The sequence below is a fragment of the Colobus angolensis genome, unplaced genomic scaffold (assembly GCF_000951035.1).
Source record: "Colobus angolensis palliatus isolate OR3802 unplaced genomic scaffold, Cang.pa_1.0 Scaffold336, whole genome shotgun sequence".
NCBI lineage: Eukaryota > Metazoa > Chordata > Mammalia > Primates > Cercopithecidae > Colobus > Colobus angolensis.
In genome coordinates this window covers 1,064,538-1,136,626 of record NW_012116666.1, presented here as the reverse complement: position 1 = coordinate 1,136,626, position 72,089 = coordinate 1,064,538, and positions in this window count along the sequence as shown.

Sequence of the window (72,089 nt, the reverse complement as noted above, 5' to 3'; positions counted from 1 at the left end):
CCTCTGGAGCCCCACCACAGTCCTCAAGGGGGACATAGGCTCTAACCTTCCCATTCTACAGACGGGGAAACTGAGGCTCGGAGAACCAGTACTTTGCCTGATGACAGAGCTGGTCCACAACAGGCCAGAGTCAAAGTTCAGGTCCGAGTGGCTCCCCAAGAGGCCAAATACCCAAAACACACCCATCTGGAGAGTGGCCTCTTGAGGAGTTGCCTGTATTTTTTTGCCCGGGCTGCCGTAACAAACATCACGGACTGGGTGGCTTAAACAACAGAAATGTACTTCCCACTGTTCTGGAGCCTGGAAGTCCCACATCAGATGTCAGCAGGATGGGTTCTTCCGAGGTCTCTCCTTGGCTTGCGGGCAGCTGCCCTCTTCCTGAGTTTCCCACGTCCATATGCCAATCTTCTAATAAGGACATAGCGGTCTAGGATCAGGCCCACCCCTAGTGACCTCATTTTAACATAACTACCTCTTTAAGGATTCTGTCTCCAAACAGTCACATTCTGAGGCCTGGGGATTAGGACTCCAGCATACACAACAGAGCCCAAGTCACTGTCCGAGCTAGTGCACCTCCCATCCCTGTGGTCTCCCACTCCCTGTGCAGATACGCTGCCAAGCCCCTTACCACCACCCAGGAGAGCTGCCCTCAGCCACGCCCACATCTGTCTGTCTGTCTGTCCGCCCACATCTGTGGGCCCCACATCGGTGCCGTGTTTGATCCATGAAGGGTTCAAGCTGTGCATACATGGGCAGTGGGTGTTCAGTATGTGGACTCCTTCTTCCCAAGGCTACAGAGAGCCCAGCTGGCATCTGCACAGAATTCAGACTTGGCAGTGTCGGCTGAGCTGGGGATGCTGCCCACAGCCAGGATCCTGCAGGCAGAGGGCAAGAGGACCTCTACGATGAGGAACTCCCCAGCTGGGGGCTGTGCGCCCCCCACCCTGCCTGTCTGCAGCCCAGCCATGACTGAGTTGTGAGAGAGACCCAGAGACGCTTCGTCACTCAGCCCCGGGGCTCTTCCCCTGTGTCGAGGAACTCCCTGGGAACCGGCATGCACCGGGCAAGTGGGAGTCAGTGGGGCCTGCCAGGACAAGGACCTTAGACCAGGTGAAGATGCCTGGCTGGACACGGGGGACCCCAAGGTGGGAGCAAAGAGGATCATTGGAAAGGATGGCATCAGTGAATGTGCTCACACACACTGGGGGGGTGCCCCTAGGGAACTGCCCAGGGATATTTGACAGGCAGATTTTCAGACTGATGAAGTCCTGCCTGAACCTACCTGAGGGTAAGAGTCAACCAAGTGTGTGCAGCTTCTGCTACCACAGCCCCGGGTCCCACAAGCAGCCCACTTAGACTGGCTGCCCCACTGTGAGGAGCATGACCACTGACAGCCTTTGGTGCTAGAGCCACAGCCTGCTCTCCCTGGGGTGGCCGTAGCTAGTAACCAGGCCAATCAGAGGCACAGGTCTGGCCTTTCCCACCCAGACCAGTTCTTCCCACCAGCACCCTGGGCTTAGAGGTGCCCAGAGGTTGCCCTGCATCCTGAAGGCTCCTCCTGCCCAAGCCCACAGTCTCCACGGCTGGTTCACAGGCATCACTCCCAACCACAAGCCTCTCCACTGCACATCTTGGTGCTGCTCCCTGGAGAGCCTGCCTGCACCTGCCTCCCCGGGTGAGGTCCAGGGAGATTAGGACTCAGGTGTTAGGAAGGTGAAGCCCAAACTTGAAAAGATGAAAAGATAACCATGAGCAGCTGCAGCCTAACCCATGTGACTCCCGCACCATTGAAACCAACAATCCATCTTCCAATTGGAGAAGCCCCTTGCCACAGATCACTTTGAGCCCTTCTCACAGATGACCGACTCAGCCTCTTTCAGTGACTGGCTCCGTGGCTCGGGGCCCTTGCGTTCCCTTAGGCTCCTGCCTGCTGGACCCACCATATTCTTCCACAGCATCCATCTATCCTCTTCATCCCTCCCGACATAGAGGCCCCTGCACTCATGAAGCAGGGTGCAAGGAAAGAAGTACACTTTGCTATGTGGCAGCTGCAGCTCTGTTTTCAGCCCACACGGACTCATTTTGATGGAGACAAGTCTGACAGGCTTAGAAAATTTACTCGGAATCCTCAGCACAGTGCAAACTTTTGTCTCCTTCTCTGCAAAAAAGAGGAGGCCTGTGTTTGTCTATAGAAGGCCCCTGTTAGCAGAACCTCCAAGGAAGGTCATAGTGAATGTTTGGGGTAAATGTTTGCAGAACCACGATTTGAACAGCGCCACAGTAGGTGATACTGTTTTTCATTCTGTGATTTCCTGTGCAATTAAACTCTCTTAATCTTCACTTGCCTCTCACCTGTGAAACAGATCTCCTCTGAACTAAGACTCATCTCAGTTGTTCTAGGAGCAGAACTGAACTGTGATAGTGCAGCTAGAAAATACTTGCTGCTTCTAAGTTATGCACCAAAGAGAAAAATAAACACTTCTTAGCTTGAATATTACAGAAACAAATTTAACTTCTTGGAAGACGAACCAGGCCAGATCTCCCACTCACACTGAAGCCACAGCTCCTGAAGAATGGCCCTGGAGAATATGAAATGACAAAGACGTCTCGAGCAATTGGACTGCTCTGGGGGTCAGCTTCTGCTCTCTCCACAGCCCAGGGGTGTTTTTGGTGCCCTCCTGCCGTGATCCCAGGTGCAGAGAAGGCTACAGCGGTGCAGCTCCCATAGTCTCTGCCCACCCACCCCCGCAAGCTGAGGCTTTTCTAGCATTCATTCAGGGCCTTCCAGACTCAACTTTCCAGTAGAGAGCTCACATTCTTCTGGCTCATATCTGATAAGACTAAGGTTTTCTACCCCTGAGGAGCGCCCTGGGTACCGCTGCCCTGGAATGCCAAATGTCACCTCTGAATACTCGCAGTAGCACCCTGCCAGGAGATGGACATCTGGCAGACCAAGCACCTTGGCCTCTGATGCAGTGGGAGCCCCTTCTCAGCCCATACGTGACCCATGACCACACCCTGCCTATATTTCAAGGCCAGCTGATATCCACCTGCTCCAGAAAGCCTTCTTTGACACTTCCCCAGCCTGCAGGAACCAGGACCAATCCAAATTCCAGAGCCTCTAGCATCAGGCCCCACTGGCCACTCAATCCCAGCAGAGGGCCATGCAGGGCTGACTCCTAACCACTTATCACATGCATTGTGGTTGCAGACTTGCCCAGTGATCCAGCTGCTCTGAGCTCAGAGGTTACGGTGTCAGTAAGGGAAAGGCTCCTTCCATGGGGGAAGACAACGACCAGGCAAACCAACAGACAGGCCAGCAACCACAGAGAATGGGAGGACTCAAAGAGACAGGCAGCAAGGGAATGGGTGCCACCAGGCTTGGAGGTGCCACTGGAGATGGTCGGGGGTGACTTTAGAGTCACCCCAAGCCAACTCAGTTGCCATTGACACAAAAGCCCTGGAAAGATGAGAGGCTTAGGCTCTGGTCTATCACCCAGATGTGCCTGAAGCCAGCCCAGGTTTGCTACTCAGGACACTCGCGTGCTGGCTGGCACCCCTCCCAGGTGCCTGGCAAAGTCATGGCCAGAACCCACTGCCCACATTCCTCTTTTGGAGACTGCCAGCAGAGGCTGCATGGGCCTTGTGGAGATGAGACGTGGAATTTAGGATGGCTGGGCTGACGGCTGACCATGAGTTCAGGTCACCACACCAGCACAGTGACAGATGCCAGAGCTGATAGCAATAATTGACCATGCAGGTGAGGAAGAAGATCATATCTGGGTGTCATAAGGTCTCGGGTCGTGCTCTGGAGATGCATCTCAGCCAGGAAGTAGTTTCCAAAGAGCACAAAGTGAAAATGGCATAGGGTCAGTATTCGGTTTGTAATTTTGTAATGTGGAATGTAAAAAAGCTATAACAGTGTAATATGGAAGAATTACATCTTTTAATTGATATCAAAAACTATGTTGGGTTTACAGCCCTGCACATGATATACCCACTGTCATCTGTACAACAACAGCACAGTCTCTCTCAGTGCACCATGGGACCCCACTCCACAAGGGGGTTCTCAGGGTGCTTCGCAGCAGGCCACACGGCACCCCGTGCACGAGGGTTCCAGCTTGCTGGCTTTTCTATTGGTTATTGTTATTTTCATCTTCTGGAGACCAGCGCATCAAGTTTTCCAATTGTTCTTCAGTCAGTCTTTGTGTAGGGCCACCAGTTCCTTCTCTGATTCTTCCTTCAAGAATATTGAAGAAATCATCACTAGGCAGGGGTGGCCCATCCCCCTCAGCAACCCTTTACTCCCGAGTCATTGGCAGGAAAATATTAAAATCATTCACGCATGCTTTCCATGGGTTTGCTTAAAATGCATCGATTTCTTTCAGGCGTGATTGCATTTGTTACCTCAGGATAAATGCTCACTGATTGAAGCACCTGTTTAAATCGCACCCTACTTCTAGCCCTGCCCCAGACCTGTCTCTGCATTTGGGGAGCACAGGTGAATTAGATATCTTTATGGGGGCCGGGCGCGGTGGCTCAAGCCTGTAATCCCAGCACTTTGGGAGGCCGAGACGGGCGGATCTCGAGGTCAGGAGATCGAGACCATCCTGGCTAACACGCTGAAACCCCGTCTCTACTAAAAAATACAAAAAACTAGCCGGGCGAGGTGGCGGGCGCCTGTAGTCCCAGCTACTCCGGAGGCTGAGGCAGGAGAATGGTGTAAACCCGGGAGGCGGAGCTTGCAGTGAGCTGAGATCTGGCCACCGCACTCCAGCCTGGGTGACAGAGCAAGACTCCGCCTCAAAAAAAAAAAAAAAAAAAAAAAATAGATATCTTTATGACGGAACTCTGCTGTAATGTCTAGAATGAAGTGGAGGAAAGGCCTTCATTAAATGTTTGTTGAATTTAATTAAATTGAATTTGCGATTTTATGCATAGCCCATCCTCTCCAGGTGAGTAATGTGCTAAGCTTGCCCAAACCAAAATGAGAGGCTTATCTCAGAGTGAATAAGAACTGGGAGCTGGGAATGAAGGTCAGGGCCTTGGTCATGAAGAACTGAGTGAGATGTTCTTGGATTATCAATCCCAGGGACTGCTGTCTCAATGACCCTTTCCATCATCTGATGACGACACTGGCTGCCTAGGCCAGCATCCGGGATGTTGGAGTAGCTTGAGATCACCCGTGTTCTGGGGTTGAGATGGAGCAGGGACCCTTCTTGGGGCCTGCTGGGCCTGCCGGTTACCCCTTCCCCCAAGCATGGAAATAAAGGAAAATCCTGAGTTCCTTCGAGGGACATTCCAGGCACCCAGCTAACCCTGAGAAGTAAAAGAGCAATTTGATAAGCAAGAAGGTTATAGTGGCTTAAAACAGTAGCCAACGATGTTAGAGTCATGAGAGTATTTGGTTTCCCGCAGAAACTAAAGATAACATCTTAGCATATGTCCTTGCATTGTTTTTCAGAAATGTGGAACCCTATCCAATGGGTTCACTGGCACACAGACCTCAGACAAGGGGGAGCTGAGGACTGGACTCTGACCATCGTTCTTCATTCTAAATTTCTTCCTGAGGGCCAAGAGGAGGTCACGTCCACCAGCTAAACCTAGCATTCTCTTCTGCTGTTTACAAAATTTTTAGACAAGGCTTTGCTTCCTTAAACAATTGCAAGTTTAGAAATCTTTGAATCCAGCCATCTGTGACCTGTGGGCCCCCGCTTGGAGATGTTCCACTTTTTTAGGTCAAGCCAATGTACAGCCTCCACCTATTGATTTATGTCTTTGCCTGTGACCTCTGCCTCCCTTCCTTTAAAAACTCCTACCTGTAAGCCACTGAGGCCAGGTCTCAAGCATGAGCTGCCCTGCAATCATCGCCTCACTTTCTCTCACCGCAGCCCCGAGGTCAGCCTTGGCTTTGCTCTGCTGCACTGGTGGACCCAAGCTCTGTTCACTAATGGTCAGCCTAGGGTCCTGCCTCCAGCCCTGATTTCTCAGAGGTTGAACTTGGACCATCCAAGCCCCGGAAAGGAAGTGAGCTTGTTCCAAGACTGCGGGGAAGGGATTTCCTTTTTGAGCTCCATAGGCGGTTCCTTCAGCTATCTCTGTGGCTCACAGACAAAAGCCGGCCCAGGGTGAAAGTGATCCTGCCAAGCTGAGACACTCAGAGAACAAAGGACATCTTGAAGGTGAGCGCCTCCCACTTCTCCTTGTGATGTGCACACATTAGGGGAGAATACTAAATGCAATGACAGAAAACGATGGAGACGAGGTGACCACGGCAATGAGATCAGCAGCCTGCTACCCCATGTGGAGGCTGCCGCGACCTCTGAGGCACACCCCCGTACCCCTGCCTGTGAAAACTGGACTCATGGGGATACTCAACACCCGAGCGCCCTCCTCACCGTACAGCAGGAATCTTCCTGGGTGCCGCTCGCGTTCTCTAGGGGCTGATTTTGCATGGCTCTCTCCACTCATCTGTTCCACTCGAACCGGGCGATGAGGAAGGTGGCTCTGACCTCCTCCCCCACTCTTCAGTGGATCTATCCCTGCACCCAGCTGGCACAGCAGATATTTCTTCCTTAACTTTACTCTGTGGGGTTTTCACCCTTTTTCTTTCAATAAATGACTCAGAAGTGAATGTTTCCCACTGGCGTATTTTCTCTCTCTCTCTGTTTCTCTGTGTGCCTGCCTCTCTCTCAGTGCCTCTCTCTCTGTCTCTGTCCCTCTCTTACACAGTCACACACACACGATCACACACACACGATAACAAAATTACACATATGGCTATCAAAATTCTGCATACAAAGCTTCCACAGGTCCTGCAGAATAGAGCCCTGCGTCAGCCTGTGGGCAAGCCCATCGCACTGATCCAGGCCAGCCTCAGGGCCAGCCCTCTCTCGGGTGCATCCTAACTTCAGAAACAGCACGCTGGCTCCTGCACTGTCAGACGCTCGCAGGGCCCTCAAGCAGTAGCCATCGCACAGGATAATCAGAGACTCCAGAGGTGGGAACACAGGGCTCAGGGGGCTGCGTCCCCGAAACTCTGCTGCTGGGGTGTACTCAATGTCCTGGCTTGACTGACACCGTCCTTGCTCAGCTGTGTTTTCAAACTTGATGCCCTGGGCTCACGGGTGTTCAGCACCCAGATTCCCCTGGGCCGGATGATGACAGCGGGTTTGCCATGAGTGCTATTGATGAATGAATGGATGAAGACCACCACAGGCCTGGGCACAGAGGAAGGAGGGGAGTTCTGAGTTTGGAGGCAGCTTCGTGTGGGGTCTACATTTACCTGAACCTGTGTTCTGGCATGGATAGGCACGAGGCTAAGAAGGTCAGCATGCAGCAGGAAGCAAACTGTGAAGTACCTCTCTGGCCTTTGTGAATTACCACAGTGAGGGGTCCACCCAGAAAACTGTGAAGTACCTCTCTGGACTTTGTGAATTACCACAGTGAGGGGTCTACGCAGGAGGACTGGTCATTCAGAGACTCAGCTCAACCGCAGGCCTTAGCAGTGTGCACCTCAGAGTGAAGCAGAAAGGCCCCAGGAGAAACCATTGCCAGCTCTCAGCCTCCTGCTCCAAGGAGGAGATGTGTGGCTTCAAGGGATGCTCAAGGCCTAGACTTATTCCCTCAGGGCATGAGTCTGGGGCATCCTCAGGGCATCGGTCGGGGGGCGGTGTCCGCACACAGAACTGAAATCCTGATTTAGGCTCCCCAGGAAGTCCCTCTTGCCACATGTCTTCCCTCCCACCCTGGGTCTTACAAATTCTCCAGTGTGGCACACCGTGTTCTGCCCTATTTCCCAGCTACCCTCACAGGTGTATCAGAGTCAGGTGTGTCCCCAAAGGCCCAGGCAAATGCAGACCCCTCACGAAGCTGTCTCCAAACTCAGAATTCACTCCTTCCTCTGTGCCCAGGCCTGTGGCGGTTTTCATCCATTCATTTCATCAATGGCGCTCATGGCAAACCCGCTGTCATCATCCAGCCCAGGGGAATCTGGGTGCTGAACACCAGTGAGCCCAGGGCATGAAGCTTGAAAACACAGCTGTGAGCAAGGAACACAAGCACAGAAGGTGCAGAAGGTGCATGCTGTGACCCATTTAGATCTGGTTCAAAGGAAGAAAAGCTAGACTGTAATGAAGCATAGGCAGGTAACAAGAGCTGATGCAGTGCTGGAGAGTAACATGCAATTCAAGGCAGGGCTTCTCTCTGCAGAAGGCAATTCAGAGATTTCCTAAAGAGCTAAAACAATCCGACAACTGGGCAACTGCCCGAAGCAAGAGAAATGATTGTATCAAAAGGATATCTGCTCTTGCACTGTTCACAACAGCAAAGACATGGAGTCAACCTGAGTGCCCATCGATGGCTAAATAGATAAAGAAAATGTGGTGTGTCTACACAATGGAATACTACTCAGCCATAAAAAAAGAATGAAGTCATGTCTTTTGCAGCAACATGGATGGAACTGGTGGCCATTATCTGAAGTGAAATAATTCAGACAGAAAGTCAAATACCACATATGCTCACTTATAAGTGGGGGCTAAATAGTGTGTACACATGGACAAAGAGTGTGCAGTGATAGACACTGGAGACTCAGAACGGCGGGGGGCAGATTGGGGAAGGGGAAGAGAAATTACTTAACCGGTGGGATGTACACTATTTGGGTGACAGATATGCTAAAAGCCGAGACTTCACCACTATACAACATGTGCATGTGACAAAATTACACTTGTACCCCTTAAACTTATACAAGTTAAAATTAAAACCAAAGATAGTGGTTCTTCTGCAGGAAGGGAAGGGACAGGGTGGCAGTCAGCAGAGGGGTCCGGGGTGCTGGCAAGGCTCCCTTTCTGAGGCCAGGAGGGCACAGGTGCCTCCTATTTTTCTTAAACTGTGTATCCCTTATACACATTGCTTCTATGTAGGATGTGGCTCACGCTTTTAAAAAAATCAAGCCACAGATTTAGTGTGTGCCAGGCACTCTGCTGGGCTTGAGGATTAAAAATACTAAGAAGTCATCGCCCTGTGCCCAAGGACTCATATGTCCACATCCTTTCATCCGCGTTGTGCCGCTGCTCCAGTCACAGGCTCCAGGGTTAGAGGATGTGGGCTGGGATCCCTGCTACCCCACTCACTAGCATCCCTGGGCCTGACTTCCCTCATCTTTCAAGTCTCCAGGCACAGATCTGAGGAGTAAATAAAGGGATGCAGGTTCCAGCTCAGCACAGGACTCTCCGGGAAGGCTGCAATCTCCACCGTGGGTGTCCTTAGGATGAGACGGAGTCTCGCTCTGTCGCCCAGGCTGGAGTGCAGTGGCGCAATCACGGCTCACTACAGGCTTCGCCTCCCGGGGTCACGCCATTCTCCTGCCTCAGCCTCCCAAGTAGCTGGGACTACAGGCGCCCGCCACTATGCCCGGCTAGTTTTTGTATTTTTTTAAGTAGAGGTGGGGTTTCACCGTGTTAGCCAGCGTGGTCTCGATCTCCTGACCTCGTGATCCACCCGCCTCGGCCTCCCAAAGTGCTGGGATTACAGGCGTGAGCTACCGCGCCCGGCCAAGGTTTCTAATTCAGCCCTGCATCATGGTCCTGGACTTAACTGCAGCTCCCTCTGTGTTTTAGGATTTTTTAAAAAACAGACCTAGTATTTTATGCATTATTTTGCTCAGCATTAGCTATTTGGGAAACAGGATAAGTGTTATACACGTATATTTAAATATGATTAAATTTGATCCTCTCAAAAAAATGACCCTGTGAAGGCAGGTGGGGCACTATTTTTTACACTTACAAGCAGGGAAACTGATGTGTAGGGAGACTAAATGGAGGCTCCTCTCAGCAGACAGGGTGTTCCTCTTTTTACAAAGGCACAATGCAGAGACCAGAGGCTGCTGTCTGCATCTGAAAATTTAACTGCAAGGTTAAAAAGAAGCAGGTTCAAGGGTTCAGCGAAGGAAGCCCAGCCATTGCATCCACTGGCCTTGAACGCTGGCCTGTCAGCAACGTGTGGATCTCAGAGCCTCCAAACAGGGGAACTGCAAACACCAGCTTCACTTAGAAAACAAGTTTTTTTAACTGAAAATAAAAATCTCCTTGGAAGTACTTTTTTGTGTGACATTGCTGTAACAAACTTCTTCCTTTAATCTTTGAGAAAGAGAAAAGTGTGCTCATTGCAGCTGCAGCAGAAGCCAGCACACTTCTTAGCAATGACTGTCCACAGAGGGAAGCATCATGTTTTACTTGATTGTGCCAAGAAGAAATGGGGAGGGGAGCCAGCGGGAGTGGCTGGGGCCTGGCTCCTGCTTGGCATTCATGCCACGTGTGGCTTCCTCAGGGGGCCAGACCACTCTGAGATGGCTTGACCTCAAGAGCAATTGTGGTCCTGAGGGTGATAGTAGAGACACAAAACGGCATCTTCCGCTCCTCTTTCACGTGAATGTTAGTGAGATAACACCAGAAAACCAAAGAATACATTCAACAATTTCCATTTCCTGATAACAACATTTCTCCAAGTGCAGGTGGCCAGTGTTGGCACCAATGGTAGTGGCCATCAATGCCCAGCCCATGATCCTCAGGCTCCTGTTTCCGGGGGGATGAGGAGTAATGCCCTTGGCTATGCCCCAGGGGCTCCCCTTCACCTCTGCAGGGCTCAGGGCAGGCACAGGACCAGGGAGTTGCCATCGGGAGTAGCCTCAGCCAGTGGTGCTGGGAGTCGTGGGTAGTCACCAGCTTCCTAGTAGGACAGAGCCTCGGCTGTCCTTGTCTGTCACTGGCTCTTTCATGCAGCCTCTGCTGGCATCTTCCCCTTCGGCTACCAGTGCTTCCTGGGATCACCTCCCAAATAAATCCCTGGCACGTGCGTCCCTGCCTGGGGCCTGCCAGGTGGGCAGCGCAGGCACCTCCCTCCCCCTGCTCTCCACTAGGAGGCCCCTCTCAATGCGCCCTAGGCCATCTTTGTTCACACTCCTGCCCCGGGACTTGGTGAGATCTAACCTTGAAGCCCTGCTGATGCTCCTGTCTCTTCATGCTGTGCCAGCTCCCCTCAGTGGGCAATGGGGCCCCTACATGGGAGTTTACACCGTGGCCGCTGTAGACCTGAAGTCCCTTGGCTCAGGTTCCCTGGGGCTCCCGCTGGCCCCGCCTCTGGCAGCCTCCTGGCTCCCAGTCCTCACGGAGGCAGCTGGGGTAACGCCTGCTTCTGCTAATTTGTTGTGGACCTAAAATTCACCCTCTTTAGTGCGCAGTGCTAAGAGTTTTGATAAATATGCACTGACATGGAACCACCTTGACAGTCAAGATATGAAGCTTTGTCACTCCCCAAATCCCCATATGCCCAATGCAGTCAACTCCTGCCCCACCTGTAAGCAGCGGCACTGCCCTACCCTCTGCCCCCATCGTGTGGGTTTCCAGAGTGTCCTGAGAATGGAGCTGCACAGAATGCAGCCTTCGAGCCTGCTTCTTACCCTCAGTCTGCAGCCATTCATCTAGTTTGTTGGGTGCATCAACAGCTCACCCTTTTGTATTGCTAAGTAGTGTTGCACAGGGCGGGTGCAGTGGTGTGTCCATGCCCTAGTGGGAGGACATTTGGGTTGTGTATTCAAAGTTTGAGGCAACTTTGAATAAAGCTACTATGAACAAGAGTGTGCAGGTTTTTGCGGGAACGTAAGTTTCCATTCCTTTAGGTGAAATACCGGGAGTGGGATTATTAACGCCTTTTTAACTGACTCCCATCCTGCCCTGTGCCACTTCCCAGTTCCTCAGTTGTGCCTCCTGGGACCACTATTTCCCAGCCCTTGTCTGAGATCTGCTTCCAAGGAACACCAAGCTAAGGCAGCAAGTGACCATCAGCGCCTTGAGGCTGCTCCACAGATGGGGCTCAGGAGCGGATAAATACCAGATGAGGCCCAGACTTATGATTCCCCAGGAAAAAGAAGTTCCTGAGTCCCAGAAGCCGATAGCTGTCTGCAGCAAACCGGCCATTTTGCACAGAGAAATTCACACCAAACTCTGAAATATTTATTTTTATTTTGTTTTATTTCAATAAGTTTTTGGGGAATAGGTGGTGTTTGGTTACATGAATAATTTCTTTAGTGGTGATTTCTGGGATTTTGGAGCACCCATCACTTGAGCAGTGTACACTGTACCCAGTGTGTAGCCTTTTATCCCTCCCCCACTTCCCACCCTTTCTCCCAAGTCCCCAAAGTCCATTGTATCATTCTTATTCTTTTGCATCCTCATAGCTTAGCTCCCACTTATGAGTGAGAACATACGATGTTTGGTTTTCCATTCCTGAGTTACTTCACTTAGAATAATGGTCTCCAACTCCCTCCAGGTTGCTGTGAACCCCATTATTTCATTCTTTCTTGTTGCTGAATAGTATTCCTATATATATATATACCACATTTGCTTTAACCACTCATTGATGGGCATTTGGGCTTGTTCTAAATTTTTACAATTGCAAATTGTGCTGCTGTAAACATGCGTAGGCAAGTATCCTTTTTTGTATAATGACTTCTTTTCCTCTGGGAAGATTACCCAGTGGTGGGATTGCTGGATCAAATGGTAGATCTAGTTTTAGTTCTTTAAGCAGTCTCCACATTGTTTTCCGTATTGGTTGTACTCATTTACATTCCCACCAGCAGTGTAAAAGTGTTCCCTTTTCACCACATCCATGCCAACATCTATTTCTTTGTAATGGCCATTCTTGCAGGAATAAGGTGGTGTCACATTGCAATTTTGATTTGCATTACCCTGATAATTAGTGATGTTGAGCTTTTTTCATATGCTGGTTGGCCATTTGCATATCTTCTTTTAAGAATTGTCTATTCATGTCCTTAGCCTACTTTTTGATGGTTTTTTTTTTTTTCTTGCTAATTTGTTGAAGTTCCTTGTAGATTCTGGATATTAGTCCTTTGTTGGATGCATAGTTTTCAAAGATTTTCTCCCACTCTATGAGTTGTTTGTTTACTCTGCTGATTATTGCTTTTGCTGTGCAGAAGCTTTTTAGTTTAATTAAGTCCCAACTATTTTTCTTTGTTTTTGTTGCATTTGCTTTGAGATTCTTGGTCATGAAGTATTTGCCTAAGCCAATGTCTAGAAGGATTTTTCAGATGTTATCTTCTGGGATTTTTATGATTTCAGGCCATAGCTTTAAGTCTCTGATCCATCCTGAGTTGGTTTTCATATAAGGTGAGAGATGAAGAACCAGTTTCATTCTCCTACATGTGGCTTGCCAATTATCCCAGCACCATTTGTTGACTAGGGTGTCCTTTCCCCACTTTATGTTTTTATTTGCTTTGTCGAAGATCAGTTGACTGTAGGTATTAGGCTTTATTTCTGGGTTCTCCATTCTGTTCCATTGGTCTATATGCCTGTTTTTATACCCATGCCATGCTGTTTTGGTGACTATGGCCTTACAGTGTAGTTTGAAGTCAGGTAATAGTGATGCCTCTAGATTTGTTGGTTTTGCTTAGTCTTGCTTTGGCTATGGGAGCTCTTTTTTGGTTCCATATGAATTTTAGGATTGTTTGTTCTAGTTCTATAAAGAATTACGGTGGCACTTGATGGAAATTGCATTAAACCTATAGATTGCTTTTGGCAGTGAGGTCATTTTCACAATATTGATTCTACTCATCCATGAGCTTAGGATGTGTTTCCATTTGTTTGTGTCATCTATGATTTCTTTCAGCAGTGTTTTGTAGTTTTCCTCGTAGAGGTCTTTCACCTCCTTAGTTAGGTATACTCCTAAGGTGTTTTTTTTGTTTGTTTGTTTTTGTTTTTGTTTTTGTTTTTTGCAGCTATTGTAAAAGGAATTGAATTCTTGATTTGAAGCTGTTTGTGTATAGCAGTGCTACTGATTTGTGTACATTAATTTTGTATCCTGAAACTTTGCTTAATTTATTTACCAGTTCTAGGAGCTTTTTGGATGAGTCTTTAGAGTTTTCTAGGTGTATGATCATATCAGCTGCAAACAGCGACAGTTTAACTTCCTCTTTACGATTTCGATGCCCTTTACTTCTTTATTCTTGTCTGATTACTGTGGCTAGAACTTCTAGTAGTATGTTGAGTAGAAATGGTGAAAGTGGGCATCCTTTTCTTGTTCCAGTTCTCAGGGGGAATGATGTCAACTTTTCCCCCATTCTGTATAATGTTGACTGTGGATTTGTCATAGATGGCTTTTATTACCTTAAGGTGTGCCCCTTCTATGCCAATTTTGCTGAGGGATTTAATCATAAAAAGATGTTGGATTTTGTCAAATGCTTTTTCTGCATCTATTGAGATGATTATGTGATTTTTGTTTTGAATTATATTTATGTGCATATCACATTTATTGACTTGTATATGTTAAAACCATCCCGGCACCCCTGGTTTAAAAAACATTCGTTCATGGTGGATTATCTTTTTGATATGCTGTTGAATTCAGTTCACTATTATTTTGTTGAGGATTTTTTCATCTGTGTTCATCAGGGATATTGGTCTATAGTTTTCTTTTTTTGTTATTTCCTTTACTGGTTTTGATATTAGGGTGATACTGGCTTCATAGAATGATTTAGGGAGGAGCTCCTCTTTCTGTATCTTTTGGAACAGAGTCAATAGAACTAGTACCGATTCCTAATTCTTCCTTGTTTTGTTTTTGTTTTTGTTTTTGTTTTTGTTTTTGTTTTGAGACAGGGTCTCCCTCTGTCACCAAGGCTGGAGAACAGTAGTGCAATCTCAGCTCACTATAGCCTTGACCCCCCAGGCTCAAGCAATTCTCCCACCTCAGCTTCCCAGGTAACTAGGACCACAGGCACATGCCACCACACCAGCTAATTTTTGTATTTTTTGTAGAGATGGGGTTTTACCATGTTTCCCAGGCTGAGCTCAGGTGATCTGCCTGGCTGGGCCTCCCAAAGTGCTGGGATTATAGGAGTGAGTCACTATGCCCAGCCCCAATTCTTCTTTGAATGGCTGATAGAATTCAGCTGTGAATCCACATGGTTGTGGACTTTTTTGTTGTTGCTGGCAATTTTTTAATTACTATTTTGATCTCGCTGCTTGTTATTGGTCTGTTCAGACTTTCTGTTTCTTCCTGGTTTAACCTAGGAGGGTTGTATATTTCCAGGAATTTATTCATCTTTTTTAGGTTTTCTAGTTTGTGCATGTCAAGGTGTTCATAGTAGCTTTGAATAGCCTTTTGTATTTCTATGGTATTGGTTGTAATGTCTCCCGTTTCATTTCTAATTGAGCTTATTTGGATCTTCTCTCTTCTTTTCTTGGTTAATCTCACTAATGGTCTGTCAAGTTTTTATCTATTTCAAAGAACCAACTTTTTGTTTCATTTGCCTTTTGTATTTTTTTATTCAGTTTCATTTAGTTCTGCTCGATCTTTGTTATTTCTTTTCTTCCATTGGGTTTGGATTTGATTTGTTCTTGTTTCTCTAGTTCCCTGAGGTGTGACCTTAGATTGGTTATTTGTGTTCTTTCAGACTTTTTGATATAAGCATGTTAGGCTATGAACTTTCTTCTTAGCGATGCATTTGCTGTATCCCGTAGATTTTGGTAGGTTTTGTCACTGCTATCATTCAGTTCAAAGAATTTTTAAATTTCCAACTTGATTTTATTGTCGACCCAACAATCATAGAGAAGCAGGTTATTTAATTTCCATGTATTTGCATGGTTTTGAGTGATCCTTTTGGAGTTGATTTCTAATTTTATTCCACTGTGGTCTGAGAGAGTACTTGATATAATTTCAGTTTTCTTGAATTTGTTGAGACTTGTTTTATGGCCTATCATATGGTCTGTCTTGGAGAATGTTCCATGTGCTTTTGAACAGAATGGATATTCTGCTATTGTTGGGTAGAATGATCTGTAAATATCTGTTAAATCCATTTGTTCCAGGGTATGGTTTAAGTCCATTGTTTCTTTGTTGACTTTCTGTCTTGATGACCTGTCCAGTGCTGTCAGTGGAGTATTGAAGTCCCCCACTATTATTGTGTTGCTGTCTTCAACCAGCTTCCACACAGCCCATAGCTCAAAAGGCTGGTCTCACTCCCACCATGCCCCCAACAACAGCACCAAGTTGTTCCAGGTGGCTGGTGAGCAGGGTTGAAAACTTGCCCCAGGCTAGAAGCCTCCCCACTGAGAAAGCAAGCTGTCCTACAGAGCCTGCAGTAGCAATTCACCTCCTTCAAAGGGTCTGTGGATTCTCTTGGCTTTCCTGGTATGTTCCTGCAGTAGTTCTTGCAGCAAAAGTTCATGATGTGATTCTCCACAGGCTGCTCTGTCTGTCTGAGCAGGAACTACAAGTTCTTCATGCCTCTTCTCTGCCATTTTTTTCTGGTCTCCAAAAAAATATTTTTTAATCTACAAATAGAATTGAGACTAATAAGCCTTTTAGATGTAGGTTCTTAAGGACCTGGGGAAACCAAAAATCGCTAAATCCAAACCCTGACTATCTAATGAAGATTGAGTGGCCCCATCCCTCATATGCTGCAATTCCTTTTTTATTATTATTTTATGTATTTGTACAATTTGGACAATGCATGCTTGCTGTTTTTAACATTCTATAATTTAGAGAATGTGAAAATTCCTCATAATCTCACTCTCAAAGACAACATCCATGAACATCTGTGCACAGGCAAGCTCCAACGTTTCCTATGCATAACTACTGATTTTTCACTTTAAAATAGTAAATAAATGACAGACATTTTCTCCTTATACATACCTAGAGCCCTTCCCTATCAAGGCAAATGGATGAAGGCATTTTTGTTGCCTGCATCTCATCCCTCTGCACTTTCCAAGATTGCCTTGTTCCATTAGAAAGGAGGAAAGGGGTACAAAGAGAAACAGGAATGTCTTTTATTTCTCAGCATTATTCAAATAGATTACTTCCCTCACATATAATCCCAGGGGGAAATTGCCAATTTCCGTGTTTGTGGAAAATCCATTTTCATAGGCTAACCTTTTCCAGCAGGTGTGGGCTGCTGCTGGCTCCAGGCCATCTCTGTCTTCCACCTCCCCGAGTTTTCCAAGTAACCAAGCCCCACCCTATGCCTTGGCTAGGAACTGGCCCATTCTCTTCCTGCCACCAGCCCTCTAGGGAACTTCGACAGGTGCCCAGGTCTCCTGGATGTAGAGAGCACAGCCTTGCTCCACAACCTCCAGCTCATGCTGAGAGGAGACGTTCAGGTGGGATGGAGCTCTCTGAGCTGGTTCTGCAGGAGCTGAGCTGGCTGCCACCATGGAGCCCAGAGTCTAGCTGGTGTGAATCCAGCAGACCCACCCGCAACATGCCCCTGAACCTTGTTCCCCTCTCCTCCCTGTAGCCTTGTCATCACGTGCAGATGGATGTCTTTAGACTAGAGTATCTGCTCCATCAAGGCCTTCTGCCACCAGGGGATATTCTGCTCCTGCCCATGCACCACAGCAGCCACCAGCCACACCTGGCTATTGAGCACTTGAAATGTGACTGATATACCTGTGAAACAGAATGTTTTCTTTAAACAGCCACATCTTGCCAGTGGGCAAAGTATGGGACAGCGCAGGTGTAGACAGGAAGGTGGAAAAACGCATCTCAGGAAGGGAGAACCGTTTATATAAGGCAAGGAGACTGCAGCTTGGACAAGCCCAGGGTCAGGAAGAGGGCCTCCTCTTCCCTCTCCACACCAGTCTGGGTCGTCTTAAACCTGCAGCGAGGTGGGCCCTTGGCATGGGGAATGCAGGAGTGCAGGGTGAAAAGAGGGCACGATGTGGGGCCAGCCAAGGCTGAGGAAGCGGCCAGGTGATGCAGAGCTCCATGTCGGCAGGGCCCATTGACTTGCTCTGGCAGTCTGCTGGGGCCTGGGTGCAGGTTCAGATCACAAGTGCAGGCTCAGAGAAGCAGGGAAGGAAGGTGTTCCTCGACAGCAGTAACTCCATGCTGTGTAGTTCACTCTGGAGACAGCACAGAGCCCACCAGGTCCAGTGTTGCAGTTGCGTTGGCCTGAGACTGCAACACCGCTGACCACTTACTCAGGGAGACTGAGCTACTGCTATGGCCCCAGTCCCTCTCCCCATGGCTGGAGGGTGCAAAGCAGAGCCAGGGCCGGAGCTTCATGTGGGACTGGTGACAGTGCTGTGACTGGCAAGCCCCAAGTCCCCAGCACTGCCTCTAATTAGGGGAACTTGTCATGTCCCTGGGCCTCTCTCAGTTTTAATTTCATCTTCAAATTGTGGCTTGTAAATGGATCAAACTTCTCAAACTCTAGTGAGCCTGAGAACAACCCAGGGTGCTTGTTTAAAATATAATTCCTGGGTTTCTGGACTGGATTCTGGAACAGAAAAAGAATGCTAATGGAAAAACAGGTGAAATCTGATGAAGTCTAGAGTTAATTAATTGTAATGTGCCAATGTTGCTTTCTTAGTTTTTACCAATGAACCTTGATAATGTAAGATACTAGTAGAGGAAGCAAACTGGGTGAGGGGCATATGGGAACATTCACATTATCTCTGCAGATTGTTTATGACTCTAAAACTGGTGCGGAATAAAATGTGTATTTTTAAAAAAGCTTGTTCCTCACCCCGACCACAGCCATCCTGAATTCAGTAGGTTTGGGGGTGGGTCCCCAGGGGCTGTGATGGGAGTGAGCAGCAGACCGGGTTGGAAAACGCAGAACTCTGTTCCCATGGTGCTCGCTGGAACCATTCCTGGTTCCAGGTTCTCTGAGGTGGCTTTCCACCCAAGCAATAGGGGTACAGCCAGAAAGAAGGCCACAAAGGCCACAGAGTCAGAAGTGGGCCTGGAATCTGGAAGGGCCAGAGAGAGCTGAGGACACAGGAGATGAGAAGTCCGGATGTCAGCAAAGAGGGACATGAAGGGGCAGAACTGGGGACTTGCCTCCCTCGCCGTCCCCTGCACCTGCCACGCACCTGCCATGAGCACCTGCAGTGCACACCTGTGTGGCGTAGGGGGTACCCCGAGCACCCACCCCCAAGTTCCACAAGTTCCACTCCTGGGAAAACACATAAGGAGCCGGCGGCAGAGGCTCTGGGCCTGAAGTCAGAGCTCAAAAGTGGGTGGAAGATCAAATCCTTGGATGTAAACGACAAAAATACCAGAAATCTAAGTGTGGAGGCCCCAGTCTGCTGCCTCCAGACCCTCTCTGGGTTTGGACAGGCCCCGGCTGAATAAGGGAGTTGGCCAGTGTGGCAGGAGAGAGGCATCTTGGGAGTACCCCAAGCCTCGTGGCACAGAAAAGACCCGTGGATTTGCACCCAGGGCCACAAATGGCCTACACTGCCCTGTGAGAGCAGGTGTGACCAGGACACACCATGGCCAGGAGGGGCCAGGTGAAGTGACCTGGGCCCTAAGTGGGAGCGTGGCCAGAACTAGGCCATTTCCTGGGATCTGGAGGGACATAGGAAGTAGGACAAGGAGAGTGGGGCTCCGGGAGGGCAGCCAGGAGTGCAGTGGTGGTTGCAGCCTCTAGGGTGGGTGGGCCCAGAGAGCCTGGGAGGAGGCCCCAGTTCAGTAGACTTTTGCTAGGGAGAGACAGGGAAGGCCTGGGCTGAAATTCAGGCAGAGGGGATGTTGCCAAGACACTGACTGGAAGGCGGGTCAGCAGGACACAGTCAGATGATTCCTGCCCTTTCTGGGGTGACTTTGCAGCGCCTCCACATAGTGGCCTGAGCTTCTCCATCACCTGCGGTAGAGTCCATGGCCCCGAGCATGCGCACTGGGACTGCTAGACCTGTAGAACCCATTAGAAAATGCAGAACTTAGGAATCTGCATCTCCAGGGTTGGAGCCCAGGAATCTATTTTTTTACATCCCGAGGTGATTCTAACGAGCTCTCAGGTTTGGTAACTGCCAGAAGAAAGGACTTCCAAGTCCCTAGGCTATGGGACCCTGGCCCCAGGGACACAAGCTAGACGTGCAGGCTCTGGTTGTCCCCAGAGAAGTGGCCGTTCTGCCCTCACCCCAGCATACCTCCCAAGTTTTAGTGCTCGGCCTCTCCCAACTGAGTCCGTGGCCCGGAGTGGTTATAGCCCAAGGAGTTATTGCTGCCATAAATTCAAAGAAATGAAACATTTTGGGAGATAATTTTCTTTTTGATTCCCAGCCAGGCTTCCTTTGGAGAGACGGCTGGAAGTCCACACTGTCCCTGAGCTGTGTCTCCCTTTCCTTCCTGTGCCACCCCTGCTGTGACCTCGCTGGCGCCGGCTCCGGACAGGCTGCTGCTTCCCGAGTCCCTGGAGGCCTCATCTGAACCACTCAGTTTCCCTCCCCGGGCAGCCCCACAGCAGAGCAAACTTCATTAGTTCCAGCACTCGCTCAAGGACTTTCTGTCTCTCCCTTCACAGTCTTGTTTACTTTTCTCACCTTCTGTTTCTACTCTTTTTGGTTTCCACAAAAATTCCTTGCACAACTGGTTTGGTCCAGTTCTGCCATCAGCATCTGGGCCGCTGCCTGCTGCAGGGCTGAGAGTTGACACAATCAGAAACAGTGCCCTGCTGGCTGGGGCATAATTTAGTTCAGATGACATTCTGTGGTCAATGTTGTATTTTCCCCTAGATCCTACTGGAGCCATGCAGAGGAAAATCTACTGCATGTAAAGCTAATGACAGGTTGAATACATCAAGGATTGCTGAGTCTTGGTTGGATAATACATCATATGGATGCTTGGCAAGTGCCTTCATTCATTCCTTCACTCATTCACTCTTACAGTGATTCATTCAACAAACTTGACTGAGTGGCTCCCCTGCCCCAGGTGCTATGTTAGGTAGATTCCACCAGAGAGGAAAAGAGGAGCAATGGAAAGGGGTGCGTGTGTACACTTGTGTGGCATGATTAAATATGGCTTGTGTGATACATATGATGAAACAAATATGAGTGACTATGTAGGCATAAAGAGGTAGTTGTCCTAAGAGCTGCACAGTGGAATGTTTCATGGGAAAGCGTTTCAGAGGGGCTCTGAGCAGCCCCTGAAGCAAGGGCAGGTCCACCAACCACAGGCAGTCTATATGTGTGCCCAGAGCAGGATGGGAAGAGGGGCTGGTCAGAGGCTGGAGGCTGGGGACACGTCCATCTCGTTCCTAAGCACCACCAGCCCGCCCGCCATGCTCAGCCATAAACTTAATCCCACATCCTCTCCTGAATATCCCAGGGCTGGAACCAGGGCCCTGGCATGTGAGTTGATGAAAACCTTATTAGCTTGATTCTGCACCTTGGAGGCTGGTGGTTCTGGCATTTGCTGAGCAGGTAAGTGGCCATGAGGTGGGACCCAGATGTCCATAAAACCAAGAGCTTCATGGGGAAAGAGATTGTCCAAAGTCACTGTCAGCTGAAAAAAGTGACAAGGGCCCTGAGAGGGCGGATGATGTGCTAGGCCCTGAGAAGGAACCAGGAAATGCTTCCAGGAGGGATGGATAGGGCAGGCTTCATGGAAAAGCAGAGGAGGATGTGTAAACAGCTAGTTAGCAGGAGACAGGTGAGTTAAGTGGGGCACTTGCTAGGAACAGGGAACCATGGAATGGACCCAGCAGGGAAGTGGTAGACGCAGCGGTGGCAAGAAGGGGGAATTGGAGCTGGACTTAGGGGACCTTGAGGGGCAAACTAAGGACTTTGAGTTTGACCCCAAGAAGGTGAAGCAGCCTTGGGAAGTGGCTTTAATGGCTGGGGATGGCGAGATCAACACCACATTCAGGGGTCAGAGTCTTGTGGCCCAGTGGAGTGGGCACAGGGCTGGAGGGGGAGGGTGCACGAAGAGGCAGAGGGATGTCCCTTGGGGGCATGAGCTGAGACAGGCTGGGAATGTGAATGGAAAGGATGAGGTGCTGGTGAGCCTTACCACAGCTGAACACAGCCTCGTAGCTCCACTGAAACATTCCTCAGAGGCAACCGAAGATTCAGGGAAGAAGCCATGCCCATGGGCTTCCAGCACCGGAAGGATCAACCCTTCAGGCACATATGACAACCTACTCTCAGGTCCTTCCTACCAATTCCTGGTGGGGCATCTAGGGCCATCTTGGTTTGTTTAATTTGAGTTCCCTAGCTGCCACTAGAAAGTAAACTGGGGCCGGGCGCGGTGGCTCAAGCCTGTAATCCCAGCACTTTGGGAGGCCGAGACGGGCGGATCACAAGGTCAGGAGATCGAGACCATCCTGGCTAACACAGTGAAACCCCGTCTCTACTAAAAAAATACAAAAAACTAGCCGGGCGAGGTGGCGGGCGCCTGTAGTCCCAGCTACTCGGGAGGCTGAGACAGGAGAATGACGTAAACCCGGGAGGCGGAGCTTGCAGTGACCTGAGATCCGGCCACTGCACTCCAGCCTGGGCGACAGAGCGAGACTCCGTCTCAAAAAAAAAAAAAAAAAAAAAAAAAAAATAAAATGGGTTTTTTTTTTTTTTTTTTTTACTTTGGATGATTCAGACTTTCAGTTCTACGAAGGATTGGAGGCTGAGTAAGTGGACAGTCCTGTCCCCATGTGGACAAGTGGCCCAGCCACTGCAAGCTGCTGTGTTCTGGAAAAAGGATAAATTATATCCAGGTCTCTATTCAAATCCCACTCTGCTGTTTGGGCAGCTCCCTGAGATTCAGTTCCCCATCACTAAAGTGGCATTGTGAGCACTTACTTAATGGGCCAAGAAGAAAGGAGGAGCTGAGAACAAGCTTGTCACCATCGGGCACACCCGTCGGCATTTTCTTCTCTTATTCCTGAACACCCAGCAGATCGGACAGCAGCCTCCCCTGCAGCCAGGTGAGTTCTAACCAATAGGATGTGAGCCAGAGAGCACTCTTCCCCCTTCTGCAGGCTGGATCCAGATGTAGACACCGAGGCCCTAGAGAACAGAGGAGCCACAGGATGGGAGAATTCCTGGAAGGAATCGGAAGAGGGAAGACAGCTACCTGCCAGCCAGGACCTTGCATTTTTGACTCTTCAGAGAATAAGCAATAAACTTCCGTATTTGCAACTTTGGACATTATGGGGTCCTTTTGCTATAGGAGCCAGCATTAACCCAAAGGAGACAGATCATGTCATCTGCAGAATCTCTTCCAAGGCAAGCAGCATCAGGGAGATGTGTCTGAACAAAGCAAGGAGATTCAGGACAGAAGCATCTTGACCTAGTCAAATTCAACTAAAAGCACACACTTGGGAAAGGAAGGAAGCCCCGAGCTCACAGCTCTCCCTTAAGACAGAACCTTCCTTCTGCCTGGAACCCTTCAGCATTGAAGCAAAGCAACAAGCCCATGCTCGGGAGATCTAACTCCCCAGAATAAATGTCTGACCATGTGTAAGCCTTAATCATCTAATGTGATTAGGGCCAACAGCATGACTTAGCCTAGTGGAGAAATACTCTGAAAAAGATTCAGGAAAACCCAGATAATCATACCTTGCTTTAACTAGGAGAACCGGAACAGCAGGGCAAGTGACATTAACTACAAGACCCAGCTGTCATGCTCCTCCTGAGAGCATCAGGCACTCACCACACCCCTGCATGCCCTGGCCACATTCACAGCTCCTGCTGCAGACACCGCACATCTGGGCCGGCTCCCCTGCAGTCTCTCTGTAGTGACCCAAGCCAGAAAGATTCACTTCTGGGTGGATGTGCCACCTGCAACAGGGCACATGTTGACTGGGGTTTTGAGCTTGCTAACTGCAGGTGCAATGCAACTGCACCAGCGCATGCAGCACAGCATGATTCCCGCAACCCGCCTCTCAACAGTTTTCTCCCTTCCTAGCCCAGTGCCAGGGCCCTCAGCAACACTGCAGGGCAGAGGGGTGGGGATCAGCAACTTCCTAATCCTGGGGCACAGGCAGAAAATGTAAGCCAGTCCTGCCCCTGCCTCTACTCCCAAGCATGGGCTGTGATAGCCCTGAAATCCCAATTCAGCCACTCAGTTGCCCTGTGACCTGAGGCAAGATACTCACAATCTCTGAGTTTCTCTCCTCCGAAAAGTGGAGATGATACCTGCACCTCCTTCCCAGGTTGCTGGGACCCTGAGTCCTAGCCCAGTGCTGCCCAGTATCATTAGCACCCTTGCCAGGCATGAGGCCTGGCAAGTCATAAATGAGCTGTGTGAGTCACTGTTCCTCTGTGAACCTCGGTTTTTTGTCCTACTTGGTGATGGAATAGGCTCAGCCCTGCCTATCCCTGTTGGTGTTGCTGCAGGAGCAGTTATAAAACCCAGTAGACCATTTATTGCCGTGACAGCCTGCCGTCACCCATCCCTAACCATGGAAACCCCAGATGACTCTTGGGGTGTTGCAGGAGGCAGAGGGGCCCAGGTGACACTCAGTGGCAGCTACAGGAGCCCATTGATCCCAGCACTCACTGCCTGAATCAAATGTGGGTGTGGAGGATGGACGTGCAGGGATGAGGGCTCTGGGCTCATCGGAGCCTGTGGCCATGGCAACCTCATCAGCAGCTCCATGTGGGGATGATTAAGGAATATTTACATTAATTAAGAGTCCAAACATCTTCCTTGTCCAGGCAGGGACCTGACGTACACATGCCTCTCTCCAACCTCTCAGTACCCTTGGCTATGCCTTGGGCAGGCCTGCTGGGTGCTGGAGTGGGTCCTGCAGCAGAAGGATTCTGGCTCTGCACTCCAACCTCTCAGAACCTCACTTGCATTGACGCATTTCCTTCCACTGCTGTCCCCAGCCTTCTAAGTGAGCCATCAGCAGCCTCATGCGCATCATCCATCTGCTTTATTCACAAAACAAACCATCGTTGCTGGGCTGGTTCGGACACCGCCCTCCCTCTTTGACATCATCATGAACAATAGTCACTGTTTCGTTTGAACCAAAATTGTCTAATGTTGCACAAAAATACAGAGTCGCTTTGAGTCTTCCAAGGACATGTGACATCCTGGAAGCTGGAACAAAATCCAAGCCCCAGAGGCATCCCACAGATGACCACAGTGAACCTGGATGTGCAGGGAGCCAGGTGAAGCCCAGGGACTGGGGATGAGAAGGTGGCTTGGAGGAAGAGGATAGGAGCCCTCCTGCAAACACCCCTGACTCAGCAGTGGGGTCTCACCTGAGAAGTCCCCCCATGGCTTCAGCAGGGCAGTTCTTTGTGGAGACAGTGGGTGCAGAGACCAGCAGGTCAGCCCCAGGGCGAGTAGCAGACCCCCTGGGGAGGAGCCCCTTGCTGGGGGGTGGGGGAACTTACTCCCCGTAATGGGCATGGTGTAGTCCTTCCTTCCTCTAGGCCCCACCCGTGGCTTCTCTCTGCAGAAGTCCATCCTGCTCTGAGCCTCAGCCACATAAAACCTCCCTCCACACCCACCAGGAACCCCAGCTCTGCTGTTGGGCCTGCTCTAGCCGCCTTCTCCATTTCCTGAAGACACTGCGGGACCTCCTGTCCCTATTTCATGAGCACTGAGGACTGGGGAGAGCAGCCCAGAGCCGAGTGGGCGTGAGTGCCTGCTATTCAGATGAGGTCCACACATGCCCCTGCTTCCTGTTTGTTTCCCCAAATTCCTGATTCTTACCTTCCTTGGGGACTGGGGGTGAGGAATGATCCACTTCAGAGCCCAACCCTTATCAGACAGAGCTCACACCTTATAGGCAGAAAGGCCAAGAAGGCCCCCAACCCCCAGCAAGTCAGACCTAGAAGCATACTCGCTGCTGGAGGCCTGGGGTCCTTGGTACAGGGGAGTTCCCTTGCAGTTCCCGAGTAGGAACTGAGCCTCGATTTCCTTCAGCCTACCTGCCTGATGGCTGCCTCCAGGGTGAGGCAAGGCAGCACTCAAGCTGCCCGCATGCAGGAAGCCCTCCAGGTGCTCCTGGCTGGAAGCATTTGTGTTGCCATCAGCATTTACATTGCAACAGGAAGACTGCTCCACTGCGGTAGCAGTGGCTCATGCAGTCTGCAGAGAGCCCACTGTTAACTGTCTAGCAATTTGGGGAGCCGGTTGTCAAACTATTGGTAGCTTGAATTCTGCAATAGTGGGAGGGTTTGCACCACAGAAGTCAGAAGATGCTACAAATTGGGATTTGTTGGTGTCTTTTTAAAATTTTCTTTCTGAACTGTTGGTTTACTAGGTCACTCCTGCTCTGTGCCATCAATTTTTTCTTATTTATCAAATTAAAGGAGAGAGGGTGGTCCTAGAATTATCTGCATTGTCTCCTCTCTGGTGTCTCATTCACATGCAGATTCTGGGATCCCACCCTAGACCTCCCAGAGTCAAATCTCCAAGGATAAACCTGGCCCCTGTGTCGGACTGGGAAAGGTGATTTGCTTTATGCACAGTTACTTGAGGGACCCATTGGTCCACGCATTCAGGTGCCCAGAGTCCAGGACTTGAGACTCCAGGAGCCCTCAGCCACATGCTTCTGCCCATCACTCTCAGTCACCTCTCAGGTGGAGCATTTTTCTTTTCACCTCCGTTTCTCAGTCAACAAAGCCTCACTGCTTTGACAGTTTACAAAGAGTCCTAATTTACTGGCTTTTCCTAAGGATGTCCACATTGGCCTAGTAACTCATGGCTTTAAGCCTGAAACATAAAAGGCACACACACATTTGGCATGTAAGTCGCCATAAGACCTTCAATGGATGAGTCACCCCTTTTCAAAGGTACTCACAGACATCTCAGAGAACAGAGGTCACAGCCATCCCAGAGCACAGGCCTTGGACCCACATCTTGGCATCCCTGGAAGCTGACAAACACCAAATCTCCTGGCCCAGATCTCTTTCATCCAGACCAGCACATCTCAAACCTTAACCTGCACATCAAATGGCAGGAAATCGTGTTAAAAGGCAGATATGGTTCACAGGTCTGGGGCAGGGCCTGAGATTTTAGAAATTATCAAGCTCTTAGGGGATGCTGATGCTGCTGGTCCAGGGACCACACAGTGAGTCACAAGGGTCTCTGCTTCACTGTTACCCATGGAACCTTCTGGAAGAGATAGAGCTCTGACACCATTACAGATGAGAGGATTCATTACATTTTTTATATTTGTTTCTGCTGCCTGCTAACTTCTCTTCTAGGTGTGTCTCAGCTAGGACCCCCAGACTTCAGTTTCACTTATTGATTGCCGCAGAACACTTCAAAACTTAGAAGCTTAAACAACAAAAATTAATTTGAGTTGGAGCTCAGCTGGGCGGTTCTTCAGCTCTAGGTAGCGTGTGCGAGAGCTGGTGCACCCCGTGTTCACATACCTGGGGCTTCTCTAGAGAGCTACTGTGGCAGGGAGTTGACCAGACATGTGAGTTCTCTCTCCTTGTGATCTGACCACCAGGGTAGTTTGGGCTTCCTTGTAGCATGGTGGTCTCAGACCAGTTGGACCTCTTATATGACAGCTGCCTTCCACAAGAAAGCATTCCATGAAGAAAAACCCCCATGTAGAAACATTGATCAGGTCTCTGCCTGTATCACACTTGCTAACATCTAGTTCTCAACAAATTACATGGCCAAGCCCAGAGTCAAGGGGGAAAGGGCCTACACAAGGGTGAGAACACCAGATGGTGTGGTTCATTGGGGCTGCAGGTACAAAAGCCTACCATGGCCTCTAACTTCTGATTCCCACACTGGTGTTTATTCATCTGTCCTTATCTGAAGTTCAATTCCCTTTGAAATTATCTCACCTAATAGCTCATTTGAGGGAGTCTTGGATCTCTAGCAATTATCAGAAAACTGCTTTCTGAATTCAGCTTCATTAGAACATTTAAAAGGAAACAGTTCATTAGAAGTTCAGAAATACTCATTTTCATGCAAGACTTGCTTGCTTAAGTTATTACATTGAAAATTAATTAATTCTTTTAGTCATATTTTTAATGGAGGAGGAATTTAATTCTTTGAATAGTATGACAAATTACTGCTGAAGACTGACAGCTGTGGGTATTAATCACTGTTCTCACTTCAGAAACTATTTTCCCTGCCCAATTTCATTATTTCATGGTGAAGGAATGGTTTAGAATTGCCACTGGCAGAAAGGGAATTTGGACCGCAAGCTAGGGTACTGTCATTACCAATACAGTGACAAAGGGGTTGGGAGCTTCATCCAAACCTTGAAGACTTCACCATCCCACACTCTGTGGCCTGGCAACACCAGCTAGCAGCATCATCACCTCACATTTCAAAGTTGCTCCTGCACATATATCTGGGGTGGCTTATAAGAAATGGGCAAACAATCACTTTGGCATTTTCCTTAAAACTTTCTGTCCACATATTTTTATTAAAAAATGAAAGAGCAGGCCGGGTGCAGTGGCTCACACCTGTAATCCCAGCACTTTGGGAGGCCGAGGCAGGCGGATCACAAGGTCAGGAGATCGAGACCATCCCGTGAATGGTGAAACCCCGTCTCTACTGAAAATACAAAAAATTAGCCGGGCACGGTGGCGGATGCCTGTAGTCTAAGCTACTCGGGAGGCTGAGGCGGGAGAACGGCATGAACCCAGGAGGCAGAGCTTGCAGTGAGCCAAGATTGCGCCACTGCACTCCAGCCTGGGCGACTGAACAAGACTCCATCTCAAAAAAAAAAAAAAAAGAAAGAAAAAAATATGAAAGAGCATCATAAAAATGACCTAGACAGATCAAAAGAGCGTGCAATGAAAAATCCATTTATTTCCACCCAGCAAGGCTGGAGGCCAATCCTCAGCATTCCGGAGACAGTGAGTTCAGTTTCTCACATTGTGTGTGTGTGTGCGTGTGTGTGTGTCTGAATGTGTCTCTGTTTCACATCCACTTTTGAATGTTTGCTAAAGAACACTTTAAAACTTAGCAGCTTAAACAACAGGAGTTAATTTGAGCTGGGGGCTCAGCTGGGCAATTCTTCAGCTCTAGGTGTGTATGCAAGAAACCTACACTGGAAGTTATTTTCTCTGAGCTCCTTGAAGATACCATTGCATCGTTTTCAGGTTTCCATTGCTTTGTTGAAAAGTCAGATTAAAGCATATCTTTTTTCTGGATTATTTAAAGATTTTTGTCTTAGCTGTACTATTACGTGCCTGAATGTTGTTTTCTTTGTACTCAAAGCCCAATTTCTTTGGATCTGTGGTCAATGTCTTTAACCAGTTCTACAAAGTTTTCAGCAGTTATCTCTGTAAGTATTATTTCTGACCTATTTATTATTCCTCTCCTTTTCAGACTCTAAATACACATGTATTAGATATTTTCCATGTATTCTATGTCTCTTAAGGTCTTTCTCTATTTTTAATTCTTTTTTCTCTTCATGCTTTAATTTAGATATTTTCTTCAAATGTATCTTTCAATTCACTTTCTCTTTAACTGCCTCCAATCTGCTGTTAAACTCATTCACTGACTTCTTAATTTTAGTTATTTTATTTTCCAGTTATAAAATTTGTATTTGATTGTTTTTCAAAGCTTCTGATTTTTGGCTACATGTCTCACTCTGTTCTTTAATTTTCTTTAACATATAAAGTGAGCTTATTTTAAAGTCTGTATCTAACAGCTCCGATATTTGGATCCCCTATGGGTCTGTTTCTAATATCTTTTGTTGACGCTGTTGTTATTGTTGTATTTCATTCATGTTGTCTTATTGTGTGTTTAATTATTTTAATAAAAACCTCTACCTTTAGTTAGAAGTTATGTTTTTCAGAAAGGGTTGATGAGTGACTGTTCTTCAGGTCCAGGCATGTTTGAAAATATCTTCTTTTGCCTTTATATCAAAATAATTGTTTAGGAATTTAATTATTGCATTATTTTTTCTCTAATAAACTCAATCATCTTACTTGGCTTGCTAAAATTGCATTCAGTATTGCTGTAGGAAAAACTGAGACCAAGCTAATCTTTCTGATTTTGTGTAACTTGTAATTTTTTTTTTTGAGACAGAGTCTCGCTCTGTCACCCAGGCTGGAGTGCAGTGGCACAGATCTTGGCTCACTGCAAGCTCCGCCTCCTGGGTTCACGCCATTCTCCTGCCTCAGCCTCCCGAGTAGCTGGGACTACAGGCACCCGCCAACACGCCCAGCTAATTTTTTGTATTTTTAGTAGAGATGGGGTTTCACCATGTTAGCCAGGATGGTCTCGATCTCCTGACCTCGTGATCCGCTCACCTCAGCCTCCCAAAGTGCTGGGCTTACAGGCGTAAGCCACCGCGCCCGGCCGTAACTTGTATTTTTTATGTGAGACCCTATAGGTTTGTTTCTTTACCTTCAAATTCTAAAATCTTCAATCTTCACCAAGATATTTCTTGGTAATAGTTATTCTATGTCAGTATTGTTTAAGTTCTAGCATTCTTTTCCATTCTTTCACTCAGGCTGCTCCTAGGAGTACTTCCTTTTATTATATTTTTAACATATTTTATTCTTTTTGACTTCCTGAATTTTCTTGTTCTCAGACACTATGTATATATGTATAGTTGAATCTCCTTTAATTAATACTTTTTCTATAATCATTTTCTCTCTGTGTACTTTTCTAAGTGTGTTATCCATACCTCTGACTATAGTTTCGTGTTAGCTTTTTTTTATCCCTTTGTTTCTAATGCGACTTTTATTTGGTTTCATTTACTAATTCTAATTTCTTTTCTTAACTCACCCAGACCAATATTATCTCTTTCTGGTGTCTTATCTCTTCTTCAATTTCTAGAGTATTTTCTTTGCACTATTTTTTCTTACAACTTATTGTAACCTACATGTCCAGCAAGAAAAAATAAACCACATCAAGTATCTTAAGAAAAACAAATTCAATATAAAATATTGTCAACCAAGTACTGAACCAAAAAAAGAAAGGGGAAAATACCAAGGTACCTTTAAGGTAACAACTCCTGGGAGCCACTACCCTATCTAGGCTGGAGAAACAAAGTGAACAAATGGAACATTAAATCTGTAGCTCTGACGGAGGAGCATTCTCAAGCTGGAAGCTAGACTTTTGAGGAGGGGTTGCTACTTGGTTAGTGCTGGTATCTTCAAGCTCCCAGGAAAGGTCCTAAGGGCCTATAGCCCAGATATCTAGGGATAGGACTCCTTGGTTGGTGCTGGCACATCAGGAATTGAGAGGAGGGATGTGAGATGAGTCCTTTGTGTAGGGGGCCACTGCTTATCAGGAGTTGATGCCTGACCTCAGCAGAAGAAACCCATGGAGCTAAGGCCAAGACACAGAGAAGAAGCAGTGCATGGCTGGTCCTGGTGCATTAGGAGCCCAAAAAGAGGTCTCATGAAATAGACCCAGGCTGGGAGGCAGGGATCCAGCTGAGTGTTGTCCACGTCTCTGAATGTCATCCAGTCATTGGTTTTGAGTGTGAGTAACTGTGGAGGGGATTCAGCGGCTGCAGAGGAAGGAGCTGTCACAACTGGGATGTGGACCCATTGCTGGGGAGATGCTGATAGAACAGGAGGGAAGGAGCAGGTCCTATTCCTCCTACAGCCATGACGCCTCCCTCTAACACTGCTTCTTGGTGTCCCTCACAATGGGGGACAACTGATAGATTAGAAACGTGGCTGCAGAGTCCCAGCCCCATCACAGAGCAGAGGTTAAAAAGGTGGGCATGCAGCCAGAGGAGACGACTTAAGAGACAGCACTCTTCAAAGAAGCTTTTGTCCAAAATCCCCTTCTGCCTCGCAGCTCAGCTTTCAGATGCGTGTCCTACATCAGCCTTGCTTGTTAGCTTCTTTTGTTACTGGCTCCTTTCTGAGTTACCCACTAAGGGAAAGGGGAAACATGAGGGGCAGGAAAGGGCATCCGCTGGGGTGGTGAAACATCCACCCAGGTGTTTTCTTTCATGCCATGCTCACTTAGCTTTTGCTTAACTTTAATCTGATTAGTTGATCGCTGTGCACACTCCCCCTTTATCCTACCCCTACCGCCATCTGCCTCTTGCAGAAACAGCTGCTCTGTGCAGCCTCTCCTCTACCCCACTCCCTTGCCTGCTTCAACACCATGTGCCAGGGTTTGCGGGCTGCTTCCATGGTCTCTCCATGTCCCAGATGTTGCAATGGCAGATTCTAGGTCCTTGACTGGGCCTTCATTGCTATCTAACTCTTTCTTTGAGAACTCTATCATGCTTGGGAGACCTGAGGGGTCATCTGTGTTTCGTACTGTTTTTCTTTCTGTCCAATTTCACTCCAATTGCCAGCTATTCTTCACGGGGAGTGGTTTGAGGTAGTGAGCTTCTTTCTAATTTAGTTAAATATGGAGTTTTCTTCTCCATTTCTTCATTCCTTTTGGCTGCTTGTGGTTGTTGGGTAAGAGTACAAATACCTCTATACCAATATTTTCAACTAGAAGCCAGAAAACTGGGATTGAAATCTTTATCTGCCATTGATCTTCAAAGTCTATCATAATTAAGTACTTTGCCAAAGAGTACAAGAAAAGACAGTAGTGCTTCTCTAGCTTACTGTGTTTCCTTTTTTCTACCTTGGCTCTTAGGCAGCTCAAAACAAAATATAGAGGTCAATTTTGGTAACTCTAGTTTTTATGTTAGCTCTCTGACAGACCTGTTTTGATTTTTTCACAATGTAGATAGCTGCTCGAAGTCTCTTTATATGCCACTTGAAATCCTGTCTGCAAACATGTCAGATGTACTTGATCATTTTTAAAGTTCAATGGGATCACTGATTACTTAAGATGTGGACATCAAGCTATAGTCTTCGAATAAATGCAGGAGACACCTCCTAAGAGGGATCACCATACCGCTCATTCTGGGGGTTCCCAGTAGTAGCAGTATTTTAGGCATTCAACAGATAGTGCCTCAAAGTCACCAGAGCTGGACTTTCCCAGGGCCTGTGGCATTGGTTAACATGTCCATCATGGTTACTATTTACTTTAGCCTTGGTCTAAATTATCCCATGTCTATAACCATCTACCTTCCTTAGTTGTGTGTCACCAGAGGGCTTGCATCTCATTTCGGCTCTCATTGCACCCCCACGACCTCCCCACCTGAAATACAGCAAATGCTTTTACTACATGTTGCATAGAATGCATGTTCAAGATGTGAAGTGTATGAGTGAGTGAGGAATGGAGCAAATGAGTAAGTGAATGAATGCCGTGAAGACATCTGGCAAGTTTTCTGCAATTAAGCACACACTTTGTGCCAAGCACTATGCTGAGTTCCGTTTAGAAGAGAGAGAGAAGGTGGCATGCACTTTTTGTTCACAGGAAAGAACACTGTCTTAGGCACTAGACAAGGTGGTTTACTCACAGAGGCTAGAATAATTCCCTGGCACTGGGCATAGAGCTCTTGGAGAAGAAAATGCTATATGGGCAAGCAAAAGGAAGTCATCATAAATTTCTGTATTATATACCTTTCGGGAGCCTAGACAAGCCAAGCTCCTTACTGGGAAAGGCAAATCAGGATATACAATTTGGCATCATCATAAAAGGCAGCACATGAAATTTCACACAACATGAAATTACTCTCTTAAAGTGTGCAATTCATGGAGTTTTAGTACATTCACAAGGTTGTGCAACCATTATCACCATCAAATTCCAGAACATTCTTACTACCCCAAAGAAAACCCCACAGCTATTACCAGTTACTTCTAAGTCTCCCCTACCTCCAGTCCCTGGCAATCACAAATCTAGTTTCTGTCTTTTAAGTTTTTCATGTCGTGGACATTTTCCATCAGTGGGATCATACAAGAAAGACTTTTGTATCTGCCTTCTTTCACTCAGCATAATGTTTTCAAGGTTCATCCATTGTTGTAGCATGTATTGGTGCTTCATTCCTTCCTATATCTGAATATTTCATTGTATGGACATAAAAAGTTCTGTTTATTCATTCTTCATTTGATGGTCATTTGGGTTGTTCTCACCTTTTTGATGATATGAATAATGCTGTTTGAACATTGATTTACAAGGTGTTTAAGTAAATATATGTTTTCAATTTTCTAGGGTATATACTTATAAGTGGAATTGCTGGATCACAGAGTAACTCTGTTTATAACTGTTTGAGGAACTGCCAAACTGTTTCCACAGCAGTTGCATCATTTTATATTCCCACCAGCAATAAATGAGGGTTCAAATTTTCCTATATCTTTGTCAACACTTATTACTATTCATCTTCTTATTATAGCCATCCTATAGCTATAGGAAGTAGTATATTATTGTAATTTTGATTTGCATTTCCTTGATGACTAATGTCATTCCGTATCTTTTGATGTGCTTGTGGCCATCGGTATACCTTCTTTGGAGAAACGTTTATTCAAGTCCTTTGCCCATTTTTAAAATGAGGTTGCCTTTTATTATTGAGTTGTAAGAGTTGTTTATACATTCTGAATAATAGATGCTTCTCAACTATATGATTTACAAATCTTTTCCCCCATTTCATGGGTTGTCCTTTCACTCTCTTGGTAGTGTTCTTTGATTTCCATAAGTTCTTAATTTTGATTGTCTTATACATTTATTTTTGGTTTCCTGTGCCTTTTTAGAATTTTTATGTTTTATTTCAAAAGGCTTTTGAGGAACTGGTGGTGTTTGGTTACATGGATAAGTTGTTAGGTGATGATTTCCAAGATTTTAGTGCACCCATCACTGGAGAAGTGTACATTGTATGCAATGTGCAGTCTTTTATCCCTCACCCTCCTCCCACCCTTTCTCCTGATTCCCCAAAGTCCATTGTATTATTCTTATGCCTTTGCATCCTCATAGCTTAGTTCCCACTTATGAGTGAGAACATACAATGTTTGGTTTTCCATTCCTGAATTATTTCACTTAGAATAATGGTCTCCAATTCCACCCAGGTTTCTGTGAATCCCATTATTTCATTCCTCTTTATGGCTGAGTAGTATCCCATGGTATGTATGTATGTATATATATACATACCACATTTATTTATTCAATTGTCGATTGATGGATATTTGGCCTGGTTCCATATTTTTGCAATTGCAAATTGTGCTGCTATAGACATGCACAGGAAAGTATCTTTTTCATATAATGACTTCTTTCCTCTGGGTAGATACCCAGTAGTGGGATTTCTGGATCAAATGGTAGATCTACTTTTAGTTCTTTAAGGAATCCCCACATTATTTTCCATAGTGGTTGTACTCGTTTACATTCCCACCAGCAGTGTAAAAGTGTTCCCTTTTCACCACATCCACGCCAGCATCTATTTTTCTTTTTTTATTCTTTGATTATGGCCATTCTTGCAGGAGTAAGGTGGTATCCATCACATAGTGGTTTTGATTTGCATTTCATTGATAATTAGTGATGTTGAGCTTTTTCATATATGTTTGTTGGGCGTTTGCATATCTTCTTATGAGAACTGTCTATTTGTGTTCTTAGCCCACTTTTTGATGGGATTGTTTGTTTTTTCCTTGCTGATTTGTTTGAGTTCATTGTAGATTCTTGTTATTAATACTTTGTTGGATGCATAGGTTTTGAAGATTTTCTCCCACTCTGTGAGTTGTCTGTTTACTGTGCTGATTATTTATTTTGCTGTGCAGAAACTTTTTAGTTGATTAAGTCCCATCTATTTATCTTTGTTTTTGTGGCATTTGCTTTTGGGTTCTTGGTCATAAAGTATTTGCCTAAGCCAATGTCTAGAAGGATTTTTCAGATGTTATCTTCTTGAATTTTTATCGTTTAAGGTCATAGATTTAAGTTTTGATCCATTGTGAGTTGATTTTTGTATAAGCTGAGAGAGGAGAAACCAGTTTCATTATTTTACACATGTGGCTTGACAATTATCCCAGCACCACTTGTTGATTAGTGTGTCCCTTTCCCCGCTTTATGTTTTTGTTTGCTTCGTCGGAATTCAATTGACTGTAGGTATCAGGCTTTATTTCTGGGTTCTCTATTCTGTTCCATTGGTCTGTGTGCCTGTTTTTATACCAGTACCATGCTGTTTTGGTGACTATAGCCTTACGGTATCATTTGAAGTCAGGTAATGTGATGCCTCCAGATTTGTTGATTTTGCTTAATCTTGGCTTGGCTATGGGGGCTCTTTTTTGGTTCCATATGAATTTTAGGATTGTTTGTTCTAGTTCTATGAAGAATTATGGTGGCAATTGATGGGAATTGCATTAAACCTGTAGTTTTTTTTGGCAGTATGGTCATTTTCACAATATTGATTCTACTCATCCACGAGTATAGGATGTGTTTCCATTTGTTTCTGTCATCTATGATTTCTTTCAGTAGTGTTTTGTAGTTTTCCTTGAAGACTTTCACCTCCTTGGTTAGGTATATTTCTAGGATTTTATTTTGTTTGCAGCTACTGTGAAAGAGGTTGAGTTCTTGATTTGATTCTGAGTTTGGCCACTGTTGGTGTATAGAAGTGCTACTGATTTGTGTACATTAATTTTGTCCTGAAATTTTATTGAATTCATTTACCAGTTCTAGGCGCTATTTGGATGAGTCTTTAGGGTTTTTAGGTGTATAATCATATCGTTGATGAACAGTGACAGTTTGATTTCTGTTTTACTGATTTGGATGCCCTTTATTTCTTTATTCTTGTCTGATTGCTCTGGCTAGAACTTCCAGTACTATGCTGAATAGATGTGGTGAAAGTGGGCATCCTTTTCTTGTTCCAGTTCTCAGGGGGCATGATTTCAACCTTTCTCCATTCATTTTAATGTTGGCTGTGGATGTGTTATAAATAGCTTTTATTACCTTAAGGTATGCCCCTTCTATGATGATTTTGCTGAGGTTTTTAATCATAAATCATAAAGGCATGTTAGATTTTGTCAAATGCTTTTTCTGCATCTATGAAGACAATTGTGTGATTTTTGCTTTTAATTCTGTTTATGTGGTGTATCACATTTATTGATTTGTGTATGTTAAACCATATTTGTGTATGTATCCCAGGTATGAAACACATTTGACCATGGTGGATTATCTTTTTGATATGCTATTTATTTGGTTAGCTAGTACTTTGTTGAGGATTTTTTGCATCTATATTCATCAGGGATATTGGTCTCTAGTTTTCTTTTTTTGTTATGTTCTTTCCTGGTTTTGGTATTAGGGTGATTTTGGCTTCATTGAGTGATTCAGGGAGGAGTCCCTCTTTCTCTATCTTTTGGAATGGTGTCAATAGGATTGGTACCAATTCTTCGTTGAATGTCTGATAGAATTCCACTTTCAATCCATCTAGCCCTGGACTTTTTTCATTGGCTTTTTTTTTTTTTTAATTACCATTTCAATCTCAGTGCTGGTTATTGGTCTGTGCAGAGTTTCTGTTTCTTCCTGGTTTAATCTAGGAGGGTTGTATACTTCCAAGAATTTATCCATCTCCTCTGAGTTTTCTAGTTTGTGCATGTGACGGTTCATAGTAGCCTTGAATGATCTTTTGTATTTCTGTGGTATCAGTCGTAGTATCTCCCGTTTCATTGCTAATTGAGTTTATTAGGATCTTCTCTCCTCTTGTCTTGGTTAATCTCACTAACGGTCTTTTCAAAGAACCAGCTTTTTGTTTGATTTATCTTTTGTATTTTTTTATTTCAACTTCATTTAGTTCTGCTCTGATCTTTATTATTTCTTTTCTTCTATTGGATTTGGGTTTGGTTTGTTCTTGTTTCTCTAGTTCCTTGAGGTGTGACCTTATATTCTCTATTTGTGCTCTTTCAGACTTTTTAATGTAGGTCTTCTAAGCTATGAACTTTTCTCTTAGCACCACTTTTGCTGTATCCTGGAGATTTTGCTAGGGTGTGTCACTATTACCATTCAATTAAAAAAAATTTTTAATTTCCATCTTGATTTCATCATTGACCCAATGATCATTCAGGAGCAGTTTATTTACTTTCCATGTATTTGGATGGTTTCAGAGGTTTCTTCCACTGTGGTTTGAGAGCACGCTTGATATAATTTTGATATTCTTAAATTAATTGAAACTTGTTTTGTATCCTATTATATGTTCTATCTTGGAGAATGTTTCATGTGCTGATAAATAGAATGTATATTCTGCAGTTGTTAGATAGAATATTCTGTAAACATCTGTTAAGTCCATTTGTTCTATGGTATAGTTTAAGTCCATTGTTTCTTTGTTGACCTTCTGTCTTGATGACCTATCTAGGGCTGTCAGTGGAGTATTGAAGTCCCCCACTATTATTATATTGCTGTCTATCTCATTTCTTAAGTCTAGTAGTAATTGTTTTATAAATTTGGGAGCTCCAGTGTTAGGTGCATATATATTTAGAACTGTTATGTTTTCCTCTTGGACTAGTCCTTTTATCATTATGCAGTGTACCTCTTTGTCTTTTTTAACTGCTGTTGCTTTAAAGTCTGTTTTGTCTGACATAAGAATAGGTACTCCTGCTTGCTTTTGGTGTCCGTTTGCATGGAATATCTTCTTCTACCCCTTTACCTTAAGTTCATATGAGACCTTATGTGTTAGGTGAGTCTCTTAAGGGCAGCAGATACCTGGTTTGTAAATTCTTATCTATTCTGTCATCCTCTGTCTCTTAAGTGGAGCATTTAGGCCATTTACATTCAACTTTAATATCGAGAGGTGAGGTACTATTCTATTCATTATGCTAGCTGTTGCCAAAATACCTTTTTTTCATTGTGATCTTATTTTATAGGTCTTTTGAGATTTATGATTTAAGGATGTTTTATTTTGGTGTATTTCAAGAATTTGTTTCAAGGTTTAGAGCTCCTTTTAGAAGTTTTGGTATTGCTGGCTTGGTAGTGGTGAATTCTTTCAGCATTGGTTTGTCTGAAAAAGACTGCATTTTCCCTTCATTTATGAAGCTTAGTTTTGCTCAATACAAATTCATGGCCAATGATTGTTTTGTTTAAGGAGGCTAAACATAGGACTTCAATGCCTTCTAGCTTGTAGGGTTTGTGCTGAGAAATCTGCTGTTAATCTGATAGGATTTTCATGTATAGGTTACCTGATGCTTTTGCCTCACAGCTCCTAAGGTTCTTTCCTTTATTTGATTTTAGATAACTTGATAACTATGTGCCTAGGCAATGATCTTTTTGTAATGAATTTCCCAGGTGTTCTTTGAGTTTCTTGTATTTTGATGCCTAGATCTTCAGCAAGGCCAGGGAAGTCTTCCTTGCTCATTCTCTCAAATATGTTTTGCAAACTTTTAGATTTCTCTTCTTCCTTAGGAACACCAATTATTCTTAGGTTTTGTCCTTTAACATAACCCCAAACTTCTTGGAGGCTTTGCTTATTTTTTTTATTCTTTTTTCTTTGTCTTTGTGGGATTGGATTGGAAAGCCTTGTCTTTGCATTCTGAAGTTCTTTCTTCTACTTGTTCAATTCGATTGCTGAAACTTTCCAGTGTATTTTGCATTTCTCTAAGTGTGTCCTTCATTGCCAGAAGTTGTGATTGTTTTTTGTTATGTTATTTCCCTGGAGATTTTTCCTTCCATATTCTGCATCTTAATTTTTCAATTTCTTTAAGTTGGATTTCACCTTTCTCTGGTGCCTCCCTGGTTAGCTTAATAGCCTTCTGAGTTATCTTTTTGGCAATTCAGATACTTTTACTTGGCTTGGATCCATTGCTGGTGAGCTAGCGTGATCTTTCAGGGATATTAAATAACCTTGTTTGTCATCTAACCAGGATTGTTTTTCTGGTGCCTTCTCATTTGGGTAGACTATGTCAGAGGGAAGATCTGGGACTCAAAAGCTGCTATTCTGATCCTTTTGTACCACTGGGTCCTTCCTTGATGTGGTGTTCTCCCCCTTCCTTCCCCTAGGGATGGGGCTTCCTAAGAGCCAAACTGTAGGGATTGTTATTTCTCTTCTAGATCCAGTCACCCAGTGGAGCTACTAGGCTCTGGCGTGGTACTCGGGAGTATGTCTGCAAAGAGTCCTGTGATGTGATCTGTCTTCAGGTGTCTTAGCTGTGGATACCAGCACCTGTGAATACCACCACTGTTCCAGTGGAGGTAGCAGGGGAGTAAAGTGGACTCAGTGAGGGTCTTTGGTTGTATTTTTGTTAAGTGTGCTGGTTTTGTGTTGGTTGTCCTCCAGCGCATCAGCTGCAGTAGCATAGGGAGGATCCAGTGGTGGATGGAGCCACAGAGCTCCCAAGAGATTATGTCCTTTGTCTTCAGCTACCTCTACCAGGGCAAGTAGAGAAAGATCATCAGATGGTGGCAGGGTTAGGCATGGCTGAGCTCAGACTCTCCTTGGGCAGGGCTTGCCATGGCTGCTGTAAGAGGATGGGTGTTTTATTCTCAGACCAATGGAGTTATGTTCCCAGGGGGATTATGGCCGCTTCTGTTGTGTCATACAGCTCACCAGGGAAGTGGGAGAAAACCAGCATGACAGGTCTCATCCAGCTCCCAGACAGTCCAAAAGGCCAGTCTCACTCCCACTGTGCCCCCACAAGAGCATCAAGTTTATTTCCAGGCAGACAGTGAGCAGGGCTGAGAACCTGCCCCAGACTATAAGCCTCCCCACTGAGAAAACAAGCAGGGCTTTCAGGCTTCTTGCCTCCCTGCCTGCCATGGTTTCTGTGTTCATAAATGCACTCCCTGTTCACCTCCTCCCTTAGATTCTCTCCATGAAAGTTCATGTTTGGTTGAAATTGTTACAAAGTCCAGCTGGAAGTTTCCTTCTCTCTGTGGTCTTTCCTCAGTTCCACTGGCACCCCTCCGCAAAAACCCCTGAGAGACAAAGTCAGGAATGGCTTTCCTGGGGACCAAAAGTGCCTACAGCATTCTTTCCGCTGCTTCCTCTACCCTTGTATTTCACTTGGCTCTCTAAATTCATCTCAGCCCCAGGTAAGGTCAAATTCTTTTCCCATCATCTAGACCTTCAGGTTCCCCAGTGAGGATGTGTGTTCAGGGTCAGACATTCCCCTCTCACACTTTGGGCACTCGGTTTTTCAGCTGTCTCTTGGATCCTACAGTGGCAAACTGCTTCCTTCAAAGGGGCTTGTGCTTTTTTGTCATATCTAAAACACGATTGCTTAATCCAAGTTCACAAAGACTTATACCTATGTTTTCTCTAAAAATGTTACAGATTGGCTCTTACATTTAGGTCTTTGATCCATTTTGGTTAATTTTTCTATATTGTTTGAGGTGGGAGCCAACTTAATTTTTTCACATCTTGGCACCATTTGTTGAAAAGGTTATTCTTTTCTCATTCAATGGTCTTGGTACCTTTGTTGACAATCAATTGCCCATAGATGCACAGATTTATATCTAGACTCTCAATTATATTGTCATCCATATATCTGTCATTTGTGCCAGTACCTTATTGTCTTGATTAATTTAGCTTTGTAGTAAGTTTGGAAATGGGAAAGTCTGAGTCTTCCAACTTTGTTGTTCTTTTTTAAAAACCGTTTTGGGTACTCCAGGTTCCATTTCCATAAAGATTTTAGATGAGAATTTCTATTCCTGGAAAACAAAAAGTTGGTATTTTAATAGGGAGCACATGAAATCTCTGTATCAATTTGGCGAGTATTACTACCTTAACAAAATTCATCCAGTCCACGAATATGGGATGTCTTCTCATTCATTTTGCTGTGATACACTTTATTCTAGCTATCTTTTGTAGTTTTCAGTGTGTAAGTCTTACACTTCTTTAAATTTATTCCTAAGTATTTCATTCTTTTTGGTCCTACTAAACATGAGATTATTTTCTTAATTTCATTTTCAGATGGTTTATTGCTAATGTATAGAAATGCAACTGATTTTTGTGTATTGATTTTGAATCCTACAAGTTTGCTGAAGTCATAATAGTTTACTTGTGCATTTTCTGGGAATTTCTATATATGAGGTCAGATCATCTGCAAATACTGATAGTTGTACTTCTTCCTTTCCAATCTCCATGTCCTTTTATGTATTTTTCTGACCTAACTGACCTGGGTGGAACTTCCAGAACAATGTTAAATGAAGTGGCAAGAGAAGAGACATTCTTGTTTTGTCCCTGATCTTCTAGGAAAGATTTTAGTCTTTTGCTATTAAGTATGATATTAACTGTGGGTTTTTCATAAATGTCCTTTATCAGTTTGAGAAAGCATCCTTACATTCCTGGTTTCTTGGGTGTTTTTCATCATAGAAAGGTGGTAGACTGGGTCAAGGGTTTGTCTGTGTCCATTGAGATCTTATGTGATTTTTATCCTTTATTTTATTAGTGTGGTATATTACATTGATTACTTTCTCATATGTTGAATCAAATTGGCATCTTGGGATAATTATCACATGGTGAATGCTGCTAGATTTGGTTTTCTAGTGTTTCATTGAGTATTTTCATATCTACATTTATAAGATGCATTGGTTTGTGGTTTTCTTTTCTTATGATATTTGACTTTGGTATCAGAGTAACACTGGAATAATAGCAAGAACGGGGGAGTCTTACTCCTATTCTGCTTTTTAGAAGAGTATTTAAAGGACTAGTGTTAATTATTTTGTAAAGGTTTCGTAGAATTCATCAAATTACTGGTGAAGCTAACTTGTTCTGGGCTTTTCTTCACAGGAAGTTTGTTTTTGTTTTTGTTTTGTGACTATTTCAATCTCTTTACTTGTTATAAGTCTATTTCTTTGTGAGTCCATTTTGGAGGTTTGTATCTTTCTAGGAATTTGTCCATTTTATGTGAATGTCTAATATGTTGTCACACAGTTTGTCATGGTATTCATTTATAATCTTTTTTCTTTTTGAATGGTCTGTGTTAATGCCCCACCCTTTTATTCCTGATTTAGTAATTTGAGTCTTCTCTCTTTCTCTCCTGGTCAGCCTAGTTACAGATGTGTCGATTTTGTTAATCTTTTCAAGAAGTAATTTTTATTGTGTTCATTTTCTCTGTTGTTTTTCTGTTCTCTATTTTGTTTATTTCTTCTCTATTGTTTACTTCCTGCAGCTGCTTTGGGTGTAGTGTTCTTCCTTTTCTAGTTGCTTAAGGTGGATGGTTTAGTTATGAACTTCAAGTATTTCTCCTTTTTAAATCTAGACACTGACAGCTGTATATTTCTTTCTGAGCACCACTTTCATTTTATCCCATAAATTCAGGTATGTTGCATTTTAATTTCCACTCATCTCAAAGAATTTCCCAATTTCTTGTGATTTCTCTTTGACCTATTGGTCATTTTTTAATGTACTATTTACTTTCCATATATTTGTGACTTTTCAAATTTCCTTTTGTTACCAATTTCTATTTGTTTTCTATTGTGGTTAGAGAACATACTTGGCATGTGTTTGACCATTGCAAATTTATTGGGACCGATTTTGTGACTTAACATATGCTCTACCACGGAAAATATTCTATGTGTATTTAAGAGGAATGTGTATTCTGTTGTTGGGTAGAGTGCTCTGTAGGTGACTGTTGTCGTTGTTTCATATTGTTCAAGTTATCCATTATTTTGTGATCTTCTGTCTAATTGTTCTAATCATTATTTAGAATGGAATGTTGAACTATTATTGTTGAATTATCAATTTCTCCCTTTAATTCTGTCATTTTTCTTCATGTATTTTGGGTCTCTGTTGTTATCTGTATAATTGTTATATCTTCTTGATGGAGTTTCCATTTATCATTATAAAATGCCCTTTGTCTCAAGTAGCAGTTTTTGTCTTTAAGTCTGTTTTGTCTGACATTAGTATAAGCACTCTGGCTCTCTATAGGTTACTGTTTGTATGCAATGTATTTTCCATACTTTTATTTTCAGTCCATTCATTTCTTTGAATCTAAAGTGTGTCTCTTTTTGTTATTATATCACTGGATCATGTTTTGATCCATTCTTCCATTCTCTGTCTTTTAATTGGAGAGTTAAATCCATTTACAAACCTGCCTTCCCCACTGGAGATGACAAGAGTGGAGCTCTGGTTTTCTCTTTTCTCTACACTACACTAAGTGTGAACTATTACTCACTCCACTTCTTGCCAGGACAACTTAAATAAAACTGGCAACCAGCTAGTTATGTAATTTGACTGTCACATTCTCTCTCTGGGACTAAGCTTTCTTATCTGAAAATAACTTGGGACAGACTTTTAACATTCTTTTGACCAATGTGCAAATGACACACTGCACACCTGTGCAAGGAATGGCCTGACTCTAGACGTCTCCCACTGGTCCTGTGAGTAGAATTGAGTGGAGAGACTGAAAAGCTTATATTTTCCTGATGGGCAAAATAATAGCAATTCATTTTCACTAGGCCCAAAATAGTCCAAGGTATCATCTAATGACCTCAGGTTGCTTCCAGTATCCCCCACAATGTTCGTACCCAGAGCATCAGGCAGAAACCTGAGACTGGGTCTTTTCCTTCATGCAGGCCCCCGATGTGAGTCACCAGCACCTGTCACTTCTACTTGCCAAACACTGGCCCTCCCGCCTCCCTGCTGCCACCTCTGCCTCATTCCTGCCTTTCTCATTTCTCACGCTCCTGCTTCCTGTCCCTCTGCCCTCTCCATATGCCAATTGATACACTGTCACAGCACCCCAAAAATCCTTCCAAAATGGCCTTCGTCATCGCTGCCTGCTGCTGAATACTCTCTGCAAACTCCAGACCCTCCTCAGCTTCCTACCCAAGGCCTCCATGATTAGACACCTTCCCACCTGGCGGGCTCATTGCTTCTCCTCCGCATTCAGTTCCTCCACCAATCTATCTCAGTTTCCTAGAAACAGTGGGCTCTGTCCAGCTTCTCTCCCTCTGCACCAGCTGCTCCTCATCGGCAGCCCCACTCCCCAGGCTGCAGTTCTTCAACCACTGTGCTTGCTCCTTAAAAGAATTTTGACAAAGTCATGAAACTTCTCTCACATATATTTGAGGTAACATTTAACTTTTTCACACAAACATATAATTTTTCAGATATTATAAAAACTGCCATTTTAAAATAAAACTGTTAGTTCTCTCTAGAATTTATGCAATAGAAAATAAATACTGGCCAGTTGCAGTGGCTCACGCCTGTAATCCCAGCACTTTGGGAGGCCGAGGCGGGTGTATCACGAGGTCAGGTGTTTGAGAGCAGCTTGGCCAACATGGTGAAACCCTGTCTCTACTGAAAATACAAAAATTAGCCAGGTGTTGTGGTGTGCACCTGTAACACCAGCTACTCAGGAGGCTGAGGCAGAAGAATCACTTGAATCCGGGAGGTAGAGGTCACAGTGAGCCGAGATCGCACCACTGCACTCCAGCCTGGGAAACAGAGTGAGACTCCATCTCAAAAAAAAAAAAAAAAGAAAGAAAGAAAATAAATACCACAGCAATTTAAAACTTACCGTTATTCATTTTAGAAGAATAGACGAGCAGCACTTTGGGAGGCCGAGGCAGGTGGATCACAAGGTCAGGAGTTTGAGACCAGCTTGACCACCATGGTGAAACCCCCTCTCTACTAAAAATACAAAAATTAGCCAGGCATGGTGGCGCACGCCTGTAATTCCAGCTACTCGGGAGGCTGAGACAGGAGACTTGCTTGCCAGGAGGCGGAGGCTGCAGAAAAGAAAAAATAATAATAATAATAATACATGAGCAATCTCCATCTTAACAGTCAGAAATTTTACCCCTTCTTTTCTTCTACTGGAACTCACAGTTCAATTCTACTTCTGTCGTTGAATTTTATTCTAATGTCATAGAATTTTATGCTTGAAAGAACTTTATTATCATCTCATAAAATTCTGGAAGAGAAACATGCATATCAATTGAAAATATTTTGTTTCCTATGACCAAAAGGCTCTAGATGTTCAATTTTTTAATTGAGTTATCATGACAATGATCGTTAATTGAGCAATTCAAGATATATAATAAAAAATTGATACATTATGATATTAAAAAATAAGATTGCATTGGGGATGTTCCTTGTAATGAGATGATTTTGTGGTTGTTGCTCTGTTTCTTGAGTAACCCATGTATCTGTTCCCTGGATCAAGAAGTGGATAGCAGGGATAGCAGGTGTCCGTGACTGGTGCAGTTGTCTGGAGGAAGCTCAGGGTTCCCCCAACCCACCCCTGTGGTTCATATTGATATTGACCTTTACTGGGGGCCTATAAATTGTATTTTTGGCTAGGGCCTTGCTGTAGATGATTAGTGCTTATTTTGAGAATTAAGCAAGGAAGACCTCATATCAATTTTATTCTCACCTTTTGTTTTTTGTGGTTTTGTTTTACAGCTGAATACACTGAGAAACTTTATTCACATCTAAGAGTAGGTGAGAATTTTGTTATACCAATGTCATTCAGTTCTGAGGCTCCTTCTCAGTTATAGCCATTAGATCTGCCTTTAATTTTGTTGATAGCGAAGAATTAGAAACCACCTCCCTTAGAAAGGGATTTGTTTTCCAATCATTCAAATCATCATTGCTCAGTCTCTTGGAAGTCTATGCAAAGGGCACTATTACAAGACTCTCAGAGGACCGTACACCAGCGTGTCCCCTGTAGGTACTTGGTTCAACCTGTTAAGAGAAAGCGTTGGATATTATCTTATCATATGCTTTGAATATATTTTCCTGAAGACCTTGAGGCTGAGGCTTAGCCAGCCTGAATGATGGAGACGCCACCCTGATGACATGCTTGGAAAGCCAGCACTGCAGCTTCTGTTGGCACAATTCAACTGCCAGATGGGACTCCCTCCCTGGAGAAGGCATATGGCGTTTCTCAGCTCAAGCAAACGTGTGAATTGCATGTTTCAAGAAATAGCATAAAAATCACTGAGAAATAAATTGCAAAATGTATCTTATAAGAAAGATGACTAAAACCAGTCAATATTAAACTGATAAAAATTGAATATAATAATTCATATTTATTTTATAATAAGTTGTAAAAACACAGTAAGTCTAAATACTATTTGTTATTATTGAATGTGGTATAATGCCGTCATGTAGCAAAATTATTATGTATGATATAAAATGTGTGATAAAAGCTTTGGTAAGCCTGTAGCAAAGGTATATTTCTGGACATTTTGGGTTGTTTTGCTAATTTTGAGAATAATCCAAATCATCTACTAAAGTCATAAACAATTTCAAAAATTTTATGGGACATAATCAAAGTTTTTCCTTATACTTAAGAAAACAGAAGGTAAAAGTGTCAAAGTACTTGAACGTTTGTTTATGTACAATATGTATTTATGTACGTTTATGTACAATTTTATTTTTGTTAATGAGAAGAATACAGTAAATGTTTATTTTGATAAAGATGACGATTGACTATAATTAGAACAAATATTTCAATCTATGGTGTGATAAAATGGGTTTTCACTTACTTTGGAATAATGCACACACAATTTAAATCAGTGAATTTTACCTTGTATATCTTGAAAATATTTAGTGATCTCCCCTCACCAAAATTCCAGTGACACTTAACATCATAATTTTCATTAAACTGTGACCCCTACTGCTCTGGCTGTTCAAAGACACTTTTCTTTCTGGCCAATGGCATATCCAGATGACAAACGTGGCCAAGAGCAGGGGAAAGCTGCTCCCTTTAAATTAGTCAGGGGAGCAATTGAGCCAATGTTTTTTACTGAGGTTTTCTCTGCTATGCTCTCACAGGCTCTCCCCCAAGGGCACAGTAGTCTTTGGCAATTGTCTGGGCATGGAAGGGGCACGCTCACTAAAGGACGACTTCATCAAGCCCTCTGCTCTGCTCTACTCTGCTCTGTGATGTGTCCAAATTCAGAACATCCCCACACTGGCCCCTCATGGATAAGGTTTAAGGCAGGAAGGGCCCAGCTGGGCTGGAGTTTACGTTAATCTGCAGCCCTCAAATGGCCCTGCTCTCCAGACGGGCAGAGTGAGGGATTTGAGGCAGCATTAATATGGAGCAGGAGAGGAGCCTTTGTGTCTCCTGGTGTGATCACGAGGCAGGTCAGATTCAGGAAGACCAGCCTGTGGAAGCTCAGGCTCCGGTGAGTTGCCAAGAAAAGCCTGAGAAGTCTGTGTACCCGGGGAGTCAAGTAGCCAGATGACAGTTCACATCTCCTGCTTGTTTTCAAGTTAACATGGAATCCCTATTTCCCTCCAGGCCAACATTGTCTCAGTATCTTACCTAGAACCCAGCCAACATTCAAGAAATGTGTGTTGAGTTGAAATGTGTTAAGTGAGCTACCACTTGCTAAGAGAAAGCCCCACCCAGCCTTTGGCAGAGGTCTGGGTTTGGAGCCTGAAATTGTCTCAGCTCTGGGGAAGAAAGAATGACATATCCTCTCTCTGGTAGGTTCTAAGACCAGCCCAGACTTTCCCAGGCACAAGCTCAGAGCCCTCAAACACAACCTCTGGTCTCTAGACTGTGTGTCTCCAGGGCAGCTAGAAGCATCCCCCCTCCTCCCTGGAGGCTGATCAGCGCCTGGGGACATCCTCTCTCTTGCCACCAAACAGCAGGCTCCAGACTTGTCAAACTTGGCTTTTCTGATAAATCATTCACAAACTTTCATCCCCACTGGTATCTGCTATTTGCTAATTGAATAATTAGATATAATTAATAACATCATACATTACCATAATTTTACATTTTAGGTGTCAAGAGGATATAATTTAATTAGAGGTTAATGTTTTGGGCTTGGAATCAGATGCTTAAGTGAACTGTAGCTTGTGCTTCTGCCAGCTGGAGAAGCATGAACTGTGCCCTTTTGATTCATTCTGCTGCGTTTCTAAGGTCTGGAAAAGCAGAGAGGGAAACACATTGATTTGTTGAAATTTGGTGGCTGAAGAGAAATTCCCAGAAAACAGCACTGATGTTTGTGTATGTGTACGAACATCTGCTGCAGCTCTGCCTCATAGAGGATATATGCTAGCTACTATGGGGGACAAAAAAGACCCCATCTTTATGTCCACAGCCAGGAAGGTCAAACAAGGCTTGCACAGAAGTCTCTGCAGCAGGAAGTAACAAGTGACAACTTCCATTGTCACATGGCTGAGTTATGACAGATTCGCAGGATGCATGCAATCAGGAAATCATGTGCTTTCTGATAAGAATGACTCTGGAATATACTGCTAAGTGTAATTTCTAAAATTTATAACTTGCTAAGACTTCTCCTGTAATAGAATTTACAGATCAGAAAAGAGAAACTGTCAAGACATTAATCATGATGTCAGACTTAGAAAAGATGGCTGTTAGAGAGATCACGACAGATCAGTGGTGTGGGAATTGAAAGGATGGGGAGGTTGCCCCTGCGTGAAGGTGGGAACTCCCAATAGCAAGTAAGTGAGCCCCAAGTCAAGAAACCCCTTTTATTTCCAATGCTTCTCGGGGCATGTCTGCTGTCTGTGTATGAGTTTACTCTCTGGGTTTGATGAATTGACATCTCTGGTGAGTGTGGTCAGTGCTGTTGTCTGGGCTGACTTGATCCCGGTAGAGGACTGTATTCTGAAGGAGCCTTAGATTCCTGGTTAGCACTGCCTGCTGCTTGATCACCTCCAGGTTCGGTTGTGAGGCACAATCCATCATGTTAGGTCAGGGTTCTTGATGGCGTCTCAAAATCTGAGTGTGGTGCAGAGGGCTTCCCAGCTCAGGAATGATCATCAAGAGGCGCCTGTCCCCGGGCTGGGGCAGGAGAGTGGCAGGTTCAGGGTGTTGCTGCGGTGAACGCTAAAGTGAAAGGGAGTCATGGAATTTCCTAAGAGGTTGGTGGGCCGGCTGAGAAGTGAAGTGGTGTCTGTGCTGCATGAGGAGCTATGAGGTCAGGCAGCGAGCCTAGAGCTAGTTCAGAGGAAACACCAGCAGCCTGGCAGTGCCAGCTCCTGTCCCGAGGCAAGAGGGATAACCTTTATCACTGAATCCAGGCTACAGAGTCCACAACAGGCTTTTGATAGAGTGGAGACAAAAGAGACTCCATCCTGGATGCTGGTTACATGCTGACTTCTGGTCAGCCCCAGTCCCAGGAATGAGTCCCAATACTACTGTATTCACTTTCCCTCGCGTAAGAGCATGTCAACCTTGATGCTACCATACAAATGGCAGGCTCTGACACACACAGCATTCTTTCCTGTTCTAGGGGGCTGCCTTTCATCATCTCAATAGAGCACATACACTCTTTCCCTGTGGTATATAAGCCCTGGGTCTAGGGAGTGACAGCAGGGAGGTCTACTTGTCTTGTAGCCTCTCAAGACTCTGCTTCTGTTCGAAGGTTCTAATGAATCACCCTATATCCACAAACTGGATTTGCCTGCCTCATCTTTTGGTTTCCTGACACTACTGGCATTTGGGGGCTGCTTGGCATATTCAGCCCTTCCATGAAGTTGATTCAGAACCTTAAGGGCATGTCCAGATCTCTCATGCTTTAGGAATGCACCTGGAAGGAGGCCACTGAGGAGCCTTCTTCAGGTCCCACAAGGCCTGCTCATGTTGGAACTCCCACAGCAGAGGGTCTTCCTGAGAACTGAGTTCATAAAGAGGTATCATAACCTCAGAAAAACTTGGCACCCATTGCCTGCAATATCCAGTTAACCTAGAAATCCTCTCCATCATTGCTGTGAGGGGTCTAGGACAAGTCTGCGTAGTCTTTTGTCTATTGGGAGGGAATGCCTTTCCCTCTTCTCGTAGGCCATGCACTAAATATCAGAATGTGCTCTGACCATTTTGTAAAGTCTTGACTGTGGCCCTGGGAAAGGCAGGAGGGACTTCAGTGAAGCCCTGGGGTGCACCCAGTCAGGTACACTGTTGTCCTCTAGGTGAAGGAAGAAAAATTTGACTGATCTGGGGCACACCGAGAAGAGCTGACCAAAGCTCCACTGCAGTGAAGCAGGTAGCTGCAGGAGGAACCGATGGCGGGATGGTGTTTGGGTTAGGAATTACTGGGAAGTGAGAAATGACAAATGTGTCGATGCCCTGAAGTTTTGACCACATTGATTTCTCATCCATTCAGTTTCTTGGCAGGACAGGAGGGTTGTAAGGGTGAATGCAGGGCATGGGAAGGCCTCTGGCTATAAGGCTTTTAACTCTACTTTGAGCCTTTCCTTCATTCCCAGCTTCATGGGATAATGGAGAAATTTCGGTAACCATTTGGTAGGATCTCTCTGAATTTTAATAGGTTCTACTCAAATTAATTTCTGTACGTTGGTGGAAGTTGTAGCCCATAGAGTATCAGACACAGTGTCAAGGTCTTTATCTAGGGCCCACATCTGATGTGACAGAAGGGGCAAAAGTAGAATGAGAACAGACACAGCTTGATGATGAACAGAAGAGTCCTCTGGGACTGCAGGAAATTGACCCTGTGGTGTGCAAATGTTCTATTTGCAATGTGAATGTCTTGCTATTAAATTTGCATAGATGGGATCACAGAACAGGAAAGAGTGTTTTTAGCCAAGGACCAGAAGGTTATACAGTTCAGGGCCAGGAGCTCAGGAAAATCCATGGGTTATTCAAAACATCAGTCACTTGTGTGGTGTGTTTACTCTGAGATGAAGGTTAAGCAAAGGTGGCAAGTGTAGCTCAGAAAGAGCAGCTCCCATATCAACCAGGAATAATGAAATGGACCATCTATATGTGTCATCAACTCATCTTAAGTATTTAAGGTAAGAGCAAGCTATTGGGTGCACCCTCATCTAACTAGATTTTCTGATTTTTCTTTGTCTGGCCTTTTCTTTTCCAAGATGGGATGATCTTTATTCCAGATTCCCTTTTGTTTACATATCTACAAGTATCCTTATCAGTTTGTCAGTTGGCTGGGAGTGGGTCACCCTGCTATTTGATCTGTAGGGCCATGCGTTTATTTTGGGTCCTATCTTGCTTTTGTTCTAAAGCCCTTTCAACATGCTCTGCCAACTGTTGTAGTTCAGGTGAAAAGACTGCCTTTCTGTTCTAATTTCTGTTTTTGAATTACATATACAAATTGACAAAATGAGATGAAAGAGCTGCTTTCCCATCACCATCTTCTTTAACTCCCAAATGTAGCCTCAATATATTTTCTAGTTTAGTCTTAACATTGCCTATATTTTTATATTTTATATATTTGCATGATATAGTTATGGTCCAATAGATTTTACTGGAAATGTTTCAGGCATAGCATGTAAGAGACCTAACCCTAATTTATAGGCCCTTTTTGGGCCCTTGAGCTTATTGTAGAAAGAGGGATCCTATAGGTCCATTTCCAGTTCAGTCCAATCAGCTCTTACCATCTAGGATTTAGCATCTGAGACTCTGACCAATATGTGAACAACCTGACATAGGTTAGGTCACTGCATCAACCAAGCTTCTCCAGGGAAACAGAACCAATATGGTGAGTGGTGAGAGTGTGTGTGTGTGTGTGCATGTGTGTGTGAGAGAGAGAGACAGAGACAGAGAGAGAAAGAGAGAGAGAGAGATTTTAAAGAATTGACCTGATAGATGATGGAAGCTGGCAAGTCCAAAATCTGCAGGGTAGGCTGGCAGGCTGGAGACCCAGGCAAGAGGCAATGTTGCAGTTCAGTCCAAAGGCCATCAGCTGCATCATCCATCTTGCTCTGAGGAGGTCAGTTTCACTTTCCATTTAGGCCTTTAATTGATTGGAAAAGTGCACCCACATTAGGGAATACAATCTGCTTCACTAGAAGTACAACAATTTGAATGTTGATTTCATCCATAACAACCTCACAGAGACAGTTAAAATAATGTTTGACCACATAAATTGGGAACCATGGCACAGTCAGTTGGACTCGTAACATTAACCATCACAGTAGCCCTGGGTCCTATGCACCCAAAAGTTTCTCTAGGAATAGTTGCTGGCTTTGTCTAGGTTTAGGGGAATCCTCAATTAGAGCTTTCAATTCAGCCTGGTTCCCAGGTTTACATTCTACAGCTATCAGCATACCTGGCTTCTGGGAGCAATAAGACTTTGGAGACAACAATTATTTGGGGGGATCATACAAGAGTCATTGGTAAAAGCTAGACAGACAAAGACAAGAGGAAGGAGGAGCTGATGGGGTTGCAGAGGGGAGGGGCCAGAAGGAAAGTAAACAACGAGATATTCATACAAGGGACTGCCACACAGCAACCAAAAGAAATGAACCATGCTACACACAATGACAGTGAATCCCACAGATACCAGCAGGGCAAAGAGGTCAGAAACAAGAGATAACACACTATATTATACCACTGATATGAGGAGAAGGCCAGGAAATCCTACACGTTAGGGAGAGGCTTTAGAATAGTGGTTACCCTGTGGCAAGGGGGTGCTGTGGACTGGGAAGAGACATGACTGGTTCCCAGGGGACTGTGTGCTCTACGTCTCAAGCAGGTGGTAGCTACATGGAGTGGCAGTTATGTGGAGTGGTAATTGAGGGGGTGGCAGTTATTCAAGGCGGTAATTACACAGAATGGTAGTTACATGGGGTGGTAGTTATTCAAGGTGGTAGTTGCAGGGTCATAGTTACATGAGATGGTAGTTGTTTGAGGTGTAGTTACATGGGGTGGTAGATCTTTTGGGTGGTAGTTACAGAGGTTAGTAAATATACAGGGTGGTTGTTACATGTGGTGGTAGTTACGTGGGACAGTAGTTACACAGAGTGATAGTTACATGAGGTGTTAGTTGTTTGGGGTAGCGGTTATGTAGATGGTAGTTACTTGGGGTGGTAGTTACATGAGTGGTAGTTACATGGCATGGTAGCTACATGGGGTGGTAGTTATTCAGGGTGGTAGATAGATTGAGTGGCAGTTATGTGAAGTGGTAGTTTTTTGGGGCGGCAGTTACATGGAGTGGTAGCTATGTGAGGTGGTATTTATTTGGGGTGGTAGTTACACAGGGTAGTAGTCACATGGGGTGGTAGTTATTTGGGTTGGTAGTTGTTACATGGGGTGATAGTTATATGCAGTGGTAGTTGTCTGGGGTGGTAGTTACATAAGGTGGTAGTTATGTGGGATGGTATTTACATGGGGCGGTAGTAACATGGGGCGGTAGTTACAAGGGGTGGTAGTATGAACCCAGAAAATCTGAGACAGGTCTCAGTTAATTTAAAAGGTTTATTTTGCCAAGGCTGAGGATGCGCACCTGTGACACAGCCCCAGGAGGTCCTAATGATCTGTGCCTAAAGTGGTCAGAGCACAGTTTGGTTTTATACATTCTAGGGAGACATGAGACATCAATTAATATATGCAAGATGAACACTGGTTCAGTCTGGAAAGGCAGGACGACTGGGAGCAAAGACGGGAAGACTCAAAGTGGGGAGGGGGCTCCCAGGTCGTAGGTAGATAAGAGACAAATGGTTGCATTCTTTTGAGTTTCTGATTAGGCTCTTCAAAGGAAGCAATCAGATGAGCATTTATCTCAGTGGAGCAGAGGGGCGACTTTGAATAGAATGGGAGGCAGGTTGGCTCTAAGCAGTTCCCAGCTTGACTTCCCGTTAGCTTAGTGATTTGAAGGCCCCCAGATTCATTTTTCCTTTCACTGTAGTTACATGGGGTAGTAATTACAAGGGGTGGTAGTTACATGGGATGGTAATAACTCAGGATGCTGGTTACATGGGGTGGTAGTTACATAGGGTGGTAGTTGTCAGAGTCATAATTATATGGATTGGTAGTTATTCAGGGTGGTAATTATGCAGGACGTTAGTTACATGGGGTGGTGGTTATTGTGGGTAGTACTTACACAGGGTGATAGTTATTCAGGGTGGTAGTGACACAGGGTGGTTATTCTGGGTGGTACTTATTCAAGGTGGTAGTTACACTGGGCTGTAGTTAGAAGGGTTGGTGATTATTTGAGGTGGTAGTGACACAGGGTGGTAGTTTTTCAAAGTGGTAGTTATTCTGGTTGATAGTGACACAGGATGGTAGCTAGGTGGGTTGGTGGTTATACAGGGTGGTAGTTATTCGGAGTGGTAGTCACACAGGTAGTGGTTGTAGGAGTGATACTGACACAGGGTGGTGGATATGCGGGGTGGTAGTCACACAGGGTGGTAGTTATTCAAGGTGGTAATTATTTAGGGTGGTAGTGATGCAGGGTGGTAGTTAGGTGGGTTATTCAAGGTGGTGGTTACACAGGGTGGTAGTCACATGAGGTGGTGATTATTGCATGGTACTCACACGGGGTGGTGGATGTATGGGTGGTAGTCACATGGGGTGGTAGTTATTTGAGGTGGTAGTTATTTGGGGTGGTAGTTACACAGGATGGTAGTTAGGTGGGCTGGTGGTTATACAGGGTGGTAGTTATTTGGGGTGCTACTCACACGGGGTGGTGGTTATAGGGGTGGTACTCACATGGGGTGGTGGATATGCGGGGTGGTAGTCACATGGAGTGGTAGTTACTCGAGGTGGTAGTTATTCGGAGTGGTAGTGACACAGGATGGTAGTTAGGCTGGTTGGTGTTTATTCAGGGTGGTACTCACACAGGGTGGTGGCCATGCAGGGTGGCAGGAGGGGTGGCAGTCACATGAGGTGGTAATCAGTTATTGAGGTGGTAGTCGGTTATTCGGGTGGTGGCTATGAGGGGTGGCAGTCACATGGGGTGGTAGTCAGTTATTGGACTGGTAGTTATTTGGGGTGGTGACTATGCGAGGTGGCAGGTGGGGTGGCAGTCACACGAGGTGGTAGTCAATTATTGGGGTGGTAGTCGGTTATTGGGGTGGTGGCTATGTGGGGTGGCAGTCACACGAGGTGGTAGTTATTGGGATGGTGGCAGGCGGGGTGGCAGGCAGAGTGACAGTCACACGAGGTGGTAGTTATTGGGGTGGTGACTATGGGGGGTGGCAGGCGGGGTGGCAGTCACATGGGGTTGAAGTCGGTTACTGGGGTGGTGGCAGGCGGGGTGGTGATTGCGCGGGGTGGTAGTCAGTTATTGGGGTGGTGACTATGCGGGGTGGCAGGCGGGGTGGCAGTCACATGGGGTGGCAGTTACTGGGGTGGTAGCTATGCAGGGTGGCAGGCTGGGTGGCGGTGGCACGGGTTCAGCTCTCCAGTTTCGTGTACTTTGTCATTCCCACTGGTGCACTTGTAAATGTTTAATAAGCAGCTGTCTGGGCAGGAAAGCTCTAGTTTGCAGTGTCTGCCCCTTCTGAGGTATGACTCCTGTCACCTGTGGCTGCTTCCAGGCTACACATGTGAGGTCCATGAACACAGGGAGGGCTGTGGGTCCGCATCACCTTGCGAGCACAGATGTAGTCAAATGTGAATGAACCGGAAGTGACAAGTTTGAGTACTTTCCCTTCATTTTAATACAATTTATTTAATCGTAAGTTTTTGATGTTTAATTTTTAATGATGCCTGTGTTAACAATTGGCTCCCCAAGACCCCTGAAAATTTAGCACTTAGGTTTCAGGAGCTGGAGCAAGCTGGCTCCAGCATCCACTGGTGATATCTCAATGCAATTACTTAAACAAAATTTTTCCTGCTTAAGAGTTGAAGGAACAAAGGCAAGTGCAGAGTGAGGAAATGAGCAGGTGTCCAGCTCTTGTGAGGAAAGGAGAGGAAGACAGTGCCCTGAAGAATCTGAGCACTGGAGCGGACATGGTGGTTTCAATGCCGCACCCTTCGCACGTGGTTGAACTATGCCTGCCCACTGCCGGCTTGAGCTCGTGGGCCTGCACAGCCAGAGGCGTGCACCCCTCAGAGCTGCTTGAGACGGGGGTACATCCCTCCAACCAGTTACCCAGCCCCGCAGGCCCACCATGCTGAATCTATACTGGTATCGAGTTTACTAATTATGTATAGCAATAATAAGGACAAGAGTCATTCATCTATAGCAGCAGTTCACCCAGAATTTTTTATACATACACAGTATCAAGTACTCTGCTTTATTGTGTCAGAAATTTTAACCCAGTATTTTTGAAATCCAAAGAGCATCTTTCAGACAGGCCTTTGAAGTGGGAAACAACATAAAAATCCCCTGTAAAACACAGGTGCCGAGGTTAGTATCAGAGACATGGCAGAAGATGATTCCATTCCTCAAGGTGGTGGTTGCCGTTGGGATGTGGCTGCTGTGGCTGCTGATATTGGCAGGGGCTGTGCTCTGAGGAGCCCAGGAGGCCCCTTTGAGGGCTCAATAGATTGGAAATACCCCCAGCACGGATGGCCCAAAAATGGCAGCATGGAAACCAAAGCCCTTGGTACGGAAAAGCCGGCCAGGGGGTCTGGTTGAGCCAGAGATTCATGTTCCTGAGGAAGCCCCGCGGCTCACAGGAGCTGATTCTCCATATCACCCCACTGTGCCACCCTCCACTGGGCCTCCTGCCCCACCTGCCACCTCCCTCTCTCGCAGACGTGGTGAGCATAATACAGCCTCTTTTCTGCTACTCATCTTCTTGAGAGAGGACTTCTTCCCTGCAACATGACTGTTTAATGACTGTCTATAGGAGAGAAACAGCATCACGGCCGGGTAAGGCTGAACTGCGGGGGAGTCTGGGCATTTGGTGGAATTTTGCACGTTATCCTGTGTGCAGGCAGTGGGTACTAGGGTCTGGAATACAGGGATTTTCCTGTCTGTGATAAAATACCTCTGAGTCTACAGGAAAGCAGGCACACTTCACTCAATCAACATACTAAAAAGTATAAGCTCTGGCCAGGAAAATGAAGCCTCTTTACTCCGAGTAGCCATCCTCCTAGTCAGCTCCCAAAGGCAGGCACCGGCTTGCTCTGAAGGCAGCAGATAAACAGACAGTACATTTGGGTACCATCCGAAAGATAATTGGCCATTTGCTTAATGCTCTCAATTTCTATTTCTGGCTCATGGATGTTCTCTCTCATTTTTTCTCGGCTGAGAACCCAACAAGGGCTCCACACTGAGCTCCAGTAGGGCAGGGCACTGAAGCCATTTCCACCCAACACCAGCCAGCCAGGGGGAGCTGCCCGCAGCACGGTAAGGAGGGATTGGGGGCAGGCCACAAATACGGCCTCAGTCTACCCTCAAACCCCCTCCCAGTGTCCTGTCCATTGTTGTTGCCACCCTCAGACCCTTAGAGGACCACTTGAGGTCACTGCATGATGACGGCCCAGACACTTCCAAGACAGGCTGAATCAGAATATCTGAGCAACTGTGACACAGAAACCTGCATTGTAACAAACCCTGGATAGATCTGAAGTTTGAGGGCCACTGGGCACCCCACTAGAATGCAAGCTTCCAGAAGGGAGGGACTTTGCTTTGTTCATTGCTATCTCCTTAGCACCTCGGGGATAGCAATTAAACATTTTCAACAATTAAACACTTCTGGAAGGCACCTCTCTGGGGGAGAGTTCCCTAACCTTAACCATGAAAGGCTGCTGATCAGGTTAGAGTTGGCAATGTGACACTCATCCTCCCACTCCCCAGCCCTGCTCAGGGCAGACATCACCAATCAATTACAGCAGTCTTAATGCCTACAGCCCGAACACCACCACCCTGCATTCCAGACTGCCACAGCAAACCCAGCAAATTCAGTGCCTGAGAAAGCTCATGCTTGCCGTCTGGGAGTCACTGTGTTCCTGATCCTTCCCAGTTCAGAGACCCTGTGGACATTGTGATGAGGCTTCCAAACTGGCCCCACATTGGGACACCTGCCAGTGGGCGTCTTGATGCTGCTTTGAGGAGGGTAGGGCCTGGGCCTTCCCTGTGAGAAGGAGGCTTTCTGGTCATTACAACAGAATGCAAAGAGTGAGGGGCGAAGCCTGTGGCCCCAGAGAGCCACTTGCCTGGCCTTGGGAGGCCTCCACGTTCCCATGAGTTTACATCATGGAGAATGAGAATCATTATTGTGGGCATTTGCTCAACATGATTTACCAGCCCCAGCCGATTTTGTGCCTGCCAGGTGCTGTTCTAGAAGCTGGGGACACAGGGTGAACGTGGTAGGAAAGCTGCAGCCTACAGAGGAGCAATGCACTCAACAGACTTCTCCCTGACCCACAGGGACCTCAGTGGCGAGCCCAGCAAGGATGCCATCCATTGGCCTCTGTCGGCCATGGAACTCACGGATTATTTCTATTCTTTTTCTTAGAATTTTAACTGCATTCTTAATAGCAACTCACATGAGGAGGAAAATAATCTAGACTTTGCTTTAACATCTGATTCTCTCTTTAACCTGTCCCATGAAAACTGAGCCTGTTATTGGATTCTCCAGACTGTTTTCTTCATCGGAAATGGGGATAAGAATTTCTGCCTGCTGGGGAACCGAGCACAATATAACTATGAAAATGCTAAAAATATACCATGCTTCCCAAAGGAGTTGAGATCACCTAAAACAAATGACATAACCACAGTATAGTCAGTAAAGCAGAACTACAGTGTGGAAAATCAGGACCTGGGGAAGAAAGACAGAGATACTAATGGGCTTTAAGAGGTTGAGCAGCAAAACCCAAACATCCTTGACATCAAGTGATGTCCAATTAATGAAAAGAGGGAGATCCTGACAACATTCCCGACACAGAAAGTTCTTCTTTCTTCCAAAAGATAGCGTTGACATAAGAGGAACATATTTCAGAGTTTATGTAGGATAATTTGTCTCCAGAAGTTTCTGCATGTGCTCAGCCCTCTGTGGCAGCAAATAGCAGTCAGAATATTTGTAACTCTCTGCAGAGATCTTGAGAAGACTCAGCCCTCTGCAGTATGAACTGTGAGTAGTGATGGAGAGAGATTCTGTTTGTCAAAACCAACCAAGGGCAGGGACTAGCCCCAGATGAGCTGGTGTGGAGGTGGAGAGAAACGGAGTTTAACTGTGGCCATCAGAGGGATTTCTATTTCAGAATTACTTAGAAGAAGAATTCAATCTGGGTCAGAGGGTAGATTCTGGAGAAGTGGTCTTTCTGGAGAGGTGGGAGAGGGGCAAAGACTTTGTTCAGGCACCCGTGAGTATCAGCACTGCTTTCTCCCACCTCCCCTTCCAGGTCTGGGGTTTGCTTTTAGAACAGGGAGGACCAGGAGCAGGTAGACATCCAACATTCCCATACACAGCCACGTAACGTGGTCAACAGCACTGTCCTGCTGAGCTGCCCCCGCCCCCATGTGCTGGGCTTTGGGATGTCCCTACCATGGGCACATCCCGTCAGTCTGCTCATGTGGGCCACTGACCAAACTGCTGGCCTGCTCTCTTCAGAAGTGTCCAGGCAATGAAGGACAGTGAAGGCTGAGAAGGCACACTCCAGAGGCAAAGTGGACAGAGCCGCACGGCAAGCAAAGGTAACACTCCAGGCACGCACGGGTCCCAGACAGGGGAGAAAGGCTGATCATTGGCATCTCTGAGAAAACTGACAAAGAATGATTAAATGGTAGTATTAATACTAAGTTTCCTGAGTTTTGATCATTATACTGTGACTATGTGATAGGAAGGGCCCTTGCTCTCAGGCCATATGGTGAAATATTTAGGAATAAATGGCATGAGGACTCCAACTCTCTCTCAAGTGCATCAGAAAAAAAAAAATGACATTAGCTACGCACACAGAAAGTGATGCTAGGCTGGAATGCACACAGTGGGTGAATGAAGCTAAAGGTTATAGAGGTAAATTGTCTTAAACTTACCGAAAAGTTGCGGATTTAGGACAAAGAGCTCCTACATACTCTTTACCCTCATTCTCCAGTTGTGTTCTTTTTGCCCCAACATTTTCTATGTGCACATATGTAATATTATTTTACATACAATTCTTATTTGTCAATTATATCTCAATAAAACTGGAAAAATTGTTGAGAAGGCAGATCTCATGTGATCTCCTACCCCTCTGCCCAAAAAAAAGACAGAGAAACTACAGCCCTCACCCAGACGCTCTGGGAGAGAAGCACACCACCAAAGCACAGGCAGGAAGGGCCGAGTCAAGCAGGCCCAATTCCTTCCCAACACTCCCCAGCCTAATAACTCAGCCTGACACCCTGGGGAGGAAGGAGGACATCAGTGTGTTACTTCCGAGAAGAAAAAGTCATGAGGGAGGGAGAAGGGCCATGACGATGTCTGCAGCCATCACCAAGGCTCCATTTCTAACAGACAGCTCTGTCTCCGCCAGCTGGCACATCGGTGGCTCGCTATAGCCTAGAGCCAAGCTGTCTGAGGTCTCTCCTTATCTCCTTAGGAATGCATGCTTTACAGTGAGATGGCCAAGTGTAATCCTTAGCTTTAATCAAGTTCATCCAGTGCCCGAGGGGATAGGGACAGCGTGGGAGCCATTTAAATCACACAGGTTGCTGCCCCTTGGAGAGAATGGGGGTGGGGGAATGGGTTCATTCACGTAGGTAATGGCTTCCCGCTTCATCCATGCTGCTGCAAATAGAAACCATCATGTATGTAGGCCACATTTTCCTTATTCACCATGAAATAAGTCAGACACAGAAAGACAAGTATCACATGATCTCATTACACGTGGAATCTAAACAGACTGAACTCACAGAATGGAGGAGAATGGTGTTACCAGGGGCTGGGCTGAGGCAGCGGAGGCGGAAAGGGGAGCTGTTGGTCAAAAGGTACAAAGTCAACAGTTAAGCGGGAGGAATGGGTTTCACTGATCTAGTGCACAGACAGGTAATCTTAGCGAATAAAAATGTATTATATATTTTTAAATTGCTAAAAGAGTAGATTTTAAACCTTCTCAACACACACACACACACGATACTCATGTGAGGAGGTGGCTCTGCTAAGGCACCCGCAAGCGCATGCACACCTCGCCACAGCACACGCCCCACAAACTTACACGATTACTCTTTTCCCACTTATTTTTTAAAAAGAGAGGAGAGGGCTTATGATCCTGATAGCATGCACATTTTGTGATTCTGAATGTGATTATACTGATGAAGCATAAAGCACTGTTTACTCTGTAATAATCCACACACACCTTGTCCCTTGGACACCCCAGTGGTATAGGTGAAAAAGGCCCTGAACACCCAGGCCCATCCAGACTTGCCTCTTGCCCTAAGGGTCATGGCTTATCTTCCCAGGAAGCAATGCCACAGCATCCAGAAGTTCGTTAGCAAACAGCAAATGATGCTGAGTCAGGGAGGTAGGGGGTTCTTCCTTTTGAAATGAATAAAAGACTTCCTGCAATTGCTGTGCTTCAAACGTCAGGTACCGTCTCTGTTTACCAAGGTGTTTAAAAGATTGCTCATTTTCTCCAAGTTTCTAATAGCATAAATTATCTTACTGCTCTAAATAAATAGGTTATAATGTATTATTTTAGATTTTCAGCAATTACATGCATTTAGCAGTTACAAATATTAGTGCTGCCAAGTGACTTTGAAAGATAAATACTGGTGGTTAGAATAATGCCATGCTTGCACTTGTTCTATTAAACAGAAATCCAGATCGCAATGGCTCTATTCCAGTCCTCTACTCCCTGAGTGTCCAATTAACTAGAAAAATACACTTTTCCTCATTTAAATAGAGTCTGCTCCATATTAATTCCAAGGGGTTATACATTGGTCACTATTTCCAAATCCTGTAATAAATATGGTGAAGCCGCGGTTTCTGCTGGTGCCCTGGTGACTCCCCAGGCTCATGGCTCCCAGCACTGCACAGGCCTCCTGCAGTCCCTGGAGAATCTGCCTGAGGGCTTTCCCAGCAATGTGGGGTCGGGGCACAAGCAGCCCTTGGCTGATTACAAGTGGGAATTGAAGGGTGAACAGCCCCACTTCCTGGCCCTTGGGCTGGGAGAACCCTTATTATCTACCCCTCTCCCCATGGCTGAACCCTAGCGGCCCACAGCTTTGTCCTGGCTCCTTCCCCCTCCCCCTACCCTCAGGAAGGTTGGAGCTTCCTGAGATCAGCTCCCAGATGAGCTACTGAGAGGTGACAGTGTGCTAGCAGCTCTCACTCTCAGCACCTCCTCTGCCACGGCGTCCACTCTGGCGGCGCTTGAGGAGCCCTTCAGCCCGCCACGGCACCTTGGGAGCCCCTCTCTGGGCTGGCTGAGGCCGGAGACGCCTCCCTCTGCTTGAGGGGAGGTGTGGATGGAGAAGCGCGGGCGGGAACCGGGGCTATGCGGCGATCATGGGCAAGTGCGAATTCCGGCAGGCGCAGGCTCCGCAGGCCCCGCACACTGAGTGGCCAGCCGGTGCCGTTGGCCCAGGGCAGTGAGGGGCTTAGCACCCGGGCCAGCAGCTGCGGAGGTTGTGCCAGGTCCCCCAGCAGTGCCGGCCTGCCGGCGCTGCACTCAAAACTTCTCGGTGGCTTTAGCTGCCTCCCGGCGGAGTAGAGCTCAGGACCTGCAGCCCGCTATGTCTGAGCTCCCCCGCTGCCGTGGGCTCCCTCCGCGGCCACGGCCTGAGCCTCCCCGACGGGCACTACCCCCTGCTCCGTGGCGCCTGGTCCCATGGACAGCCCAAGAGTTGGGGAGTGCAGGCGCCCTGGGGACTGGCGGGCGGCTTCTCCTGCAGTCACGGTGCAAGATCCACTAGGTGAAGCCAGCTGGGGTCCTGAGCTGGATGGGGACTTGGAGAAATTTTATATCTAGCCAGAGGATTAGATGTGCACCAATCAGCACTCTGTATCTAGCTAATCTGGTGGGGACTTGGAGAACTTTTATGTCTAGCTAGAGGATCCTAAATACACCAATCAGTACTCTGTGTCTAGCTCAAGGATTGTAAATACACCAATCAGTACTCTGTGTCTAGCTCAAGGTTTGTAAATACACCAATTGGTACTCTGTATCTAGCTAACTCTGTATCTAGCTAACCTCCTGGGGACTTGGAGAACTTTTCTGTCTAGCACTCTGTGTCTAGCTCAAGGATTGTAAATGCACCAATCAGCACTCTGTCAAAACAGACCAATCAGCTCTCTGTAAAGTAGACCATTCAGCTCTCTGTAAAATGGACCAATCAGCTCTCTGTAAAATAGACCAATCAGCTCTCTGTAAAGTGGACCAATCAGCAGGATGTGGGTGGGGTCAGATAAGGGAATAAAAGCAGGCTGCCGGAGCTCGCCAGCCGCCATCGGGTGGGATCAGTTTCAACGTGATTGGCGCTTTGTTCTTTTGGTCTTTGTTTCTATGCTGCTTTTACAAACTGTAGCACTCACTGTGAAGGTCTGCAGCTTCATTCCTGGCAGCGAGAGCACGAAGCAACCAAAAGGAAAAAGTACCAGACACATCTGAATGTCTGAAGAAACAAATCACAGACATACCATCTTTCAGAACTGTAACATTCATTGCGAGGGTCTGTGGCTTCATTCTTGAAGTCAGTGAGACCAAGAACCCACCAATTCTGGACACACTATCATTCTCCAATCTTGTTACCCACTTCTGTGGGAAACTCACCTGAGTTACCCACCAATTCCCCAAAAACGATCTTTGTTGTCTTGTAGTCAGCAGGCAGAGAGAAGGCTCCCAGTGTGGGGGAAGGGAGGAAGAGGAGAGTACAGGGTTTTGAGCCCTGAAGGTAGAAGCAAATATTTCCACGGGAGCAGAAAGGAGGAAGCTGCCATGCGCAGGTCTGGGATTCCGGGGTCCCTGGAGCTGCAGAACTTACCCTCTGTCCTAGGCCAGGAGTTGCTCTCGAGGGTGAGTAGACAATTCACAAGTCTTAGTAGAAGCCCTGAAAAACTTACCGCTTCCCTTCCTACTTTCCTTTCCAGGCTTTCAGCAATTACCTCCTGCGCAGAGACTTGTGGCAGCCAGGGCCTGTGTAGGATCCAACACAGTGGTGGATGAGGCAATACCGCCCTCTTTGTGGGGGTAACGACGCCTCAGCCCCATCCTCTGCTCTGAAGCCCATCATCACTCCCTGGACACAGGCAGCATGGAGTGAGGGTGCTCTGCAACCGGGCTCCTGGGCTTGCTGCACCAGCCTGCTCAGCAGTTACTTTTCACTTACCTCCTACTCGGATCCCCAGGATCATGCAGTTGGTCCTGGGAAGACTCCCACCAAGAGCCAGGGTAGCATCGTCCAGCCAAGGTAGAGAGGGGTTCTCAGCCCGAGAGCCGGGGAGAGGCCTTGTCCTCGTTGAGGCTGCCTCCGCAGCTGGCCCCGAGATAAGGATTTGGTTTATCTGAGAGGGGATTCTCGGAAGGACCTGAAAGGGAGTGAGGAAGGAAGGGAAGTGCCGCACGGAAGGGACCAAAGTTAAAACCCAGGAGTAGGAAATCAGTAACACCGAAGCCAGTGGGAGAGCGAGCCTGGAGTGGTCACCTTTGGGAGACTTGAGGTCTGTGTCTCAGGGTCTGTGTCCGAGTGCCAGAGAGCCAGGCACCCAGGCTGGATCCAGCAGCTCCAATAGGTCTGCAGCTGTGGGCAGCTTCCCGCGGCCTGACTTTCCAGCCCTTCAAGAGAGAACCCTGAGAAGGGGCAGATGATAAGAGGTCATGGGGACGTGTCAGACCCGCAGCGCTGTGGATGTAGGGACAGAGACCTTAGGTCTGGAGTGCAGATACATGTGCACTACACTCCTGACCCCAGGAGTGAGATCAGGAAGCGAGAACCGCAGGGCACTGAGGTGTCTGCATCCCTTCTCGTGCCTGCAGGGTCAATGCGGGATGAACTGCATGGACTATCATTGCTTTCTACAACAGCGCAGGGGCTTAGGCATTCACCCATCAGTAGGAAATCAAGCATCAGCTGTGTGCCGGGAAGCCAGGGTGCTGTGGTCTGCACGTGTGTGTGTCTGTGTCCCTCCAAATCCAGATGCTGAAACCTAATCACCAAGGTTATGGTATGAGGAGGTGAGGCCTTTAGCAGGTACTTCGATCACGATGGGGAGCCATCATGAGTGGGACTGGTGCTCTTATGAAAGAGCACTGAAGGGGCTGTTAGCCCTTTTTGGTGTTTCCACCATGTGAGGACACATAGAAGGCCTCATCTAGGAGGAACAGGCGCTCACCAGCCCGTGAATCTGCTAGTGGCTTGACCTGGGACTTCCCAGACTCCAAAACTGTGAGCAATATACGTTGCTGCTTATAAATCCCCCAGTCTGGGGTATTTTGATACAGCAGCAGGAGCAGATTAACACACAAGGAAAAGTCCCAGCATCTGACTTTAGACAACTGACCTGGTCAGCAGTTCTCAAAGTAGGCTCCCAGGACCAGCAAGGCATTACCTGGAAACTTTGGAAATGAAGCTCTCAGTCCCCACCTCCGAGACGTCTAAACTCTTAAAGGAGCTGCGACACCTATTCACAGGCCCTCGGGGTACTCTGAGGCAAGCTGGCGTGGGAGAGCCACTGAACCAGGGAGATTGGGGAGGTCTTCATTAACTGTGGGAGGAAACCAAGGGGAGGGCAGGCTTGCTACTGAGGCAGCCTTTTCACATCGCTCCCCAGGAGCTAACCCTGCCGCCCCAGTGGTCGGTCAGACATGGAGATACTAACTGGGTCTTAAGGTGCCTAGGACAAGAACAAGAGAAGATTATATCTCAACACCGCACAGGGAAGGATTGAAGCAATCTCTTACACCTTGGGGAAGCAGAAAGAAGAACATTGAAAAGGAAAGTAAAGCATGCACATAGCCCAAAACTTCCAAGATTGCTGAACATTTTCAAATAAAAAGTGAAGGCGTTTCTCTTGTTTTCTAGGCTCATTCACTTCTTAGATGTCCTTTTGAGAAAGTTCTGTGCATGTGCCAACATAGGTATTTTATAGGGTGAGTTAGTTATTTGTTGTTCTGTTTTTACACTGTTCTCCCTTTTGTTACTCCCTTAAACACATGTCTTGGAAATATTTCTGTATTGGTAGAGAGAGGGTCATTTCATTCTTCGTGTATGTTAATAACTTGTTACTGAATTGTACACATAAAGAAAAGTGAACAAATTATAGTTTTACCCTCTGAAGAATTGTCATAATTTTAGTAATCTCTTTCTTAATGATATGTAATTTTTCTGTTCTGGTTTCATTTTTGCAACAATATTTGTAAGTGTTTCTTTTTCCTGGCTAACTTATGAGTACAGCCACCAGGTCAATTCCTGGCAGGGGCACTGCTAAGTCAAAGGGTAGCTGCATTTTTGACTTAGATGGATATGGCCCATTAACTTTCCAGGGCAGCCTTCTGCAACTTACACTCCTGTTGACAATTTACAAATGCGACCTTTTCCCTATGCTCACAGCAGGCACCAGTGCCATTGCATTTTTAATTTTTGCTACTTTGAAATTATATCTTTTTGTTATTTTTATGTGTTTCTGTAATTTTGAGAGAAATTGAGCAAGCCTTTTAAAAAATATATTTATTGACCAATTTCATTTATAGTCCTGTGGGCTTTTCAGTCGGGTTTGTAAATGTTTTTCTTACTGACTGATGAGCACTCTTTGTAAAATGTGTTGCTCAATGAAGCCTACAAGCCTTTTCCCACTTGGGTTTCAAATATTTTCTTCAGTTAATTATCCCCTTTTTTTTTAATTGTGGGTTTTTGTGTCCTCGATGATGATTTTTATATCTAGTCAAATATCTCAACATTTCCCATTAAAGTTTTCAAATATATGTCCTGCTTAGGCATTTCCCATTCACAATTATAAATAAACTCTCCTTTTAAATTTCAGAATGTTTTCATTTCACTTTTGTACACTCACATCTTTGATACTTTTGGAACTTATTTTGGAACAGTAAGGCAGTGGGTCGGAATTCTGTACAGTTTTCCGAATACCACATTGTCTCTAAGCCATTTATTCAATATTTTCTCCTTGCCCTCTGATTTAAAATGCTTCCTATCACACACACTCAATTTGAGTATATATTTGTATATATCCTGGGGCCTCTTTCTGCTCCACACAAACCTTCATGTTGATCTGGTTTCATCCTTGAACTTTCACGGTGCGTTTGACATTTCATAGGACTACTCCTCAATTCCCTTCTTTCTCCTGACACTTCCTGTTTATTTTCCCACATCAATTTCCCTTCACATAGCATGTTAGCGTTTCAATTGGGATTGCACTGATCCTATGAGTAGTTTAGGGTTAACAGTCAACCTTCATAGTATTGATTCATTCTAGCAGATAGCAAGTTATCTCTCACAGTTTCATTTTATCCCTTAGCAGGATTTTCAGGTTTTGTATATATAGGTCCTACATACTTCTTTTAAAGTTTGTATTTTGCTATTGTCTCAACTAAATGCTATCTTAAATACAATATTTTTTCATAATTTTTTTTGACAGGGTCACACTGTGTTGCCCAGGCTGGAGTGCAGCAGCGCAATCTTGGCTTACTGCAACTACCCACTCTCCGGCTGAAGTGATTCTCCTGCTTCAGCCTCCCGAGTAGCTAGGACTACAGGTGCACACCTCTATGGTTGGCCAGTTTTTCATATTTTTTGTAGATACAGGGTTTTGCCATGTTGCCCAGGCTAGTCTTCCAACTCTTGAACTCCAGCGATTCGCCCACTTCAACCTCCGAAAGTGCTGGGATTTTAGGTGTGAGCCATCGAACCTGGCCTTTTTTCATATTTTAACAAGTTATTTGTACATAGAAAAGTTATTTATTATGCATAATAATTTTCCTACCTGAGTTATTGTTTTCCATAGGTTCCGCTGTTCTTCTGGATATTCTAAGCACAAAACCATGTTATCTGTGAGCAGTGGTAATTTCACCTTGACATCTCACTATTTTACTGGCACTCCTGACTCTCCTCTGATTTTATTGTGTAGCCTTCTGTAACCAGCCTACATAAGATGACAGTGAATCCTTGTTTGTTCCTGGCCTTACATAAAGCTTCTGATGTTTCAAGCCTCATAATAGCAAAACTAACTGGTATACTTGATGGAAAAAAACAGTAGCAACATGAAGGATGTATAAACGGGGTGAAAATAAAGAGAACCTGAAGCAGGAACTGAGGCTGGTGTGAGCCCATGACTGGGCCTGGTCTGTTTTAGGAGCAGCAGGGCCATCGTGTGGACCCCTCGCCCAGTGCCCTCCTGATGGTGCTAGGATGCCTTCATGTAGCAGGATGAATAGCGTTTGCTGCAGAGTCTCCACGGTGGTGGAGACAGACAGATGGGAAAGACAGAGCTGTTCTGGACTAGAAGCCATGGAATTGGCAGATGGCATGAGAAGAGGGAGGAGAGTTTGCTGCTGAGGGCCAGGCTGAGGCCGTTGGCTTCCAGGAACAGGTGGGTGGCGTGGTCTGCGGAGGAGGTAGGATGTGAGTGATCAGGGTCAGGGTGCCGAGAATGCCAGTGTGACTTCACAGGTTGTACACATAAGGTACCGGTGGAGGATGGAGAACCAAACAGGCAGGTGAGGAGAAAGGGGTCAGTCAAGGAATTGAAAACTGCAGGCCCATGTGCTGCATTCATGAGAGAATCGCATTTTACCCCTGCCAGTATGGTCTGGGTCTTTGCCCAGCAACCTTGGTCTCAGTGGGCACCTGGAAATGACCAGACAAAACCAGTGCACAGTGACCAGGGAAGCTTTATTAGCCCCAGAAGTCTAGAAAGTTCAGGGAGCCATATGCCTCACCCCTGGAACCTGTGAATGTTGGTTCAGGTGACAAAACAAAAGGACTCTGTAGACGTGATTAAGTAAGGACATTGAGGAGAGTGAGGAGAGATGTATTTTCCACGTGGGTCCTAACTGCAATCCACACATCCTTGTAACAGGGAGATAGAGAGAGATTTGACACACAGCAGAGGAGACGGTGATGGGAAGATAGAGGTGGAGACTGGAGCCATGTGGCCACAAGCCAAGGAATGCAGGCAGCCACCAGTGGTTGGTAGAGGCCGGGAGGGTCCACCCCTGGAGCCTCCGGAGGGAGCTCCTGCTGACATTTCATTTGGGTCCAGCGATTCTGGCCTCTAGAGCTGTAAGAGAGCAAATTTCTGTTGTTTCAAGTAATAGAGATAGTTTATTTCAGCAACCCAAGGAAAGTAACATCACCTATAGATATAGTTTATCTCAGCGACCCAAGGAAACTAACACTGCTGGGATGGATGTCCTGCCTGGGCAGGGAAACCGCCCAGAGGCAGGAGTCTCCGTGTGGCCAGTGTCCGCTCACCCAACTTCTCCCTACACCTCTCCCGACCCTCCCGCCCATGCTGCGACAATGACAGAGCCTGGAGCCCAGCATGGAACGCTCCTCCCACCTCTGGTCTCCACCATGGACCTCATTACTCCAGGGCACATCTGGCTCAGGTGTAGACAGAGCAAGTGCAGGGGCACAGCGGGGATTCCAGCCCCATGAGAGGCCTCAAAGGAGCCAGCACAGATCAGATGCAAAACCAGCTGTGGTCTACATGGACAAGGAAGCCCTCTGTGTACAGCGTCCATGTGACAAAGCTGAGGAGATGCACTGGCTCCAGGTCCTCCCTCCTGCAGCAGGCACATGACCCAGCTTGGCTCTCACTGTCCAGCAGCTCCTGGAGAAGTGAGTTTCTGTGGGTCGGTAGTTCCCACCAGGCTTGGAAGCAGAACACTAGGAGCTGCAGCTGCAGGTCTTGCTCAGGGACCTGTGTGTCCTTCCCGGCCTGGGCCAGCCTCAGGGCTAGGCTCTCCTACATGTGCCCAGGGTCTGCCAGACTCCTGGGCACCCTCCCTTCCCATGCACTGCTCCACAATTTCTTCCCCAACCCCAAGCTGAGGCGTGGCCATAGCCAGCCCATCTTGCACATCCCCCACACCCTGGACCCCACCCCAATTCCTTCTCCGCAGGCTGCATGGATACAGGGTCTGGTGGGAAAGCTACCATCGGGGCATAACAAGGACACCCGTACCCCAAGTTCTCTCTGAGAAGGAAAGGAAACCACCAGTGACTGTGCACCAGCCATGGGGTCTGCACTTGGCCAAGGTCAGTTTTTCAGCGTCATCCCTTGCTAGGACTCTGGAATAGAAATTGTTCTCTGTTTCACAGAAGAGAAAGTGAGTCCCCAGCAGAGAAGAAATCCCACCACCATGGCTGGCCTCAGCCCTGTAGTGTTGGCTGCCTGCTGTCCAGAGCCTCAGCAGGAGGGAGAAGCTCATTTGCATGTTTATGGGAGAGAGCTTTTCTTTCCTGCCTCCCTTCCCAGAGACCCAGCCTCGCCCTTCTGTCTTTAGCGTCCTTGACGAAGCTTGTGTATTATTGAGAAAGACCACCAAGCAGGGAACGCTGCCCAGCTCACCTGACTTAAGGCCCCATCGGAGGGAAAGATGGTCCAAGAAAGCAGCAGCCCTCCCTCCTGGGCTGGGGTCCAGAACAGCCAATCTCAGTGGAGTGAAATTGAGGGGTGCCCCAATCCGAGGAGGATACCTGCAGCCTTGACAATTAAAACTCCAAAAACCCAGACCCCGTGACTTCAAGGGCACCCTGTAGGCCGTGACAGCTCCTGGGTCTGTGTTTCTGCAGCTGCGCGTTGTCCTTCTCTGGAAAGTGATAAGCTGAGGGGTGCTGGCTTGCAGGGGAGCCATCTCTGGGATAATCAACTTTTCACCACTGATCCTGTGTGCAATATGAAGTTGGGAGTAGCAAGTTATGTAAAACAAAGTGTGGATTCTAAATGGATTCAAGGATGGGTGCAGTGGCAGAGGTCAGGGCGGGGGTGTCAGAGGGCAGCCTCCTAATCTGCATGCTGTGAACTCCAGTGAGTCCTCTCTGGGTACTAATCTCAAGATGAAAGGCCCAGATATGTGGTCAAGCCAGGAAGCCATCCCTGGTCTGTTCCTCCTGGCCTGGGTTTGCAGCTTAGTGCTGGGCCTGGTACAGGAGTAAGGGGCTAGCCCACCAGTGTAGACACAGACTTTAGGAGGCATGGGAGCCTGGCAAGGGCCTCCCCTTTTCCCACTTACAGGCCCACAATCCCCTGTAGAAAGCGCTGAGCACAGAGGGCCAGGCCTGGTGCTCTGCTCCAGCTCCTTCCTGGGAGTGTCTTTCTTTCACAGCTGCTTCTCCACCACCATTACCTTGACCTCCTGCACCCCAGCTCCATAACCCTGACTTTATGAGAACTGCTCCTCTGCAGGACACCACCTCATTAGTAAACAAACACATCAATTTCACCTCCAAAATGATACTGTCTAACTGCATCACCACAGCCCTAAATTACTTCGGGCTGTTTCCAAAAGTCCGTATCACCCTCCAGACAGGCGCATTCACACCCCCAAGAAGTAGGTTTGCTAAGGACGCAGGGAAGGTGCTGGGGCCAGGATATTACTGCTCAACAGAGATGTCCCAGCCATGTGGGGAGATGCAGAGGCCTCCGCCCCCAACGGAACATGTGGGAGGGGCACTGCCCATCTGACACGGACTCTCTCACTGCGTGGAAAGTGGCTTGTCATTTAACCTCACCTTCCTGTTACATTGCACGTGGCCCCTCTCCCACCCTGGACCTCAGTCTCCCCAGGAGCTCTGCCATATGTGGGTGTTCTGGTTTCGTCGTGATTTCTGTGGTCAGTGGGTCACATCCTCCTCCTCTCATCGGATGCATCCAATGCCTAAATGTGACTTAACAGTCTTCAGTCTGTATTCACAGAAATAAATTCCCAAGCTTGAGAATGTTCCTTTTATTTGCGCAAGTTACTTGATGTGGGCTCAGAAGTAGGCCACTGTGGTGAGAGGGAGTGTCCCAGGGCCAACAGAAGGTGGCTCATGTGGGTGAAGGCCAGGGAGGCAGAGCCTGAGCGAGGGGCTGACCCCTCTGCCCCTCCCCAGAGTCCATGCCCAGTGGGCCGTGG